Source organism: Garra rufa, chromosome 19 (assembly GCF_049309525.1).
Source record: "Garra rufa chromosome 19, GarRuf1.0, whole genome shotgun sequence".
In the NCBI taxonomy this organism is placed as follows: Eukaryota; Metazoa; Chordata; class Actinopteri; order Cypriniformes; family Cyprinidae; genus Garra; species Garra rufa.
In genome coordinates, this window is record NC_133379.1 from 1,893,716 (window position 1) to 1,956,056 (window position 62,341).

The window sequence follows — 62,341 nt, forward strand, 5'->3', positions numbered from 1 at the left end:
GTCACCGGATCTGGATCCGCCACATCAGAGGAGACATACCCCAGTGGTTTTGCATTGAGTATGGCCTCAACCTCTACAAGAAGTGTTCTGAGGACTTCCTCTGTCAGAGTTTGGGATCCTACGGTGGTATGTAGGGCACTTTTAACTGAGCGGATTTCACGCTCCCACATACCTCCGAAATGTGGGGCGTTTGGGGGGTTGTAGTTAAACTGGATCTTCTGATTTGCTAACTGGGTTTGGAGATGTGGGCTCATGGCAGTGAAAGCTGTCTGTAACTCTTTATCACCGCTTCGGAAATTGGTGCCCTGATCTGCCAGGATTTCAGCGGGGGTCCCACGTCGAGCGACCATGCGCCGCAGAGCCATTAGAAATGAGTCTGTGTCCATGTTACTCAGCAAATCTAAGTGAACACAGTGGGTAGTCATGCATTTGAAAACTATTCCCCACCTCTTTTCATTGCTCCTCCCTCGTTTTATCAGGAATGGGCCGAAGCAATCCACCCCTGTAGAATAGAAGGCTGGTTACATGAGGCGGAGTCTGGCGGGAGGGAGTTCTGCCATCTTTGGAATGTTCGGTTTAGCCCTCCATCTTTGGCATTCAACACAGGTACGCTGATGGCGGCGTATTGCCTCTCTTCCTCGGAGGATCCAGTAATATCTTCTCATTTCTGCAAAGACCCTTTCTGGACCAGGGTGGCAGAGTTTGGTATCGTATTTCTTTATCAGAAGGTGAGTGATAGGGTGCTTTGGGTCTAATACGATTGGATGCACTGTATTGTAGCTCAAGTGGGTGGCTCGGCGCAGACGTCCTCCCACGTGGATGAGTGCAGTTGTTTCATCCAGCTCCGGTGATAATGTGAGTAAACGGCTGGATGAAGGGATAGGCTTACCAGTTTTGAGAGCATGATACTCTGTGGGGAAACTGTCTAACTGGACTTGTCTCAATAAACTTCTCTCAGCCTGTTCGTACTCCAATGCTCTCGGCTCATCACTTTTCCCCGCCGCCCCGTGCATGGACCTGCAAGTAGCCTCTAGGAGTTCCTCAAAGGTTGAGAACTGCTTAGGATCTGGCAGTGATAATCCTGGATCAGCTGAAGTGAGGCCACAAAATTTTGTAGCACGGAGCTCAGTGGGGTCCTCATTTATACCAATGGCAGGACTTTCTGGCCATGATTCAGGTGGTAGGTAGAGAAATTCTGGCCCCTTACTCCATCTAGTGGGTTGGGATAACTCGAGCAGGGTTTTGCCACGTGTAATGTCGTCAGCGACATTGTTTTCTGAATCTACATAGCGCCAGCAGTGACCTTCAGTAAGTTCTTGTATCTCAGATACTCTAGTTCCTACAAAAACTTTAAATCTGCAGGATTCTGATGTCAGCCAGGTGAGTACTGTTGTTGAGTCACTCCACAAGAATGTATTCTTGATCTCCAATGAGAGCTCGTTATGGAGTAGCTTGGCTAACTGTGCTCCAGTGAGAGCGGCGCAAAGCTCAAGTCTAGATACTGATTGTTGCCTTTTCGGAGCTACTCTAGATCTGGCATGGATGAACGCCAACTCAACCTGTCCTTGGTAGTCAGTACGAAGGTATGCTACTGACCCGTAGACTGCCTCAGAGGCATCACAGAATATGTGGAGTTCTCGTTCTGCCTCTGGAACATCTAGTGCAGCTGATACATAACACCGAGGCATGGTGATCAATGGTAGGTGCTCCAGTTCTGTTTCCCATCTTTGCCAGGCCTTAAGATGTTCAGAAGGGAGAAGGGGGTCGTCCCATTCTCGTTCCTTTACCCATAACTGTCGCACTAGCACTTTAGCCCTGGTGGTGAAGGGGATTATGTAGCCCAGAGGGTCATACTGGCTGGCGAGGACTCTGTAGATGTTTCTCATTGTGACTTCATGATAGGAGAGCAAGCGATGACGGTAATGGACTGTGTCTGGTATGCAATGCCAGCTTAATCCCAGGGTCATTTCTTGTGGATCTGATTGACTTTGAGAAATCCACAACTCTGTGTTCTCTGATCTGGCCTCTTTTGGGAGATGGTTAACCACTGAGGCTTTGTTGCTCGCCCATTGACGGATTTCAAACCCACCTGACGCCAGCAGGGACCTTAATCCATCGATCAACTCACGGGCCTCAACTGGAGAAGCAGTGCTCTGTAAACAGTTGTCGACATAAAAGCACCGTTCAACTGACTGTCACATCTTATCACCCTGCTGGCAATGAGTGAAAACGTGTCGCTGAACTGCAAATGTCGCACAACAGGGGCTACAGGTTGTGCCAAATGGAAGGACCTGCCACTCGTACACATCTGGTGGGTTTTCCGGCTGTAGGTTCCGCCATAAGAACCACAGGAGGGGTTTATCTTGGGCAAGCAGTCGGACCTGGTGAAACATCCCTTTGATGTCTCCACTTATGGCAACTTGATGTTCTCTGAAGCGAATTAACACTCCAAGGAGAGAGGGGCCCAATGTAGGTCCAGGTAACAGCTACTTGTTTAGATTTTCCCCCTTGTAGGTGTACGAGCAATTGAACACCACTCTGTGTTTTTCGTTGTGGGTTACAATATGGTGGGGCAAATACCAGGATTCTGTAGACAGAGCCGCTTCTTGAGAAGTTATTTTAGTGGCATAACCAGCATTCTCCAGTTTTTGAATCTCTTCCTGGTACTTGCTAGCTAAAGGCGGGTCTTTGGCTAGTCGGCGTTCGATGTTACGGAGGTGACACATCACTGCTTCCTTCGGAGCTTGTAGCAGAGGCATGGTTTTAACTCTCAGAAGTGGTGTGGCGTATCGGTCAACTCCTTCTACTTTCACCCGCACTGTCTGTGTCTCCAGCATATTCAGCGCTTCTTTGTCTTGTTGTGACCTTACTATCGTCTTTTCACTGCGATAAGGCAGAATATCTAACTGCCATAACCGTTCAACTTGGCGGTACAGCTCTGCAGATGGTGAGCAGTTAGATGTAAACAGACACTGCGAGACTGAGAGTTGATCCTGGAGATGTTTGGAGGGGCCTTGCAAGGTCCAGCCAAGGCGAGTTCTGACTGCGGCGGGACCTCCGGGTGGACCCAGTCGCACTGGTTCAATTGGGGTGATGAGCTCAGTGTGATCTGAACCAATAAGCAGTAGGGGACGAGCTTTGACCAGAGGTGTTATGGGTATACCTCTGAGGTGTCGGTATTTCTCCTGCAGGGTACTCACTGGGTAGGTATACTCTGCCAGTCCCAATTGGTCTGCGGTAAAGGCTCCCTGGATACTGAACCTTTCCCTTGGGTTACTTGGGGTGGATATGCTGAAGGTTACAGAAGTGCCAGGCAATGTCCTGATGTACTGTCCGTAAATTCAGTTGTTCTGGCTTACCCTTCAGACCAAGCTGCTGTGCAGCTGTGGCGAGCAGAATGGTTCGTTCTGAGCCATCATTGAGTACAGCAAAGGTATCCAAAACTTTCTGCTGGTAATGGATGGTAACCTTAACAACTTTCAGGAATACTTTCCCGCCGCAGCGAGGTTGGTCTAGATAGAGAGTCTCTGTGGTGGAGTTGTAAAGGCTACTGTTTCCATTGGTGACCTCACCCTTTCGTTGGTTGATGTCGTGAAGCACGGAGAGGTGCTTAGCTTGACAAAGGTAGCAAGGCATCTTTAGGTCACAGTCTTTGGCCATATGGGATCGTGCACATTTCCAGCAGCGTTTATTGTCTTTAATCCAACAAACCATTTGCTCCTTGGTTAATGCTGTAAATGTGGTACACTGGCTGAGGTAATGTTCTGCGCTGCAATATGGGCAGATAACTTTAGGCTTGGTAGATACTTTGGGGTGAACCGACTTGGACTTGGTTGTTGGTTCTATGCCCTGCCTTTGCTCTACGCCATGCAGTATGGTGGTTTGTTTGCTCTGTCCCCGAATTACTGCTCTTTGATCTCGTTTTGTGGCTCTGGTCTCCTCAATTGGATCAAACTCCATACAGTTGGCTTCCAGCTGCAGCCAATCTGCAAACTCAAGGAGGGAGAACTTAGTCTTATCTGGGTTTCTTTTGAGGTGATGCCTCCTGAATTGGGTTTGTTGTGAACAAGGAAGGCGGTTCAAAAGACGTTTCACATTTGACCCGCTGTGCAGTTCTTCAATACCATCCCCCTTAAGGGCTTTGAGCATGCCAACTATGGCTTGGACTCTGAGGGAGAAGTCATCGAATGCCCGCTCTTCACCAGCACGGATAGGTGGTAGGTTCTCCAAAGCTTCTATTTCCCTCAACACAAACTGATAGGGCCGGCCATATCTTCTGTCGAGGGCTTGCAGAGCATTAGTGTACGGCGTAACTGACTCTGCATGTGCTAAAACCAGTCTGTGTGCATTAGGCACCTTCACATGTTTCAGGAGGATGGAGTACTTATAATGCTCTGGTAACTGGGGGAGAAGCAGATTAATTAATAATTAATAATAATAATTTGTTACATTTATATAGCGCTTTTCTAGACACTCAAAGCGCTTTACAGTGTCAGGGGTATCTTCTCATCCACCACCAGTGTGCAGCATCCACCTGGATGATGCGACGGCAGCCATAGTGCGCCAGAACGCCCACCACACACCAGCTTACTGGTGGAGAGGAGACAGAGTGATGAAGCCAATCAGAATATGATTGTCCAAAGCGATTCTGAGTTCTACATACTGGGCTCTGTCCTCCTTAATGAAGTCTGGGAAAGTGGGACCTTCTACTGTTGGAAGCCAGTATGAAGAGAGTTGAGGGGTGTAGGACACAGCATCAACCCTAGGCTGGAATGTTGTAGTTGGGTGTGAAGTTTGTGGCGTTGGCTCAGTCTCTGAAGCAAACTGACTGTGTGTCGGAAAACCCTCTGGGGGTGGTATTTGGTAGATAGGAGGCTGGGTGGGCTGGCTCTGTTTCTGTTCGGGTGGTGGAGGCAACGGTTTCATCCAGGGCTCTGCTCTGTCACGCAGTTGGATTCTGGCTGGATCTGAGTTGGTGCTACGGCATGGCGAAGCATACTGATATGACGACAGAGTGGTCTGTCTGCTCACAAGAGGTGGTGATTGGAAAAGAGTGTCTCTAATTTGTGTTTTACTCAGAGCCTGGGAAAGCTCCTCAACGAATGGGGCTAAAGGTTTGGCAGGCTGTGGCCAGAGACTTGGATCTGCACTTACATCATGAGGGCTTACATTAGATTTCGGCTGTCCCCTCTCCACTGATTGCAGGATCTGGGTCCGAGGTGTCTGATGCCGTGATGATGCTCGTGAGGAGTGGGTAGATGCTTGAGGAGTGCTGTGTAGCAGGACTTTCTCCAAGAGCTCTGTTTGGCGTCTAGCGGTCTCACTTTGCTGCTTTGTAATTTCCATTATCTGCAGCATAAATTCCTCTGATGAACCAGTCGTTCCAAAGGGTTGGTGAGATGAGATGGGAGTTGAAGTCTTCACTGCCTTCCCTTTAGGTCTTACAACCTGCCCGGATGGGTGTCCAGCATAGTCGACCTCGTAGTCATCTAGGTAGGCACGTCTCTGAACTGCTCTGCGTGGACATTGGGATGAGGTAGGGGCAGATTTAGGGGTTGCCATGGTAACGACCCGATCCGGCTCGAAGGACCAAATTTTGTAGTAAAGGTGGACTGGTTGCTAGGTAAAATTGGCCGTCGCCATGGAGTGTCGGTAAGGACACGGAGACAGGAACACCAATTAAATGGCTTTATTATACAAGTTTGTGTGGTCTAAACAAAGAAAGGAGAAATATACATAAATTAAGTGAGTTTACAATAAACAAGATCACCTTGACACATTTAAACATCTGTACATAACATTGTAATGTAATATACATACATACTGTGCTTCATTAAACTTGACTGAGCTTAATAAACTAAATAAATTTACATAAACATGGGTAGATATCTCAAATCACACTTCCAAATAATGTAATGTTAAATAAAAAGAAATAGATTGCAATCGCATTAACAGCGCTGAGCTAAACCGGCCTGATTTACATCTCTGAGTTTACACGCGTATGTTTAGAAAAACATTCATCCGTGCAAGGCCGCAGCCTGCTGCGTATCTCTTCACTTACACATAAAACAATATTCTCAATACCATTGAATAATCTTACGCAGCAATAACAGCAACATACAATATAATTAAACACTTACTTTTCGTCATTGACGCACACAAATTAGGCAGGAATTAGGAGGAAAGTGAACTACGAACCGTCCCTCCATAACAGAGTGGAAAACGAAACTAACAGTTCCTTAGGCAGCCGCTAGATCAGAGCTGCTTTCCGATTGGCTGTCCGCTTGCATGATCGGTGCATGATCAGTACGTGATCTAATACTCTCTCGCTATACTGCCTCCTGTATGATGTGAATGGATAAATGTGTCCAGCAGGGGGCGCAACTGACCATCCTTTTCTACAGTTGTGTACCATGGTGAAGAAGCATGAAGTATCAAGTAAAGAAGTATGAAGTATGAAGACATTTTAAAAAATCGTTGTGTAAGCTAATGTGTTTTTGTACCAAAACATTTTTTGTTAAAATGTTTAATAGTACATTTGTATAATGCTACGTATGTTTTATAGCCGTGTGTGTGTGTGTTTGTTTTTTTGTTTTTGTTTTTTTGTTCACACTTTAGAGACGCTCCCAAAATTTCCAAGCCGAATGTCAAACGAATGTCCAACATAAAACCAACTTTACCGCACTGCGTTCAGGTGCTATCGATATTATCCTAAAACCTAAGTAAAAAGTATACACGTGTGCCCTTGTTTTAGCAGCACGTGAACGCAGTTTTAATCTACGTGTTGTAAAAACAAGAAACTGTCACTAACGTTATTCCTAAAAAAGTGAGTATTTTTCTTATTTCACTTAAATTGAATCGTCTTTGACAGATGATTAGGGTTGTAATTAATTGTAATGTCATTTGTGGTTGGAGCCAATGTTTGTAAGGTTAAATTAAAGATAAAATTATGCATTTTTGTTGGACCAATGTTTTGGAATTTCATTAGTGGTGTATGTCATGTTGAAATTGAGTAAATGCATGGAAAGGGGTATACATGTTTCTTTATTCTACTTCACCTTGAATAGTTTATTTGAATTAAACTAAACTTTATAAATGTTCATCAATAATCATTGTCAATACACTCCAAATGTTACAAGAGATTAATGGTTGTGGAAAAATTGGTATCACCTTTATAGTGACCAAAATTATCACAATAACCAGTTGTAATTGATGTTCAAAAGTGCCTGGAATGACACCCAAATCATTTCAAGTGTTATGTTTAAAATATGCAAACAAAAAGTTATTTAATTTGTTGTATGTTTAAACATAATCAATAATGTGCACATTTTAAATTACAACATGACTAGCATTTTATCTAGCATATATGAAATGTTAAAAAAATAATATAGATATTTTTTTCTGCTTCATAGCCCCATAAGGCCAAAATTATTTTCACATCTTGTGATTTATATTTTGCCACCATGTCTTTCAAATTGAATTAATAGTAATATTTAAAATCACTGTTTTACTTTTTAAATTTCTTCTTTTTGTTATGCTGCTACTTCAGATGACTACAAGGAAGCAAGACGTAAACTACCTCTAGCTGTTGATCGGACTGATGGAAGGAACTAACCAATTTCAAAGAAAAAGAAAGTAGGGGTTTGGTTTGATTTATTTGTTTATATTAATGTTTTACGCCACATTAACACATAAAAGTATATCTTGAAATTCGTAAATGTGTTAGACCCAAGAACACTCTTTTCCCTGGAGAAGAAGATCATAATGATGATGATTATGATGATAATGAGACAGAAGAACGCCTGCATTAACCAAAATTTAAGAGAAGGGCAGGAAGCTTCTGCTTTTTAAAATAATAATGTATTTTATCACAGCAGATAAATGACCAAAAAATTGTGTACTTTTAAGCAGAATGTGTTCCATACCTGATGCTCCAAATATTCCTAGACAGCACAACAAGTTAGACCCTGGGAAGCCAAATTAGACCCTAAGCTCTGCCACAGTACTCCTGACATCCCTATTGATGAGATGGAAGGCATTTAAGGAACAAAGTCAAAAAACAAGTAAGAAGTGTCAACTTTTTTTTTTTTTTTTAATTACAGTGCATTTTATTACAGCTGTTAAAGGACTAAGGTATTTTGTATCTTGTAGGAGGTATGCCTGGCATCATGTTCTCTCTGAGAGCTGTACATCAAGTAAATCAAGCACTCGAGGCTCTTTTAAGACATGCCAACTTCGAGGTCAGAAGACCACCCCACAAACGTAGGGATATCCAGGGCACTCTGAACCTTCAAGGCTCCATGAGCCACACTACACCTGGGACATCCAGCAAACATCCAGTTACCAAAGCTGTGAGTATATTGTTTAGCCCTTTTCAGAATGCACTGATAGTGTGTCACGGGATTCCCCTCAGGATTATCTGATTATGGTTAATTCACATTGCCAGTGATTTTTGCAATCTGTGCATGCTCACACACACAAAAATTCTGTAAAGACATTTGTAATGTACAAATAAGTGTTGCGTCTTTTCCACTTTTATGTATATTCTACTTTTTTCCACAATTCTTTGTGGAAAATCTACACTATCACTCAAGGGCGAAATTGTCAATCACACATTGGGGGGGACAGCTGTGGGACTTTTTGTGTTTGCGCATGCACACATTTAAAAAAAAAAAAAAAAGCCAGAGTCCAAATGTTTGTAATTGTATAACACAACAAGGAATTTTATTACATCTGATCGTCAAACCAACGTATACTCACCCTGTAATGATTACAGCATCAGCATACAGGCTATTAAGTCACAAAGCTGAATTTAAAGGGATAGTTCACCCAAAAATGAAAATTCTGTCATCATTTACTCACCCTCAAGTTTTTTAAAACCTGTAAGAATTTCTTTCTTCTGCTGAACACAAAATAAGATATTTTGAAAAATGTCTGTAACCAAACAGTTGATGGACCCCATTGACTTCCATAGTAGGTCAATGGGGTCCATCAACTGTTTGGTTACAGACATTTTTCAAAATATCTTATTTTGTTCTATACTTTAAAAAAAAATCACATTTTATAAAAATCTAAACGTCTTTTTCCCTTCATAATTCTCATAAGAATGCCCATGATCCACATATTTTATTTCCTCTAAACTTTGCTTTTTTGTTTCAGTAATTAAACATTGTTCTAAGGGGCAGCTTGTTACCACATCTTACCCTATAACGTTACATTCACTCACAATGAATGTGAGTTAACCCTTGTGTGGTGTTCATATTTTTGTTATTCAGCCAGTGTTCGTGGGTCTGGTGGACCCGCTGCATTTTGGGGTTTTTAATTCAACATAATCAACCAATTTATGTTAAAATACTCAACAGATATTTAGGCTACTTCATCCCAATTACAAGCAATAGAAACAGCATTTATGGTTAATATTTCCTCTCTAGCTTTGTTAGATCACATTTAAGAATTGTAACCTTGTGCGGGAACGGCAGGGGTAGAAACAAAACTCACTTTTGCACTCACACTCTCTCACACTTACACACAACCTCTCTCTCACATGCATGCACACACACACACACACACACACACACACACACACACACACACACACACACACACACACACACACACACACACACACACACACACAGATATGTGGTTCATACAGGGAATCTCCATAGGCGTAATGGTTTTACAAATGTACAAACTGTATAATCAATGCCCCTACACTAACCCTATCCCTAAACCTACCAATCACAGAAAACTTTTGGCCTTTTTTGAAGTTCAAAAAACACCATTTAGTATGTTTTTTAGCCGTTTGGTTTATGAGGACACAGATGTCCTCATAAACCATGTTTACGTTGTAATACCCAAGTCATTATACACATTTGTGTCCTCATAAACCATATACTATACAAGAACACACACACACACACACACACACACACACACACACACACACAACAGCAAGGCCTGACAGGAGGAGGACAGAGTAAAGGTCCTACAGACCCGAACACCATACAAGGGTTAAGAGCTATTAATGTCATGCTGTCCGGTACCTTAGTACCTTACTTCTCACTTCTCTGTTAAAAATGCCTAAAATCTCCAGAAACGTAACGTTACTTTCTTTTTCTTTCCAAAGAAATTACAGATGTCAGCTGCTGCAGTCTTTCTCTTGTTCATTTTTGGCCAATACTGTGAAATATAACAGCAACGCAATTCCAAGGGATGAAAATGGTGAAGTAAGAAAGAACAAATGACAGGACTCTAAAATAACTTGCTAGATAAACCCAATTCAGAGAACAGGACCGTGGCTCAAAACGCTAACGTTAGCTGTAAAAACTGGGTTTGGTACAGTAGATTTGACAAGCCTGTCACTGACCGCTATCCCAGTTTGCTTTAAAGCCAGGCTACATGCTAGCGTACAGTAACGTTAGCTAGCTGTCGGCTAGCTTGTCAATAGACCCATTCATACAAGCTGTATAATATTACAGTCGAAATTTACAAATTCTACAATTCGAAATTCTAGTGAAATTCACCTGGTCGTTATCTAAGGGATTATGTCAGCCAAAAACACCATATAGATATGTGCCAAATGTCTGTCAGATTTCGCGCTCTTCTTCTGTTTGTTTTTTCTAACTCACTGACGGTGGCGGTGCACGAGCTACTAAAGGTATAGGGGAAAACATGACATGGATCAGGTTTTGTTAATGTATAGTGTAAGGCCAGTCGAATGGATTTGGGAAATGGACCGGCCGGGATTTTATATTTTCGGAGCTGGAAAGAAAGACGTATTTGCAATCACATCGATATCGCCCGCATAATCATACAGTATGATCAAATATTGGGGGGGACAAATTGTCCTTCTTTGAATATTGGGGGGGACGTGTCCCCCTGTCCCCCCATAGAATTACGCCTATGCTATCACTGCTGTTTTTAATTTGATAATGCAGTGCTTCATGGGATTGCAGTTCTTTCTAAAGCATTTACGTAAACAGTCTTGTACCTTTTGTCATTTTGTCTAGTTTTCAAAAATGTTTTTGGTGTGGATATTGTCATCACAATTGTTTTCTATCTTTCTTTATTTAAATGCTTAAAGCATGAATGCACTCTATAAGAGATTAAGAAAATGAAGGAGAGAGAGAACATTTTATGTATGTAGTACCTCAACACAAGCTCAAGGTTGCATAACAAAAACATACACTGAATTTAAAAGAAGTAAAATTAAAAAAATCCCAAGTAGAATTAATCTATACATATTTCACACAGTCATTTTAAGCTTAAACTACTACAAGAGAAAGTGGTAGTGTGTTCCTGAGATGTGTAAATTTATCTTTTACCCATAGTAGACAGTCAGAATTTGGGCTATTTCAGACAATCAAAACAATGAGGGGCTGGGGGAAGTAAGAAACGATAATTAAAACTGGAAGATGGGTAGATGGTAAAAGACAATACAGAATGTTTGTCATACGTTCAGTTTGTGTGGTAATATTGTATTTTATCCAATGTTACCTGTTACCTGATGCAAAAGCTAATTATACACCACTTGTGTTTTTCAGCGGCTGTGAGGTGCAACTGTCTGACATCTGAGGCCAAAGAAAAATACAGATTAACAGACTTTAGGAATGGATGTTCCAAGGCTTTGTTCAGAGTGCAACTTGTTCATTAACAGAATGATGAACGTTTCAGAGTCATTTGAAGAGTGCTACTTCCTGACCATAAACCTGGATGCTCAAGTGTTACGTGAAGTAGGGCTGGGCTGAAAACTATATCACGATATCAGTGTTTCATATCGGTCGATATCGATAATTATTGATATTTTTATGACCCATTTAAAATAAGGACCAGGAGAAAAATATATTACACTCAAGCATTTTTATTTTAAACTTAACCTGCCTCTGATCATAATCCCCTCAGTTATTAAGACAGAAATGTCAACAACCATGGAAAACTCAAATAATTAAAATGTAAACATAAGTCTAAAGTCACAATATGCACTTAATTATCTCTTAATCCTCAATTCAAACCCCATTCATTGTCGATGAAGTGAATGGTCAAGCTAATGTATGGCCCAGAAGTACGGCTTGACCACAGGTCAGAGGTTGTTGCAAAGTACTTGGCTGATAATATTTATTTCTGCACAGATTGCTGGTTGCCAGTAGCCAACATTACTTCTTTCCCGGTACTTTAGCCTATACTTTGTGTAATAACAAAAATATTTATTTAAGTGAAAAAAATAAGTCCAAAACTTTCAACATTTTGAACAATAGGGCCTTACAATCTTTTTTTTTTTTTTTTCAGAAATTCTTGTTTTAATTTTTCTGATAATCAAATGAAAGCAAAATCACTGATTTATTTTTAAAAATAAAAATAAACGGAGCTTTACTGTTAAAATTAATACATAGAAGAAAAATTATATTCAGTTAAAAAAAGGTTTAATAATAATAGTATTTTTTCAACAATTAAGTGGTGACTCTTTATTTTAATTTATCATATATATTGTTTTATGTAAATTATTTAAATGTGAACATATAAACACCTACATTATACTGTATAAGTAATACAAGACTAATATTGTTCTGTTACATGTTAAACCGTACTTTTATTTTGACAGGTTGCCGTGAAGTTTCAGTGTGTAATACAGTATGAATGATGCTAGTTTCACTAATGAAACGGTAAAATTGACAAAAAGTGACACTCACAGCAGCTTTGGAGATGTATTTATTGGAGTTTGTCTGTTCATGTGAGATGCAAAGGCCAAAAATTAGCGGGAGCGTCACGTGTGCAGTATGCGTGTAGTGAAAATAAAACGCGTCTCCTCCATTCATACACATAGAGGCAAACGGAACATGCAGGATTCTTATTGAAACGGTCTTTTTGCATTTCAGTTTTCACAGACACTAGTCCATATCGCGATCTGAATTAATTAACAGACCAACTGTTGATTTATTGGTCCAAAAATCGACGAATTCCGCGGCATTCCCCCTATAGTAAAGTCCGTTTTTATGAATGGAGTCCGCGATCCCGTCTGTGAGGAGACATTGTAAACGCGCGATCATGTAGAGACAGAAATGACATGCCGTCGTGTAAATAAGATTAATAACATAAGGCTATTTAGTTTGTTTAATACAACAACAAGGACCCGTTCTGTAGGAAAGATAACCTTAACTTCTATTGTGATCTGGCGCTATGAACTGAACGTTAAAGGGGGGCTGGGCGGGCCGACGAAGAATACAAAATATCGAACGTTTTATCGAACACATTTTTTATTGATATCGATCTCTTGTCTATCGCGATATATATCGTTATCGTTTTATCGCCCAGCCCTAACGTGAAGTGAAACTCTGAGTAGAAACATGGATGTTCAAGTGTATGTGAAGTCAATTTTGTTCCTTACCAGAAACATGGACAGTCAAGCTTTAGACAAAGCATGAAACTTCATGATTATAAACATGGATGATCAAGTGTTACATTTAAAATAAAACTTCATGAACTAAAACATGGCACAGAACTTCTACTTATTTCATTTTTATTGCAGAACTGACAGGGGAGTGGTGTTTCAGAGATGAGTTGTTTAAACTTTAAATGTCAGGTGTCAATGCTTTGATGATAACATGATTAAATATTTGCTAAGAATACTGTCTTTTTTGTGATTATTTATCTAGGAGGTTATGGCTGACATGTGGCCAAGCATATAGGACAAGAATAGGGCCAGCTATGGTCACACAGGTGGCAGAGATATGGATCTCTCATGGCCTTTTTATGGCCCATATTTTGGCTGCCAGGTTTAGTTCACCTGTAGATCAGGCTTGTGTGTGTGTGTGTGTGTGTGTGTGTGTGTGTGTGTGTGTGCGTGCGTGCGTGCGTGCGTGCGTGACCAGGGGAGTGTTCCATAAACCAAGTTTACCAAATAAGTCACACTTATTTCAGTTAGTCTGACTTATTGTCACTTGATTTGGCTCAAAATAAGTCAGACTAACTGAAATAAGCCTGACTTATTTGGTAAACTTGGTTTATGGAACACCCCCCAGGGACCACAAAACCAGTCTAAGTAACATGGGTATATAGTTAGAATTAACACTAGTCTCCAAGGTGGTGACTTAATAAATTAATAAATACATACATAACATTCATACATACAGTATAACTGACACTAAATAGCATTGTAAACAACTATATCCCCTATTATTTACCAAAATCAACATTTTACAGGTAATACTAAGCATGTGCAAATATCTGCTTTTTTTATTATTTTCATTTTTTCTTTGCACACATATTGCATCATTTAAATCATATAATTGATCATATAAATAAGTTAGATCATACACTTATAATGATGAAAAGAACAAATCAACAGTAATTATTTATTTAGTGTACACCAACTGCATAGCATGCCCTCATTAATTATGCTGAATGTTATCACATATTTATGTTGTTATATTTCTGTGTATGTTTATCTATACATGTTACCTGCTTTTTCACATATGCCTAAACACAAAAATGTATGTGTATTTCACATTTTGCACTTTTAAAATTAACATTTCACATTAAACATCTGAAATCACATTATTACAGTGGTTTTCTTGGATAAATAGATATGTAAATAAATTAATATCAGCTATAATTAACTTTTTTTTCTGCAAAGTTTTAACACTTTTTGTCTTATTTCCTTGGCTTGTAAACCATATATAATGGGGTTTAATCCTGGTGGTATAACATGGAACATTACATTCCCAAACTTCCTACTGTCAGCATACTCAGAGAAACGATGAAGAAAAATTGGGACAAAGCCACAGATGAGCAAGATTACATAAACAGTCAAATGAGTGCTGCAAGTTTTTATGGCTTTGCTGTTGGTTGCTTTGTTTTTGCTTTTTAAACATACCATCGCTATTCTGAGATATGTCATTAACACCCACCCCAATGAAGAGGTGAGTAAAACCACAGTAAAAGTTAATCCATATACATTATTAATCACTGTATTTTCACAAGACAGTTTAAATAGTGAAGGATTATCACAAGAGTGGTTTGGAATAAATGATCTGCAGTGGGACAGACGCACACTGAGGCCAATCAAAATCCCCACCGGCACTATTGCAGCAGCCCAGGCTCCTGTCGACAGTTTAACCATCATTTTATTGGTCATTATAGTTGGGTATCGCAGTGGATTGCATATTGCCACATATCTGTCAAAGGCCATGATCATTAGAATAGTGTGGGATGTTGTTCCATATAAATGTACAAAAAAAGCTTGGAAAACACACTCCATATATGTAATGTAGCGCTCAGAGGGATCAGTTAATAAGTCCTTCAGTAAGCGTGGTATGAGAACAGTTGCTCCAATTACATCATTGACTGGTAAGTGACAGAAAAGAATGTACATAGGCTGGTGTAAACTTTTTTCTGCTGATATCTGAATCAGAATCCCAATGTTAGACAAAATTGCAAAGACATAAGCAATCAATAGAAAAATGAAGGTCAGCTGGCTGGACTGATGTGTAATTTGCAGTCCCTCCACTAAAAGTACACTGTATCTGAATGTCAGGTTGTCCATTTGTAACCTAAACTGAACATAAAGATAAACTGGTTATATTAACAGCATATTCAAATAATTTTTATTTTGTTTTGTCTTTAATACTAGCCTGCAGAACCCAAAAAAATACCATAATTGTTCAGAGTTTGATATTGTGAATGTTTAAAATTATAAATAAATAACTGCAATACCTACCAGGGAAGATGGCTGACAGATACAGAGTTGTCCCACCAAATTTATATAGATTATAAATTGAATTATTGCACCCTCTTCTACTCACTGTGGCTTACTTAAACTTCTATTCTCTGAATAGTGTTTAGTTTGTTTGCCCATTTATATGTCTGTCACAACTACTGCGCTCTTGCCATCATACCTCAGGAGGGAAAGTAATTGTATAGCTTATAGTCTTTTCTGTGATTGGTGCACTTCTGACTAGCTTTGTTTGCTGAGAACAGGGTTGGATCATTGCACTTTGAGACCCCTGGGTACACTGAGCTCTCTTTCCACCACCAGTAGGTGCCCTGTATTAAGCAACAAGGTTCTAGTAGAAAAAATTGTATAACACTATTTTAAAAGTGTTTTGTCTCAATATTTGAACATTTGCAGAAATTGTGATCACAATTAAAATGCAATTTATATTGTAGCCCTGTCTAAACAAAACCAACACTGAACTGACTTAGCTAAATAAAAACATTGCTTTTTTGCACTGCTTTATAACAGCATCTGAACTGTCTCCACAGAGTCCATAATTCCATAATTTATTCTGCCGTTTTACTGATTTTATTGCTAATGTACATTACAAGAATGCAAAAACATTATGTATGTATGTATGTATGTATGTATTTATGTGTAACAATGTAGCAAGCAGGGAGAGAGCAGAGGCTTGGACCAACTTGGATCAGTAGTATTTATTTATAAAAACAAAGAACTCATGAATGCGGGATGCGAAGATATCAGATACCAACAGCAATAATAACAAACATTAGATACAAACACAGGGCATTATATACTGTCAGGGATTCTATGAGAGAGGAATGAGTCTTAGAAACGGGTTTAGAGACAGGTTTTGGGGTGTCCTTAAGGGTAACAGGATCAGACTTTGATAGAATTTTCTCAGGGGCTGGAGCCGACACTGGAGCGGACTCAGGGGCTGAAGCCGACACTGGAACTGCTCTCTGTAGAGCAGGCACGGAAGCAACCTCCTCTATAGCAGGTTCTGTGATAGCTCTCTCTGGAGCAGGCTCTTGAACAGTACTCACTACAGTGGGCTCGGGAACAGGTCTTTCTAGAGCGGACTCTGGGACTGCCATCTCTGGAGCGGGCTCTTGAACAGTTCTCTCCGCAGTGAATTCTGGAACTGCTCTGTCAGTAGCGGACTCCGGGACTGCTCTTTCTGGAGCGGACATGGGAACAACTACCTCTATGGCGGGCTCACTTTCTGGAGCTTCATACTTGGTGGACACAGCGAGGGAGGAGAGAATCTCTCTTGTATACATGAGTAGGCTGGCAAGAGTTTCAGAAAAGGCCTCAGCAGCCGTGACAATGGGCTGCTTGGGAATGGCCTCCTTGGCTGTGACGGGTAGAGCGGGTTGCTCGGAGATGGCCTCCGTGGCCAAAACGGGCTGAATGAGAGCCTCTAGAATGGCCTTCATGGCCAAAATGTTAAGAGCAGGCCAGTCAGGAACAGCCTCTGTGGGAACAACAGGAACAGCAGAAAAACTCAGAGATGGCCTCCTGGACCATAATGGGCTGAATGAAGGCCACTGGAATGGCCTCAATGGCCAAAACAGTGAGAGTGGGCTGTTCAGGAATGGCCTCTGTGGACATGACTTGAGTAGCTGGAACATCTGTTGTCTTTGCATGACTTGTAGGAACATTCTTGGACTTGACATGACTGGTGGGAATGGCATCCATGGAAGCTCCTAGGAAAACAGGTGGCCTGGAAATGGCCTTTGTGGCCGGTACAGGCAAAATGAACTCCTCTGCCTCAGCCTCCGTGGCCATGACAGGAGAGACGGCCTGCTTAGGATGTGCCTCAGAGGACATGACATGACAGGCAGGAACACATTCAATAGACAGGACAGGATTCATAAGGCTTCAATAGACAAAACAGGAGGGGTATTTGACTGCACAGTAGGGTCTTCCTCCGCTTCTGACGGATTAAAGCTGCATGCTTGACTGCCTCTGTAGGATCTTGGTAATCTCGGCAGAAATAGGAATTGGCCCGGCCGATTATGACAAGTTGGTAGTCTCTGAGGGCATGACACGATTAGAAAGTGGTCTTGACTAGACTGAGGCCTCTGGCGGTCTTTCCCTGTTTGAGGTAAGAAAACAGGAGGATATTAGTTTATCACAAAGGCTATAGAATCTAGCGAACGTGTGAGTAAGTCACTTAGAATCTCTGCTTCCATCCAGGGACCAGACATGGAGTCTCCAGAGGAAAAAGCCCTCCACTTCATTTGCCTTGTCGTTCCAGACAAACAAAGGACAGACTTAAGTCGAGAAACAGAAAAGCTTTAAGCTATATTGCCCCTTCTGCAAATGCCAACAGCATTACCTCAACTCTTTCCCTGAATTTGGCAAATTAAATTTCGCACAAGGAACAGCATGGATAAAGAACAATCCATGATGTTGAAAGTGTGGTAGAGGATATGAGCCTGCAAACTGTTCGCAAAAAAGCATTATCCAATTATGGTGAACATCACTTATCAGTTCTCCATGAGACTGCAACCAACACTAACAAGAGCATTCTTACTGTCAGCAGAGTACTCTGCACCATCTATCTTGATCAAGTTACTCATTCTGGCAGAGTCATGTTGAAAGTGGTTCACATCAGACTTCATAGCAAAGGGAGAATACTGGACACATATGCTATTTTTACAGATGGGTCTGAAAGGACCATAATTCTCCCTATAGCAGTTTATTATGTTGACCTGGAGATAAGGGATGAATCACTTACCCTTAAAACAATCCTACAAGAAGTTGTAGAAATTCAGGGTGCATCAGTCTTCTTTAAAGTGTCTGCCTCTGTGAATCCGAGGATTCACTACAAAATGCATACTGGCTTTACCACACACGAGATGAACATTGTCAAGCAATCCTGCCCTGTGGATGCTCTGAAGAGCAAGTTTGCAGATTTGAGAGACATTCCCATTATAACTTTAAAAGAAGTACAACCCATGCTTCTTATCGGTTTTGATTACCCACATCTTATCACACCAATAGCGCCAGTACTCATGGGCCCATCGGGCCCAACCCACCTACCAGTCTGTACACTGCACAATGCATTGACAGCAAACTGCTTCTTCTGAGACAAGCCCAGCAGGATAGCTACCCTGATGAAGTTCACACTCAGTCATACATACTAGCAGTAGGTTAAGTACTCTGCCATCTGAATATGATCAAGCCGTGGGAATTATTACGGTCGGAGGTCAAGAAACTTGATACTGATACCTTACATCCTATTGTACTGGCACCTGAACACACTATCAATAAAACCCATTATACAAGACTATGACAACCGACTACTTCATCCCGGTCCTGAACGTGTCTTCATGGAGTTGCGAAGAATCTACTGGATTATCCAAGGCAGACAAGCCATAAAGAAATATCAACGCCAATGCAGGAATGCAGGAAATGGTGCAGTAATCCAGTCAACCCCAAAGTGGCTGATCTCCTGCTGTTCTTCTTCGCTTATACCAGCCTCCTTTCTGTTCAACTGGAGTTGATTTGCAAAATGATTTGCAAAATGATTTTCAAAATGATTTGCCAAAATGAATAATGTAATTGTCACGGATTGGCCAAGTTCTTCCACCTCCCTCACACAGCGATCACTCTCACCTGAGTACTGATGACACGCACCTGCACGCAATCACCTCCAACATTTATAAGCACACCACGCACAGCTCTCAGTGTCCAGGCTCGTTTGTTCGAAGCGGACTCATTGTGAATCTCTGCCAAAGTTCACAAAACCTACCTTGATACTTACCAGTGACTACTTACCTGTTTATCTGCTTTGTTCCAGTCTGTCCATAGATCAGCCGCTCCCAGTCTTCAGCGTGTGTGTGTGCCGTAAGTCTGCATCTCAAACACCACCGGCGTGTGTGTGTCACGATTCGAAATCCTCCTCTCGTCGTTCCTGCAAAAAAGAAATCATCTTCAGTCAAACCAGCTTTCCATTCAAGAATTATGTTGCATCTAAAACAGTTCTACTTACCCGCCTCTGCACGTCATCATCTTCATTGCTCTGCTGTTTATAAATAAAACCTCGATTGTGTTCACTTACCTCTCTCATCCATCTGCTTCCTTAACAGTAATAACATTCGACTATTCGACTATATGGTTAACCCTCTGGCGTCTGAGGGTGTTTTGGGGCCCTGGAGAAGTTTTGACATGCCCTGGCATTTGTGCTTATTTCAGTGTCTTAAAAACATATTAATGGCTAAAGTCTCATTACATAGTAATCAGCACAATTTTGGCTACAATAATATGTAAACAACATGAATGTACACGTTTGTGTTTTTTGAGAAAACAATGTTTATGCGTGGTTAGTGAAAAACTAAAGTTTTGAAGTCACTAAAATAAGGCCATGAAACACAAACAGAACATTTGTTCACAAGACTTTTGAGAGTTGGATGGGGTAAGCTAGAATTTTTACAACCAAATGATGTGAAAATCATCTTGTTCACTCGTTCAAAGAAAACAATATATTGATGTAAATTTTCTAAAACATGTTTTGTGATCGAAAGGGAATATGCGTAAGAGTGGCAATGACCCATGAATATTTAGCAATTCACACCTGAGACAAAGAGCCCTCCCCTAATTGCCCATCAATGAATGTATGTGACTATTAGGTAAGGAACAATGTGAGAAGATTCAAAGATTTTTTTAAAACAAAGAGTTTAAGATTGTTTGTATTTTATTTACAACACTGTATAATCAAAGCATACATAATGAAGGTCAAAGACACATCATTGAGCACCCTGATCTAACCACAGAGATGTGGACAGACTTGTGTCATTTCTGAATTCTGTTCAACAAGTGAAACAAGTAAATAATACCTGATATTTAAGTGCTTGCAAAATTTATAGGTAGTCAAGGAACTTGTTTTACACTAGAATATCAATGTTGTTGAACATCTGAAGTTTGTACAGCGCTCTCAGAGGAAAACAGTTTGAAGAGACTCAAGGAAAAGACACAGGGAAAAGACACAGGGAAGAGACTCAGATCACTAAAAAACAACAAAAAAACAAAACATCTGTGAGCCTATTCATATCAGAAGTATCTATAATAAAAACAAAAAAATAATATATATATATATATATTGTGGCCGGGCAGGGAACAGCACGACAAGACAAGACTATTTGGTGAGCCCCGGAGGGTGAGTTTATTTGACAGACTTAAGTGAAACGGTGAAAAGGCAGGTGAACGTGCGTCGGTGCTCCGTGGGAGGTGAAGTCTTCGTCGTGCAGGTTTCCCAGGAAGGTGCAAGCAAGCAGGTAAGTGCTGAGAGTGAGTTCGCTGTGGTGGCTGTGTCCAGGAAGTGACGGCGCCCAATCGTTCACGGCAAATCTGTGGGGGAAACGAGAGCAGAGAGCAGGTAAGCTTCAACCTCATCGGAGATAGTTTCTCATCTATCTGTGGTGAGCAACCGGCTTTTATGGAGGCGTTGTCCGTGAACGATTGGTCCGTGGTGATGGGATCCAGGTGTTTGGTGTGAGTTGCCAGGGCGACGCTGATTGTGCTTCGGGATCCCCGCCACAATATATACACACACACACACTGTTATAAGTTGACGTGCAGGATGGACGAGACGAGAGACGAGGAATACAATAATCACGATATTTAATATAATTCTCAAAGATGAACAAGGCAGGAACACAGATCACTCCACACATGAACCACATGTAACGAATAAAGACCGACATTGAACTCATGACAAAGACAGACTTTTAAAGGGGAACTAATGATTAAACACAGGTGACACAGATGACTAATGATACAAGGACAGGTGCTAGAAATAATGATGACGAGGGCTAAACCAAATGACACAGATCAACGGGGGGGAAGACAAATGGGATAAACCAAAGACATAAACTGACAGAACTGTGACACACACATACACACAACTAGGCAAAGGTTTGGACACTTCCCTATTAAAGGGAATGACTGGTAAAGTATATAGACTCTAGACTCATAGACTCTAACATTTGTACTAATGTAAAAAAGGACATGTAATATCTGAGAAATGAATAATTATTGTTTAGCACTATATTACTAATAAACGTGATGTAAACATACATTCAGTGTAAACACTCATTTTACTTTTACACCCTACTGTTATACGATAAAATAAATAAATAAATATGATCCTACAGTCAAAAACATCGTCATAAACGCATCGTTTTCTACAACATTAAAAACATCCTGGCATCGTGAGAGATGCAATAAAATCAAATGTACTTTATAATGTTTCATTTGATATAGTCAGGAATTATAGTTTGAAATAAGTCTAACTAGTAAAATGTGTACAAGTTTTGTCACAGTAACACAATAACAGCGAAAGCAAGTAGGCAAATAATAGTAAGACTCCTCCTGCTGGATTTGCGTCGCATCGCGTCCTTCTTCTGATCGAGGTAAATATAAGTCTTATTCCTCAAAGCGCGTCTTCTTTCAGAAACTAAGAGTAACCAAGATGAACTTTGTTTGCAAAAAATAGAGACAAAATAGAGACACCAGCCACCATAGTCCAATGTTTAGCGGGAGCCAGAGCGCCTGACAACTTGGCAAATTTAAAAATGCTGGCTATTGCTAAACGTAAATTCAGTAAGATTGTTATTCACATCGGCACTAATGATGTTCTACTTCGCCGTTCAGAGATCACAAAAAATTATGTTAAAGAGGTGTGTGAACTTGCAAGTACAATGTCAGACATTGTAATATGCTCTGGTTACCCTTTCCTGCTTTCCGTGGTGACATAGTAGACTGTCGTCACTCAATGGCTGGATGTCTAAGTGGTGCCCGCAGAATAACATAGGTTTCATAGACAATTGGACGAGTTTTTGGGCCAGACTTGACTAGAGGTCTGCATTCCCGTGGCTCCCGACCAGATTACTTGCGACACGGGAATACATTTCCAAATACAATGCGGTAGTAGTCAGTAACTGTGGTATAATTTGAACGGGAGCGTAAATAATTAGCTCCAATAATGAGCTTTTTCCCCTTCTCCCAAAACAACTTATACTACTGTTTTAGCATTTTATTAAAATAGTTCAGTTATATATGTAATGGCAAAGTGATTATAATTTAGTTTATTTTTTATTAAGTTAATTTAGAAAACGTTTGGAGCATTTTTTGTTTGTTAAATATAAGCTTTTTTTAAAGTAACGACCAATCGGCCAGTGGCAGACAGTGAGTTGGTTATTTTTATGCATTCACAATGTCAATAAAATATTGTGCTTTTATAAAATAAAGAAAACAAACATGATGTGCTTTCTGCAGTTTCAAAAATTAACCGAAACTCAGCGAATAAATGCATCACAGACATGATAAATACATATGTGGAAAGCTTTAAATTACTTAACGACATAAATCGAAAACAAAAACTTTTTCATTATGTAGCTGTCACACATGCGGAGAGACGAGGAGCCAGGGAAAACACAAGGAGCAGAGGTAGCGAAAACAAAACACTATTTATTAATAATACAAACAAACAAAACGGAGAAGACAAAACACGTCAAAACTTGAAAACAAAACCCGAGGAACAGACAAACACCATGAGACGTTAACAACGGACAAGGGGAGTGAGGAACTGAAGACTATTTAAACACTTAGACAGGGGAGTGGCCACAAATGAGATAACGATGGGAAGTACAAATATGGCCAAGGACCAGACCAACTACAACAAAACCAAAGGGGGGAACAAGGACTAAACCAAATGAACTAGAAACACAGGGGGGAAACACTAGGAAATCAGAGCAGAAACACACACAATCCTGACATTACCCCACCCCCACATCCCCCCCCCCTCTCCGAAGGCGCCTCTCGTGCCTAGAAACACCAATAGGGGAGGGAGGGTGGTTGCCCTGGAGACCGCTAGGCAGGAACACAGGAGACACAAGATACAGGGGCGGTCTCCAGGGCGGATCAGGGAGCTCAGGGGGCCATGGCGGATCAGAGAGCTCAGGAGGCCATGGCCAGATAGACAGTTCAGGAGGCCATGGCGGGTCAGTGAGCTCAGGAGGCCATGGCAGAGCAGACAGTTCAGGGATATGGTAGTCGTCCACCCCCCAAAAAAATCTTCTTGAGGACAATTAGGGGACCACTGGCCAGAATAGTCTCTGGAAGGCACGGGCTCTGGAGGGAGCTCTTGAGGAGCTGGCTCTGGACGGCGCTCTTGAGGAGCGGGCTCTGGACGGTGCTTGGGGCGAGCGGGCTCTGGAGGGCTGGACGACCCCAGCGGAGACTCTGGAGGGCTGGGTGTCTCCAGCGGAGACTCTGGAAGAGCAGGCTGGGCGAGTGGACACTGGAGGGCGCTCTGGCGGGGCAGACACTGGAGGGCTGGGCGGAAACTCTGGGAGGCTGGGCAGAACCAGCAGAGACTCTGGGAGGAACCAGCAGAGACTCTGGGAGGCTGGGCAGAAGCAGCAGAGATTCTGGGAGGCTGGGTGGAACCAGCGGAGACTCAGGTGCGGCTTCCATCTTGTCTGGGGTTTTGGGAGAGAAGGCGATGATACAGCTGATGATACAGCCTTTAGATCCAGCCTTCAATCTGGGTCGGAAGCCCGCACTGAGGTTTCTTCCCCCAGGGAGAAGGCTCGGCGCTTCACCTCTCTTCCTCCAAGGAGGGGGAGGGGGGAAGTTGCCGATGAAACTGTGGAGTCGCCGCCTCAGTCCACCCTGTATGTGAAGAGCTTGTGGAGGTGGTTACTCGTGCTGTGGCCAAATTAAAAATTGAATGGCCCGATGAGAAAATTCATGAGCCAGCTAAAAGCAAGTTGGACGAGTGCTTTTTGAAGCCTAATCCACCATCCTCCACGCCGGGGTCTGCCATTCTTCCCCGATCTCCACACTGAGGTGTCGAGATCGTGGAAGAGACCTTATTCGGCCTGTGTTCTCACCCTCTCCACCTCCATATACAGTAATGTGGTTGGGATGGGGGAACACGGTCATAGGACGTTGCCCCGGTTTGAGCAGACGCTTGCGAGCTATTTGTCCTCCGCCACGGCATCATCCTTAAAAGCCCCGGCACTGCCTTCCAAGCCATTCCGTACCACCTCGTCTTTGGTCAGCAAGGGTTATGCTCCAGCGGGTCAGGCTTGTTCTTGCCTGCACACCATGGTGGTGCTGCAGGCTTACCAAGCCGACCTGCTCAAAGATCTGGACGAGGGAGATCAGGTCAGAGCTGATGATATTGACAAGCTTTGTCGTCTCTTTGACCAAGAACCCCGCAAAATCGGGGCGGCAGAGCACCGAACTGGATGCTGTAGCATAGCCTTTTTCTACAGTGCGCAGGACCCATTTTGTGAGCCCGCTGGAAACCGCTGTGCTCTGAAGCACCAATGGTGGCAGAGGTAACAGTTCGGCTCCCCGAGGGCACTGGGGAGAGACGGGCACCGTGTATGACAACCGCTCTATCCCAGAGGGGTGTGCCTCGGCCTTCCTAGCCTGAAAAACGGCCCTCAGATCCATCTTCGGCTTGGAAGACCCGGACTTCGAGTGGTGGGTCCCGTGTCCCCCTCTATGCAGGGGAGCGCGAGATGCCACGCTCTGCTTTTGTGCATCCCTGTATTAAGAGCTAGGGCACGGCTGGCGCTGCTCCTGCCCAGCAGCCCCATAAGATCAACGAGGGAGATAGCGCTGGAATGTCGCCGCCTGTTTACGAGCCTCCTGAAACCTATCGATGACTGAATTAATGGCGTCGCCGAATAGGCCAGAAGGCTCTAGCGGGGAGTCCAGTAGGAAGACCCTGTCACGCTCATGTATCTCTGACAGGGTCAACCACAAATGCCTCTTTGCGGCCACCATTGCTTTGGCGGTCTCCTTGGTGGTGCGCAGAGCCAGGTCAAAGAGACGACAAAGCTCGTCAATATCATCAGCTCTGACCTGATCTCCCTCGTCCAGATCTTTGAGCAGGTCGGCTTGGTAAGCCTGCAGCACCACCATGGTGTGCAGGCAAGAACAAGCCTGACCCGCTGGCGCATAACCCTTGCCGACCAAAGACGAGGTGGTACGGAATGGCTTGGAAGGCAGTGCCGGGGCTTTTAAGGATGATGCCGCGGCGGAGGACAAATAGCTTGCAAGCGTCTGCTCAAACCGGGGCAACATCCTATAACCGTGTCCCCCCATCCGAACCACATTACTGTAGATGGAGGTGGAGAGGGTGAGAACACGGGCCGAATAAGGTCTCTTCCACGATCTCGACACCTCAGTGTGGAGATCGGGGAAGAATGGCAGACCCCGGCGTGGAGTGGTGGATTAGGCTTCAAAAAGCACTCGTCCAGCTTGCTTTCATCTGGCTCATGAATTTTCTCGTCGGGCCATTCAATTTTTAATTTGGCCACAGCACGAGTAACCACCTCCACAAGCTCTTCATACAAGGTGGACTGAGGCGGCGACTCCACAGTTTCATCGGCAACTTCCCCACTCCCCCTCCTCGGAGGAAGAGAGGTGAAGTGCCGAGCCTTCTCCCTGGAGGGAAGAAACTGCAGTGCGGGCTTCCGACCCAGATTGAAGGCTGGATCTAAAGGCTGAGGAAGGAGAAAGGGATAAGCCCGTCTCCATTCCCTCCTCCAGATCCATCTGCGAACCCCATGATCGCAGCCGGACAGAAACCACGGGGAATGCTAGCGAGGGCTCCCTCCGCAAAGAAAGCCCTCTGGGAGCGAAGCGTGCGAACAGACATTCGCTCACAGTGCGGGCAGCCCCCTCGTGGGCTGACTCCACATGCTTCACCCCCAAGCAAGCAACACACATCTTGTGTGTGTTCCCACCCGTGATGACACAAGGGCAGGGAGGCACACACAATCTGAACTGTTGCTTGTTGCCCTTTTTTTCCGCTGCTTTAGACATGTCTCTCTCAAAGAAAAGTTGTGCAAACTAGCACATAAAAACAAAGAGACACAGAGACACACATAGGGCGCTGCTGAAAGACAGAAGCTGTCGATCGCTTGTGCCAATGTGCTTTTATAGCTTTCTGGTCTGACGTCACCCGCCTGTGACGTTCCGTTTCTCCATTGGTTGGATTACACACGTGTTTCAGAGCGTGGTCACGCTGAAGACGTTCCCATAGTGTTTCCGGACGCAGCTTGAGTTCCCGCTGGGGAACTAGAGGTTTTTCATACCACCTGGTGTGAACGTACCCTAGAAAAGCATTTATAGAAAAGCATTAAACACTGCTAGATCTGATTACTCTTTTAGAAGCAAAACAAACATAACCCTAGATATTTATTCAACACAGTGGCTAAATTAATGAAAAAATAAAGCACCAACAGGTGTTGACATTTCCCAACAGCACAGCAGTAATGACTTTATGAACTATTTTACTTCCAAGATCGATACTATTAGAGATAAAATTGTAACCATGCAGCCATCAGCTACAGTGTCACCTCAGATGCACTATAGATCTCCTGAGTAACAATTCCATTCGTTCTCTACTACAGGAGAGGAAAAATTGTATAAACTTGTTAAATCATCTAAACCAGCAAAATGTACTGTATGTTAGACCCTATTCCATCTAAGCTACTAAAAGAGGTCCTTCCAGAAGTCATAGATCCTCTTCTAAATATTATTAATTTGTCATTGTCATTAGGATATGTCCCCAAAACCTTCAAACTAACTGTAATTAAGCCTCTCATTAAAAAAAAAAAACTTGACAACTTGACCCCATAAACATAAAAACATAAACAAACTAATTAATTACAGACCAATTTCGAATCTCCCTTTTCTGTCAAAGATACTAGAAAAGGTAGTATACTCACAATTATGTTCATTCTTACAGAAAAATTGTATCTGTGAAGATTTCCAGTCAGGATTTAGACTGAATCATAGTACTGAGACTGCTCTTATTAGAGTTACAAATGACCTGCTCTTATCATCCGATCGGAGTTGTATCTCTCTATTAGTGCTGCTGAATCTTAGCGCTGCGTTTGACACTATTGACCACAACATTATTTTGAATAGACTTGAAAATGATGTTGCCATTATTGTAAGTGCATTGGCATGGTTTAAAACCATATTTATTTGACCGCCATCAGTTTGTGGCAGTGAATAACAAGGTATCATATAAATCACAAGTGCAGTATGGAGTACCTTAAGGCTCAGTACTTTTTACACTTTACATGTTACCCTTGGGAGATATCATCAGGAAACATGGTGTTAGCTTTCACTGTTATGCTGATGATACTCAGCTCAGCTATATTTATTCGCGGCCTATATCTAAATTACGATCTATGCTCTTGATGTCAAATGCAGAAACGTTAATTCATGCATTTATGACCTCAAGGATAGATTATTGTAATGCTTTATTGGGTGGTTGTTCTGAACGCTAAATAAACAAACTCCAGCTGGTCCAAAATGCAGCTCCTCAGTTCTTGAGCGAACTCTTATCACATTATAGTCCCTCACGTCCACTGCGTCCTCAAAACAGATCATTTTCTTATTTATCGCCTAAACTCTGGAACAATCTACATAACACTGTTCGGGAGGCAGACACACTCTATCAGTTTAAATCTAGATTAATGACGCATCTGTTTAACCTGGCCTACACTTAACACATTTCTACAATCCAAATCCGTTAAAGGATTGTTAGGCTGCATTAATTAGGTCTCACTTTGTCGCGAATGGTGTGGGATTCAGAATCCCTTCCTTCATCACTGAGGAGGTGACTTGGGAACAATCACATTTTCCCAGAGTGCCTTTGCGATGATCTTAGCTTTCTGCTCTTTCGTCGGTATCGCCACAGCAAATTTAGTAAAGTGGTAGGTAATGACTAATATATTCCTAATGTCACGGTTATTTGGCTCGAGAGACAAATAATCCATAAATCCTAATTCAAGGGAAACATTGTATGGATTCCATGGGAGCTGCTTTTTGAGGGTTCGTTTTCCTGGTTAAACATCTTTCCCAGGTATGACATCTGTCCTCAATATCTCTTGCGATCTTCAGCCAAAAGAATCAAGCACAAGCTAGGTCAAGCGCATGCTCATAGCCAAGGTGGCCTATCTCATCATGGACACCACTCAGGGCTCTTTACCTGCAGTGTTGAGGCAGAACTAACTGGTGAAGCACAGCCCCATGAGATGGGGCCCCTCCCACCAGCACTGATGTCATGCATGAAAATTTATTGTGCACCTGAGTCCGTCTCTCCCATTTACAATTGATTTATCAGTAATGAATGTGGTGAATTATCGTTGCATAATTGCATTGATGCATTTGACATTATTAATAATAGCATATATCATATACTGTGCATATTTAATTGCTTTTCAATCAGACTAAAATCCATGCAAGAATAAATATTTAGTCTATATTTATATTGCGAGCGTTTCGGTGTGCAAAGACTTTGACTACAGATTTTATGTTGATGTTGCGAGCGCGGGCATTCTCAATACTTAGAAGAACTAAACTGGACAGTCTTTCTTGTAACATTGTGCTCCGGAGAAATGTCTTGATCATTTCAATTTCGAGAACGAACGATACATTGTATGGAAAAAGTCTGGTGACAAGTCGTCAGTGAACCGCTGAGAGATTATTGTCAGAGAAGCGCAGCAGCGGACCAGAGCACAAAAACATATAAATATATTTCACTTAAATCATTAACATTAACATCGATTCATTGTGACACAATCCAAAGTTCATGTAAAGGAAAACGAGGGGAAAGCCGTTTTCTTTATTTCTTTTCTTTCCTTTTTTGCCGAAGCTTTACAATGATGAATGATATATTGGCTTCTATCAGCAAAAAAAAAATTAGTATGAAAAACAATGCAGTGATCGCACTGGCGCCTCACGCGCACACACATTTTTGCTATAACATTGCAACATTGTTCATTACCAAAATAAAATACATTTAAAGAAAAATATAAAGGTTACAATTCTTAATTTAAATAGTCCGTTTAGCGTGACCAGCGCCCCACTGTGCTGTTATAGGCTTTGTGAAGGATAATTTTGTGGATAATTTGTTGTAGAGTGTGTATGTTTTCTCCTCTCAAAACGCAATTTTACACAAGTTGCGTGTTTTAACTATATAGCAAGCATTTTAAAAATATTGAAAAACATATTTTAATATCTTTAAAGCGTTAAAAGTTTTTTTCTTTCCTTTAAAACATTTGGCTAAAATCTAGAAAAGAGTATGCTGTATTGGCTATCAGTGATGTGCGGATCAATGTATAAACAACCCGAACCCGACCAACGTTTTCAACTAACCCGCGTGCAACTCGGACTGCAAAAAAAGGTAAATATTGTACCCGACCCGCTTCCTGACCGGCATGTTTAATATTTGCGACAGACAGCAGCAATTATATGCGGCTATGCGGTGTTCATTGTCAAACATCATTCGGCATTAATTAGGTAATTTTGTCAAAAGAAATGTTCTTGATTACAAGAAAAATACAGATTGTTCTTGTTGTGATTTATTTTGTCTTTCCTTTATATAGATTTAAATAGTTTCGGTTTCGAAGTACTCTAAATTATGTCAGTGATTCTCCGATGTTAAATATGATCAAGAATTATTTTATTTCGATCTACAGTGTAATAAGAGTTAAGAAAAAGATTAGCCTATAGCCCTTAATATATATAGACTACAAGCTAATTCCTTTTATCTTAACTTTTAACTTTAAAAAATTATAATTATAATTTTAAAAATTATCAAGAATATTAAATCAACTTAATAGGCTAGGTCAACTTCAGCTCTTCAGCAGCAGCAGCAGCCTCTAGTCCAGTTTGCTGCTAACAGTGAAGAGCCAGGCCCCGTAACGTTACCAAGCATCAGTCATGAGCCCAACCAGGGCCGTGCAGAGACCTTTAAAGGGGCTGGTGCTCAAAGTAAAAAAGGGCACCTGGAACAAGGCATTTAAGAGCCCCTCGGGTCTATCACCTCATTGTAGGCATCCAGTTACTTACGTAATAAGTAACAATGTCATTAATAAGACAAATAATGCATTATTCAAAGTTTTAATTGCATTTATGTTTAGTTCAGGACTCAAACAATAGAATTAGTAATATTTGTATCACTATAAAATTGGCTCTCTAAATAGGGCTGTGCTCAAAACATCAGTACAATACTGTACTGTATATTGTGACACATTCCTTGCTGATATACATATTATTACAGAGGCTTCTAGCAGCCAATGCTGTGAAGCAGTTCTGAGAAAGAAATGGAAAATAAAAGACCATTTTAATGTTTAAAAGATTAAAAATATTTTCTTTGGACCTGTTAATTTTGATTAGAAATTGTTGTGTATTAAATGGTCAAACCTAAAGATTTTCTTCTCTCTGTTAAACACAATGATAAAGAACAGCTGTTATATTAAACTCTGTGTGGTCACTATTGAAAATATATGTGGCCCCTGATGTATTGTATTGTAAGATTGTAGACGGTAGAATATTAAGGCATAAAATAGCATGATTTATAATTAAGATACAGGTTCACACAAAAACAACAAAATATCTAATACAATGGAATTTCAGCCTTTATACCATTAAAAGGGATAAATCGAGTTTATAATTTAATAATATAATAATAATACACTTTATTTTATAAAGCGCCTTTAAAAGAGGCATCTCAAAGCGCTGTACAAGACAATAATAATAATAATAAATAAAAGATAGCACACACAGAATACAAGCAGTAAAAACAAACAATAATACAAAAATAAGATAATAGAAAAACAGAATGGTCACCTAAATCACATCAAAATCTACCCTAAAGAAGTGAGTTTTAAGGGATACTTTAAAAATCTCAAGGGATTCTGCATTCCTAATCTCAGGGGGCAGGGAATTCCACAATTTAGGAGCCAATGAGGAAAAAGCCCGATCATCCATAGTTTTTAGCCGAGTTGTTTGAGAATTTAAAAGTCCAGCTGCAGAAGAACGTAAAACACGAGAAGGGATATATGGGGTTAAAAGCTCTGACAAATATTGGGGAGCCAGATCATTCAAGGCCTTATAGGTCAGCATAAGAATTTTAAAATCAATACGATAACTGACCGGAAGCCAGTGCAATTTTTCCAAAATAGGTTCAATGTGCTCACTTACACTGGTCCTTGTCAGAATTCTTGCAGCTGAGTTTTGAACCAACTGAAGCTTACTAAGGGTAGCTTTTGAGACTCCACCCAGCAAAGCATTACAGTAATCAATACGTGAAAATACAAATGTGTTGATTAACTTTTCAGCAACAGAAAAATTTAACATGGGACGTAATTTAGCAATGTTTCTGAGATTAAAAAAGATGTCTTGACTGTATTACGAACACGAAGATCAAGTGTTAAACTGGAATCGAATATCACCCCCAGATTTATTAGTTTATTTTGAAATAGTAGAGCAGAGCCATCCACACTTAAGGTTACGGACTCCGCTTTACGCAACTGGTGAGGAGAACCGACAAGCATCACTTCAGTTTTGTCACTATTTAAACAGAGAAAATTTTCAGACATCCAATTTTTAATCTCAGTAAGACATTGAGAAAGAGAAGACACAGCCACTTTGATATTGTCAGGCTTTGAATGAATATAGATCTGAGTATCATCTGCATAAAAGTGAAAGTTAAGGCCAAGAGTTCTTAAAAGTTGACCAAGTGGAAACATGTAAATACTAAAAAGTAAAGGGCCCAAAACTGATCCCTGAGGAACACCGGATTGGACCACACCAACCTCAGATCTGAACCCACCCATCACAACAAACTGCTTACGATCAGAAAGATAATACTTAAACCACTTCAATGCAGAATCACAAACTCCAAAAACAGTCTCTAAACGGGTAATTAAAATAGAATGATCTATAGTGTCAAAAGCGGCACTAAGATCCAAAAGAATCAATATCGATAGACAACCAGAATCAGAAGCCATTAACAAGTTATTAGTGACCTTAACTAATGCTGTTTCAGTGCTGTGGAGTTTACGGAATCCAGATTGAAGTGGCTCAAATAAATCATTTAAAGACAGATGAGAAACCATTTGTAAAGCCACTGTTTCTTCTAAAATTTTAGCAAGAAATGGAAGATTAGAAATGGGACGAAAATTATTCAGGTTATCAAAGATGAATATCATTAGATGAACAATATTTACACAGCATACAGTTTGAGTAATGCATTATGTGAGTGTTTTGTTTGTTTTGCTTTGTTTTTCATTGATAAGAAGCAAATACTGAGGAAAGGGTTCTCAGGACAAGGTCAAGTTCCTCAAATAAGATATGAACAGTGTGGTTCAAGCACATTAATTAATGGTGATTGTGATTATGTGGAACAGAACAATGCATGTTCATATATCACAGCATTTTAGTAAACTTTGCTGTAGTTCAAATAGCAGAGCATGGGGCTAGCAACACCAAAGTCATAGGTTCAGTTCTTATGGAAAGCAACAACTGATAAATGTGTACCTTGAATGCAACACAATGTAAGTCATTATAGATAAAAGTATTTGCCAAATGCATAAATGTTATGGAATTTAAAAACAGCTTTCACAGCCCTACGTTTCTTTTTAAGTGCAGCACCTGTATCAGGATGTGTCTTATCTCAGAGCACTGCAGCCCATAAATAACTGGATTCAAAATGCTTGGAATAATATGAAACAGCAGGGAAGCCATTTTCCTGTAGTCTGAATAGGCAGGAAAGCGGTGTAGCACTATAACAATAAACCCACTGATGAGCATAATCAAATAGAGAGCCAAGTGTGTGCTGCAGGTTTTCAATGCACGGCTATTCAAAGTTTTACTCTTAGTTACTATACAAACAGCAGTTATTTTAATGTATGTAATCGCAATACTTCCCATAGAAGAACTAAACAGCAGTACTGTGTATATCAGCCCATACAAGTTATTGACAGTCACATCCTCACAAGATAACTTGAACAAAGATGCATTATCACAAAAAGGATTTGAAATGAAAGTGCTACAACGGGTAAGCATTAAAGTAAGACCTATCAAGATGCTAATGAAAACTAAAGCTACACCCCAGGCTAAAGCTGACAATGTGATGACCATTTTGTGTGTCATTATGGTTTGGTAGCAGAGTGGATTGCATATGGCCACATATCTGTCGAAAGCCATGATTATTAGTATAGTATGGGAGGTTGTGCCACGTGTGTGTGTGTGTGTGTGTGTGTGTGTGTGTGTGTGTGTGTGTGTGTGTGTGTGTGTGTGTGTGTGTGTGTGTGTGTGTGTGTGTGTGTGTGTGTGTGTAAAAAATGCTTGAACAACACACTCAACATAACTAATATAGCGCTCAGATGGTGGCTTTAGAATGTCCATGAGCAGCCGAGGAACCATGATGGAATTGCCAAGGATGTCATTCAATGGCAAGTTACAGAAGAGCATGTACATTGGTTCAGGCTTCTGTGTGCTGTTATGAGAATAAATATTCCAATGTTGGACACTATAATTATCACATAAAAAAGCAGGAAGAATACAAAAACAGTATACATGGCCTGTTCCGGTGCCTTCAGTCCTTCTAACTGCAAAACAATGTTGTTGTATGTTAGATTCTCCATTAAAACATTTTTGAAAATGTTTAAGTCTTGTTCTTTGCTCTGAAAAAATCTTTGCACTAGTGAGCAAATTCTAAAATCCACAAGGATTTCTCCACAGCACGTTTGTTAAATGCAGAACATTGTGCAAATGCGACTTAGAGGAATTTTTATTAAATAGATGGTAAACGACTCTTTAATGCAATTAATAGGAAAAAGGTTAGAATTAATAGAAAAAAAGCATCCATCTGAAGAACATTTGGATAAAAGTCGCATCTAAGATGTTTACTCAGATTAAGATGATGTGTGAGTCTGACTGTAAAAGGCCGTGTACTAATTTTATAGACTGTCATCTTATAGACTAAGCAGATATCACCTGATACATCTGCAACAAATGTTGATGTCAGTCGACCAAAAAAAAAAGGGGAGGAGGTTCCTTGCGACTCACATTTAAGATATTCTCATGTTATTTTCTGGAGTCACACCTGTCAGAGTTCTACCACAACCAGAGCCACCAACCACGCCCACTGAAGTCACGTACACACGATCACAATCACCTGACTTTTAGCGCACCTGATTTCAATTACCTCACCCCTTTAAATACCCGGACTGGTTCACTCCTCGTTGTCTGATCTACAGATCACATCCATGCGATCGCACTCTCTGTTCCTACAGAGCTGGACTCTGTGCCTGCTGTTTATCCTGTTGGATCGATTCAACTGAACATTGCCACTATTCAGATAAGCATACTTACAACGATATCTGCAACTGTCTTCTTACCAAACCTGTTAATAAACTTTCAACTTACATTTTATACTTACCTCCGTCTCTGTCTCCGTGTATGCTGTGACAGAAGATCAGACCAACAAAATAATGGACAACGAGGAATCACCCGCACCTGATCAGCTCACCGAACTCATCAAAGCCTTCAAAGCGGCGTTCACAACATCTCTCCCACCGCCATCTGCCTCAGGAAGTCCCATGGCTTTACCCAACACGTTTTCAGGTGAAGCGGCTGAGTGTAGAGGTTTTCTTCTTCAAATCCAACTGTACATCAAGATGCAACCACAACAATTCCCCACGGAGGAGTCTAAGGTAGCATTTATCATCTCATTACTTACCGGAAAGGCATTGCAATGGGCCAAATCCATATGGAAGGCCGACACACCCTTAATTCAATCCTTTGAACAATTTACATGTCATTTTTCTGAGGTTTTCAGTACCACTACCGATACTCTCACCGTCTCTGATCAGCTGTTCCGACTACAACAAGGTTCTTCGATCCACGAATACACTCTGCATTTCCGCACGCTGGCGGCGGCTAGTGGCTGGAACGAGACATCACTGCTGGGTGCCTATCGTCATGGTCTCAATCCTGACATCCGCGCCGCCATGGCCATCTATGATGATAACATCGGATTGGAGACTTTCTTACAACGAGCCACACGGGTATCCCAGCGCCTAGCCGCCTGCCAGCACTCCGAAACCGCTCCTCAACCCGCTGTGGTGGCAGCTTGCTCTCCAGTACCAGAACCCATGCAACTCGACACCACACGCCTCTCCTGGTCTGAACGCCAACGTCGCCTAAGGATAAGCTTTGCCTATACTGTGGGAAAGCTGGCCATCTCTTACTCACCTGTCCCGTCAGACCCCCACGTCCAGTGGTGAATACCATACAATCGGATATTAAAACTGCTCATCTGACACTCTTACCTGTTCAACTGCATACCGCTGATCAAGTTCTCTGTGTATCTGCTCTGGTTGACTCAGGCTCTTCGGGAAACTTCATCTCACAAGAATGCATAGATGTCCTTCATCTACAACGTTGCCGCCATAACCCTGAACTATCAGTTAAAACCATCCAGGGAAAACCACTTGGACGTGGACGGATCCGGTTTTCATCACCATTCATCACTCTTCAAGTAGGATTATTTCATCAAGAACGGATCAAATTTCTGGTACTGGAGAACTCCACTGTGGACATCATTCTCGGTCGCCCTTGGCTACATCGTCACCATCCTGAACTCCGCTGGGATCCATGTGACATCATCAGGTGGAGTAACCACTGCCAGAAGAATTGTTTTACCTGAATACCTAACCCCGTTAGTGCTCCTCTCACCATCACAGCTACCAGGATTGAAAGTCCAGAATCAGTAAGCAGTGTGAAAATACCAGCGGAGTATCAAGATTACGAGGACGTCTTCAGTAAGCAAGCTGCCACCCAACTTCCTCCTCACCGGCCATGGGACTGTGCTATCGACCTGCTACCTGGTGCTCAACTACCTAAAGGACGTATCTATCCCTTGTCCAACCTGGAGCGCCAGGCGATGGAGGAGTACATCCAGGAAGCATTGAAGCAAGGATTCATCCGTCAATCCACCTCACCAGCTGCTTCTAGCTTCTTCTTCGTGGGTAAGAAGGATGGAGGTCTCCGTCCCTGTATTGATTATCGTCTGCTTAATTCACAGATCATCCAACAACCATACCCTCTTCCACTCGTACCTGCCACCCTCGAGGAACTCCGTGGGGCTCACATCTTCTCTAAGCTGGACCTGCGGAGTGCTTACAACCTCGTTCGTATTCGTGCGCGAGACGAGTGGAAAACAGCGTTTATAACACCTGCTAGCCACTACGAATATCTGGTTATGCCGTATGGTTTGTCCATCAGTCCCTCTGTCTTCCAAATGTTTATGAACGAGGTGTTCCGGGAATTTCTCCATAAGTTTGTTGTAGTCTATATTGACAACATTTGGATCTATTCCCGGAACCAGGCCGAACATCGCCAGCACGTCCGTCAGGTCCTCCAGGTGCTCAGGCAACATCAACTCTACCTTAAGCTAGAGAAGTGTGAGTTCCACCAGAACAACATCCAGTTCCTAGGCTACAACATCAGTCCCGAGGGTGTGCAGATGAATCACGATAAGGTGCAGTCCATTCTGACATGGCCCAAACCCAGTACAGTCAAGGAACTCCAACGATTCCTGGGATTCTCAAACTTCTACCGCCGGTTTATCAAGGATTACAGCATCATTTCTGCACCCTTGACCTCCCTCCTTCGTGGTCGACCGAAACACCCGGTCAGGAACAACTCTGCCCACGAAGCCTTCCATCAGCTACAGAAGATCTTCAGCACTGCTCCACTACTCCATCATCCCAACCCGGATCTGCCATTTGTAGTAGAGGTAGACGTATCCACCATCGGCGTCGGAGCAGTGCTGTCACAAGCAGCTGGTGAGTCCACTCTCCTCCATCCCTGTGCTTATTATTCCAGAAAACTGTCTCCGGCGGAGCAAAACTATGATGTAGGAAATCGAGAGTTGCTTGCCATCAAACTCGCCTTGGAGGAGTGGCGCCACTGGCTGGAAGGGGCTAACCATCCGTTTACCATCATCACGGACCATAAAAACCTCCAGTACCTGCAAGAAGCTAAACGCCTCAACCCTCGCCAGGCCAGATGGGCGCTATTCTTCACCCGTTTCCAGTTCAAAATCACCTACCGCCCCGGATCCAAGAACATACCGGCAGATGCGTTATCCCGACAATTCTCTCAGGATACAACCATGGAACCCGATAACATCATCCCCACGGATCTCATTGTTAGCCCCATCCAGTGGGACATTGACACCTGGATCCAAGAAGCCACCCTCCAAGAGCCTGCTCCGCCGGAGTGTCCAGAAGGTAAGATCTACGTGCCCAGCTCCCAGCGTCAACACCTTCTGGACACAGTTCATCAATCTCCGGGCTCTGGACACCCAGGTAGCAGGCGGACTCTCTCGCTCATTCAATCTCGGTACTGGTGGTCCAGTATGACTCGGGATGTCATCAGGTACGTCCAAGGTTGCTCAGTCTGTGCCACTTCTAACACTCCACGTCATCTGCCCACAGGAAAGCTGGTACCACTACCCATCCCGCAGAGACCCTGGTCCCACCTCGGGGTTGACTTCGTGACGGACCTACCCAACTCAGAAGGAAACACCTGCGTGCTGGTTGTAGTGGATTGTTTCTCTAAATCCTGCAAATTCATCCCCTTGGCAGGCCTCCCCACGGCTATGAACACCGCTGAGTTACTCTTCCAGCACATGTTCCGTCACTTTGGTCTCCCCGAGGAGATTGTGTCGGACCGGGGTCCACAATTTATCTCTCATGTCTGGAAGGCCTTTTTCAAATCACTTGGTGTGTCTGTTCATCTCTCCTCAGGATACCACCCTCAGACCAACGGCCAGACTGAGAGAAAGATCCAGGAACTTGGACGTTACCTCCGGTCATACTGTTCTGCTGACCAACACAGCTGGAGCAGGTTCCTCCCGTGGGCCGAGTATGCACAAAACTCCTTACATCAGGATACTACTGGATTGACCCCCTTTCAGTGCATACTCGGTTTTCAGCCACCGCTGTTTCCCTGGACAGAGGAACCCACGGATGTTCCAGCTGTCGACTACTGGTTCCGAGAGAGCGAGAGAGTGTGGGACTCAGCTCATCAACACCTCCAACGAGCCATCAGACGACACAAGGAATTCGCCGATACTCGTAGAAGAGCCACTCCATCTTACCAACCTGGAGACAAGGTATGGCTCTCTACTAGAGACATTCGGTTGAGGTTACCTTGTAAGAAGCTGAGTCCCCGCTACATTGGTCCATTCGAAATCCTGAGGCAGATCAACGAAGTGACATATCAGCTTCAGCTCCCACCCAGGTACCGAATTCATCCCACCTTCCATGTATCACTCCTTAAACCTCACTTTCCCTCTGCCACAGATGAGCCGGAAGCTGAAAGACCCGGAAGACCCCTCCTCCTGATATCCTGGATCAACCCTCAGTTTACACCGCAAAGGAGATCCTGAATTCCCGGTGTCGGGGAGGTCGCCTGGAATATCTCATCGACTGGGAGGGGTACGGACCTGAGGAAAGATCATGGGTGGCCAGAGACGACATCCTCGATCCTCTACTTCTTACAGAATTCCACCAGAGCCACCCAGAATGTCCTGCCCCTCGCGGTCGAGGTCGCCCTCGACGTCGGAGAAGGGCGTCGGGAGCCGCCCCTGGAGGAGGGGGGTAATGTCAGAGTTCTACCACAACCAGAGCCACCAACCACGCCCACTGAAGTCACGTACACACGATCACAATCACCTGACTTCTAGCGCACCTGATTTCAATTACCTCACCCCTTTAAATACCCGGACTGGTTCACTCCTCGTTGTCTGATCTACAGATCACATCCATGCGATCGCACTCTCTGTTCCTACAGAGCTGGACTCTATGCCTGCTGTTTATCCTGTTGGATCGATTCAACTGAACATTGCCACTATTCAGATAAGCATACTTACAATGATATCTGCAACTGTCTTCTTACCAAACCTGTTAATAAACTTTCAACTTGCTGTGACAACACCTGTTTCTTAAATTAGCTGTTATTTACTAGCTGTTACTGGAGATTTGAACTTGCCATTGGAATAGATAGAGGAAAGACAGTGGGAAGAGCTTATTGTTATCAAACCAGACCTAGACAAGCTATTGTCCCTCAAATAAAATCAGTCATCACAAATTTGAACAGACTGTAAAATAAGGGTTTTTTATTATTATTTCAGTACCTTTTATTTATCTTTAGGGGCCAGTAGCAGTTACAGTAACAAAGAAGTAATCAGTCTTACTTTTCAGGTTAAAATAGACCTTTTTTATGTGACCAACTAAAGTTATGACCATTCTTAAAGGAAAAATAGATGCCACAGAGTTTTGTTGTTGTTGTCTGTGTTAAACTGTGATAACAGAGAGAAAGATCTGTTTAACTTTTAAGTCAGTGGTTCTTAACCAGGGGCCACACGATTATTTAAATGTATCAAAATGAATTCATTATTAATATATTCAAATAATCAAAATGTAATTTAAATAAATGCTAAAGCACATAACTGGAACTGGAGCAATTAAAGTAACCAATGCAACATAAGAGTCAAAGACTTCTGTGAATACTTGTGAATACACATTGAAATAAAGTGCCACATTTCATTAGGATGAAATGCAGTGTTAATCAGGCACCAAATCTAGAGGAGCAAAGACATCAGCCTCAGAAACAAATGCAGGCTAGTCCAGGCAGATGTGTTCCCTGTATTAACCTATATGGACGTGAAAGCTGGACTATGAACTGATTGAAGGAGCATTGATGCCTCTGAGTTGTGGTGGTGGAAAAGGCTCTTAAGGGTACCATGGACAGCAAGGGTTAGCAACATAGAGGTCTTGGAGCACATCAAACCAGAAATGTCACTTGGGGAAAAAATTACCAAACTGTGGCTCATCTGTTTTGGCCATGTGATGTGAATATCTTTACTAGAAAATGCAATGATGATCAGCACAGTTAGGAGAACAAGACAATAAGATCCAACCAACCACCAACAAAACATCAAAAGACACCATTAAAAGTGACACTGGCCTAGGCATAGAACAGCTGAAAAAGAAAGCAAAATACTGGAAAGAATGGTGAGAAATGGCCCATAGGATCACCAAGAGCCGGACATGACTTCATACTTTATGTCTATATTTACAGCATAAATACAGACAAATGTTTTGGATATAGTGCCCATGACTCAAAACAGTTGAGAACCATTGTTCTAAGTAATGGACTTACTTACAGGTTTTCATTCACTTGAAAAGATTGTTATCAGCTTATTATCAGCAATATGCTGTAGAGATGACTTATATCTGAAAAACATCTAATGCTTTAGATCACACAATCACTCTGTCACGATTTGAGCCTCCGTCGTCCTGTCATCACAAACTCTTGCACTACACATCATGGACTTCATCCCCCACAAGCCACTGCACCAATCACTGCTCACACCTTCTCCTCGTGACCCACTGCACTGATTGCTGCACACATCTGTTCCTCATCACACTGACTGCTGATAAGCTTCTCACACACACAGCCACTTTGCGAAGTCGTGTATTGCCCCAGCTACATTCTGAGCGTTTCTTTCCCGTGTTTTTGATTCCTGGACTCCCTCGTGTTTGATTCTCGCTGCCTGCCCCGACCATTCTGCCTGTGTTTGACTACAATTTCTGCCTGCCCCTTTGTGTTTGTTTATTCTTAATAAATGTCTGTCACAAGGACGGTCGGAGACGAGCGGATCCATTCGCAGCATTTATTAAGAATAAACAAACACAAAGGGGCAGGCAGAAATCGTAGTCAAACACAGGCAGAATGGTCGGGGCAGGCAGCGAGAATCAAACACAAGAGGGAGTCCAGGAATCAAAAACACGGGAAAGAAACACTCAGAATGTAGCTGGGGCAATACATGACTTCGCAAAGTGGCTGTGTGTGTGAGAAGCTTATAAGCAGTCAGTGTGACGAGGAACAGATGTGTGCAGCAATCAGTCCAGTGGGTCACGAGGAGCAGGTGTGAGCAGTGATTGGTGCAGTGGCTTGTGGGGGATGAAGTCCATGATGTGTAGTGCAAGAGTTTGTGATGACAGGACGACGGAGGCTCAAATCGTGACACACACATTTGTACACATTAATGCTTAATGTGAATACACAAATTCACATTTTTTTTTAAACAAATGAACAAATAACATGGATAAAATTAATTTAAGGGAATTAAATCCATGCAATGATGTGTCCCTGGTCACCTTCCACTTTAGCAGATTTTTTTGATGGATGAAACATCCCTTTAACATCATGACCTATAGGACATAGGATATAAACCAAAATACATATCTGATCACATTGCATGTGTGCCCCTTAGCAAATGCTGTTGTTATGGTCATATCTACAGTAAATGAGCAGTTAATTTGAGATGCTCTGGGACATTTGTAATAACCCTTTGTGAATCACTCACGCCACCAATGACCAAACCGTAATTTAATTACTGCAATGAAGGGGCCAGTGCAATTTGTCTACTGTTATTCTCTTGGAATCAGTCATAATTCTGGGTCTGTGATTTACTTTTTTTTATCTTCTCTTCACCTCACTTTTCTTTAAGACAAGCCACTGCCTTTTCAGTTTTCTAAGGTTTATCTGTTTTTATGTATTGACAATTATGTAATATTGTTGTTGATATGGAGATGTTAAAAGTAATGTTTCATACTGAAAAATCAAACAAGGCCTATATTCAAGTGTTGCATAGGTTGTTTGGAACCTGATTGAGCTGTTTTGGACAAGAAAGAATAATAAACTGCCCGTTATGAATTAGAGCCATGAGGGTTCTGGAACATCCTGGGACTTAATTATCAGCTCGCTTCATTAGCAGATGTGATAAACATTTATTAGCTTGTCAGTTAGCTCCCAGAGGGTTAATTATTATTTGACATTTGAATCGGTCCCCTAAAAGCAAACTATTTTAGACATCATTAATGAAAATGCAACAGTTTTCTTCTGTGTCTCTGTGTGGATATAATACCACAAGTGTCTAATTAAGATGTAATTATCATCTGCTTCAACAAAATACTAATGTGGACAATAACAATTGGTTCTGGGTGATGTAACAGTGGTCCTGAAGGTGCACCAATTACTCTACATCAACAAACACTGTTTGCAACATGACCATTAGAAAGGAAAACATCTTTATGTCTATGAGGAAATCAGCTGTCAGACAACCTTAACTACATCTTAGATTTATTTAAATATATTAAACTTTTCAGAATATGGAGGTTTACAAATTGTGTCAAACTTATGGCCATTGATTCTCAAATGATCTGAATCACCAAAGTTTGTCTAGGTGTTTACCTTTACAATGAGCATAGAGACAGTAGGCTTAATACATTATACATAACATGCACTCGAGATGACTAGTGTTCTGCATTTGATTTAGTAAAAAAGTCTATGGTGGATATCAAAAACAAAAATCGAGTGTGAATTCTGAAATGATGAAAAAAAAAAGTTTATATCTGTTACAGGGCATTCTAAAAAAAAAAAAAAAAAAAAAAAAAAAAAGCATGCTGGGGTTTCTCCAATAAAACATTACATGTTGAAATATTTTTGACATGTTAAGTGACATAAAAAGCTAAAACTATTTCAATTACAATATTGATTACAATTAACAAATTATTTAGGAAAAACTAAAAAAGATTGTGAATTCACTGACATTTTTCATCAGCTTTTCCAAGACAGTATATTTAAAACAAAATTCAAATGAATCTGAATTCAAATAAATAAGCTTAACTTTCAACAACAGCTTTTATTTATTTATATAGCACATTAAAAAACAACTTTGTTGCCCAAAATTAATTTTAAAAGGAGGGTAAATGAAGTATATAATAAAAAGAAATAGGAGTAACAATGATATTAAAAAAAAAAAAACATCCTAGTTAAGGGATCTCAATAATTCAGACAATATCATTGTAATAACTGATTTAAAAGTAAAAGTAAGCTGAATGTCTTAAAGGTAGTAATTTTCAGATTTGTTTCTATATATTCGGATTTATGATATATTCAAATGTGTTTGCATATATTCAAAATTTTCATTTATATATTCTGATTTTATATAAATATTTCCTGTTTGGCCCTTTATATTATTTATGTATGTAAAGATAATCTTGCATGTAAAATCCAAATAAGCTTTACAGATCATTATTAGAATGTGTTTAAACAATGGTTCCCCTTCAGTCGTTTCACTACGACGTTACATGGGAATCGCTTGAAAGTCCAATAATCTCTGAGCCTTATTCAAAAGGCCAATGAAAATTGGCGAGTGGCATTTGCATGCCAAGCCATGCCCCGTACATATGGGTATATAAGATGGTGGCATGCAGCCAGTCATTCAGATTTTTGCTTCAGAGCCATTCTGCTCGAGCTAAACTACGTTCCTGCTAGAGAAAAAGAGCTCTTCTCCGCTGACGCGCTGCCATCTGAAAGAGTTAAAAACTAAAAGAGTGTTTGGCAGCCGTCAGCAGGATCCTGTGGTCGGCCGTTTTCACGGCCATCAAAAAGCCTCCTGCTCTCCAGCGAGCAAGCAGACTGAAAGAGCAATTTCTCACGGCTGTGTAAAACGTTCTTTTCAGAATGGTTTTCCGGCCGTGCGCTGCTGGATGCGGCAGTTTCCTCACCTCTGAGGATGGGCATGAACACTGCCTCACATGCCTGGGCTTAGAGCATGCTGAGGCAGTGTTTACGGATGGTTCGTGCGTTCACTGTGAACGCATGACCATGATCACGCTGAAGAACCGCCGTTCTTTTGCAAGACAGCTCCCCTCAAAGCCGTCAATGTTTTTCGGCAGCCGTGGCGAGGCACCAGGGGGACTTACGAGTTACCATGCAGAACGTGCTGCCGGCCCCCAAAGCCCTGCGGCCGTCTGCACCTCAGCGTGGTCCCATCGAGTGGCCAGAGCAGTATGCTTCCCCGGAATCCGGGCCAAGCATCTCCTTTGGCACTCCACCGGAGGAAGAGATGTCTGTGGCAGCATCAGAGGGAGAGTCTGGCGGTGAAGCAGACATCTCGGCGGGCCAGCACCCCTCTGTGGTTGCTGCCCCATCTGACATGGACGCTGAACTGTCGGCTATGCTCCTCCAAGCCGCCAGGGGGATCGGGCTGGAGGTGTCTCATATGCCCCCGGCCGATCCCTCTAGGCTTGGTGATTGGTTCCTGAGGGGGGCGCCTGCGGTTCCGCCGCGCCCTCCCCCCGTTCCATTCTTTCCGGAGGTGCATAAGGAGCTGATTAAAACATGGCGGGCGCCTTTTTCATCTCGCCTTCGCCCCAGCTCCTCCTCCCTCGCCACCCTCGATGGCGGGGCAGCCCGGGGATACGAGTCGGTTCCCCAGGTTGAGCACGCTATCGCGGTGCATTTATGCCTGCGTGGCGCTGCCACCTGGCGGGACCGGCCGCATCTACCCTCCAGAGCGTGTGAGCGCTCGTCCGCTCTCACGGGCCGCGTGTATCGCGCTGCTGGACAGGCTGCTTCCGCCCTGCATGCCATGGCCACCTTACAGGTCTACCAGGCGCAGGCACTAAAACAGCTGCACGAGGGTGGTCCCGATCAAGAGATGATGCAGGAACTCCGTGCCGCCACCGACTTTGCCCTCCGGGTGATGGAGGTCACAGCACGGTCTCTTGGTCAGGTGATGTCCACGGCTGTGGTTCAGGAGCGACACTTATGGCTGGCTCAGATGGCAGACGCCGACAAAGCTCGCTTTCTCGATGCTCCCGTCTCCCAGAGCGGCCTATTCCTAGTCCAGAAGCAGTCGGAGGCCATCAAACAGATCTTGCCCCGCCGCAAAGCTACCAGCCCGCCGCCGGTGGCCCCGCCTCCGCCTGCCCGTCGCCGAGGGCGCCCCCCTGCGGCTCCAAAAACAACCCCAGCTCCTACCCCTGCCGAGTTCCATGAAGCCAGGCTGGCAGCCCGGTGCAGAGCTGGCCGCAGGAGAGCGGCGCCGCCCGCCTCTCAGGGACTAGCCAAAAGTTCTCGCAAGAAAGCTGCAAAACGTCCCTGACGCGGGCAACCCAGAGGTGGTGGAGATTGCTCTTCGGGGGACAGTGACATCTACGTCCCCACTCCCGGTGGAGGGCCAGGAGCTTCTGTGTACTCTAATATCGCCCACCTTTTCACAGAAAGAGCTAATTTCCTCACCTCTGGGGCCTCTGCCCCGAGTTCCCCTTTTGAGCAGCACTTACACTCCTCGGAACCGGACTCGGAGCCTGAAATCGCCAACACGGGAACCAGGGAAGAAGGTAAGCACTGCTTCTCGCAGTTAGACTCTTCCCCAGAACCCTGGGGACAATCCCCTTCCCCCTCCAGGCTGCCCCACCGCGGTCACGTCGGTCAACGTTCCCTTGATACCGCTAGCAAGCCGGCTAGCTTCCCAGCCCCTCGCGGTGGTTCATACGGACGGTACGTCTCGGCTATGCGATTCAATTCGCCAGGCGTCCGCCCAGGTACAGAGGCGTCCTTTTCACTACTGTCCGTTCGGACAACCATGCCACTGTCCTGCGTTCGGAGGTTGCAGTCCTACTGGCAAAGGATGCAATCTTGAGGAGCGGGCTCTGGACGGCGCTCTTGAGGAGCGGGCTATGGAGGACTGGACGACCCCAGCGGAGACTCTGGAGGGCTGGGCGTCTCCAGCGGAGACTCAGGAAGAGCAGGCTCTGGGCGAGCGGTCACTGGAGGGCGCTCTGGCGGCGCAGTCACTGGAGGGCGCTCTGGCGGCGCAGTCACTGGAGGGCTGGGCGGAACCAGCGAAGACTCTGGGAGACTGGGCGGAACCAGCGGAGATTCTGACTTGACGGTAGCCATCTTGGGTGCAGATTCAGGCTTGGCGGCCATCTTGGCTGGGGACTCAGGCTTGGCGGCCATCTTGGCCAGGGACTCAGGAACAACGGCCATCTTGGTCAGGGATTCAGGCTTGGCGGCCATCTTGGCCAGGGACTCAGGAACAACGGCCATCTTGGCCAGGGATTCAGACTTGGCGGCCATCTTGGCCGGGAACTCAGGAATGGCGGCCATCTTGGCCAGGGATTCAGGCTTGGCGGCCATCTTGGCCAGGGACTCAGGAACAACGGCCATCTTGGCCAGGGATTCAGGCTTGACGGCCTTCTTGGCCGGGAACTCGGAAATGTCGGCCATCTTGGCCGGGAACTCAGGCACGGCGACCATCTTGGCCAGGGATTCAGGCTTGGTGGCCATCTTGGCCGAGGATTCAGGAACGGAGGCCGTCTTGCGTGCAGACTCTGGTGTGGTAGCCATCTTGAGAGCAGATAATAACATGGCGGCCAACTTGCTTGCAGACTCTGGCGTTGCAGCCATCTTGCTGGCAGACTCAGGCGTTGCAGCCATCTTGCTGGCTGGCGTGGCGGCCATTTTGGGAGCTGACGCGGCGGCCATCTTGTGAGCTGACGCTGGCTTAGCAGCTGACGGGCTTGAGCGCGGAGAGGAAGCCTGAGGTATTGGGCTGAGGACCATCGTGAGGCTTAGGAGGACTTGGGGACACGTGGGGACAAGGAAGTGAGGTCGCTAGAGTGATATGCGGAGGGTTTTGGCTTTTGGTGAGATGGGGTGACAGCATGTTTCCAGATAGGAGGAGGATTACTATCCTCCACCATGACTTGGAATGGGGAATCACATAAATCAAGAACAAAATTTACAAAATCTGCTACGGGACGGTAGCAATCACTAGGAGTAATCAAATTAAACAAACTATCATCTTTGAGTCCCATCTGGAAACATGCGTTAACCATCTTGTCACTCCATCCCACCAGATGGTAAATGCTCAAAAACTCCTCCACATATTCCTCCAGCGAACGCTCACCTTGATGCAAGTTCCAAAGGAGGTCCTCAGCCCGGTTCATCTTCTTGTATTTGGTCCGTCAATCTGTCACACTCAGGCTGGGTTGAAGAGTGGAGATGGAGGAGGTGAACCGGATTGAATGAAAGAATAAAGTTTGAAACAAAACACTAAATAATGATAACAAATAAACAAAACCGGGAGCAGGAAACAAGCACATGTAACCAAACAAACGGAAGTAACATATACATTGACGGACAAACGGGGAGTGCAAACACAGACTCTAAATACTCTGAAAACAAGGCGTGGTCATAAACAAGATAACAAGATAACGAGGGGGAAATACAAATATGGGCAAGACTGAACTAACACAGACAAAACTAGAAGGGGGAAGAGAAGGACTAAACCATTAGAACTAGAAACAGAGGGGAAAAAACACTTGGGAAACAGAACAGAACAGGACAAAACACAGACATAATCCTGACAACTAGATCCTTCTAAAAGAATGATTAATTATTTGCATCCGTATTCTAAAGTGAAGATCATGGTAACCCACTAGTAACGACTTAAGTGTTACTAAAGCCATTAGAAGTATTACTATCCAGAACCTTACAAAACCTCAATAGTTTTTAATGATTTTAGTCATTACTAGGGAGTTATCATGACATTCACTTTAGAATACGGATCCAAATAATAAGTAACTCCTTCTGATGGATTTGGTAATACCTGAATCATTACTAGTGTTCGTGTGCTTCGTCTGAATAGTACAGTTTTTCCGCGTCTCCCCCGTTTTTGTTTCTCGTTCCTTTTCCAGTTTTTTTATTTCCGTAGTGTTCTTCTTCATGGATCCCTTACTCCACCCCGAGTTCCTCCTCCTACAGCTGAAGCAGGGGGAATTACCGCTCGAGGGCTACACATTAATGTTCCAACCAGTAGCTCTCACCACCAGCTACCCGGACGACGCGCTCTGTGCGTTCTATGACGCGAGTCTAAACGCGTCATGCAGAGCGCCGTTGTCCGAGGACAGCCCTCGAGCTGTTTTTGCCTCGTTTGTGGAGTGGACACTGGCGAGAAACCGATCCTCGTTCCCCGCCTGTTCCAAGGAAAATCTCGCCAGTGTCACTCCGGACCCAGAGCCCAGCCAGTCACCACCCCGACCCGCGGAATACCAGCCAGAGCCCACCGATCACGGAGAGCTACAGCCCGCCGCGACCAACGAGCCATTGCTGAGAAGAGCGACAGCTGATCGCCACGGAACCTGAGCTGCACGAGCCGTCAGACCTGGTGCGTGAGCCGGCTGCAATGACGTGACAGTGGAGGCGTCAGTGGAACGTGAAAATGCTGAGGACAGCATTACTCACTGCACCACCGCTGAGGGTGAGCTTGTTTGGGTTTTGGAGATTCTATTAAGGACAATGAACCTGAAATAAGTTTTTCTGAGAATCTAAATACTGAACTTCCTGTAAATTTTGGACTGTCCATCTGCTCAGATTTCCCACATCCCCTCCCTCAGTTACCTCTGTTTTATAGCCATAATGTTTCAATCATGCCACCACTGCTGCCTGTCACTCCCTCTGCTCACCCTCAGCCCACCATCTGTGCAGTGGGTTCACCGCAGGTCTGCCAGTCATCATCGGCGTCATGGCTGGAGGATCCCTCATCTCCGCCTTCAGCCTCTGAGTCCTGGACTCCGCCTTGGCCCTCTGACCCTGCGGCTCCAGCCCGTCTCTCAGCTCCCTCGTCTCCACCGTCACCCGTCGGTCCACCAGCTTCACCGGGCTCCATCGTCCTCTCGGCTCCGCCCCAGTCTGTCGTCATCCCACCTTCGCCTCAGGACTCCACTCCTCCGGTTGCGCCTCGTCGCTCCATCCCACCGGCTCCGTGGAACTCCTCCATCCCTCTGGCACAGCCTCAGTCCTCTGTCGGTCCGGCTCCGCCACGGACCTCTGGATCTCTGCCTCCGACTTGGTCGCCAGAGCCTTGGGCTCCGCCTGGGCCCTCCGGATCCTCGGTGTCGCCCAGCTCTCCGTCTCCGCCTCGGGCTCTACCACCACCTGCTCCGACTCCGTCGGTCGGCCCCTGGGAGACGTCAGCCTGCCCTCCACCATGGCTTCTCCCTCCATCGTCTCCACCGTGGATTTCCATCATGACTGCGGTCTGGGTCTCACCTGGCTGCTCCTGCTCCAGCCCCCTCCTGTCACCTCCTTGGCTCCTCCCTCCGTCATCACCTCCATGGACTATTCGGTCACCACCCTGGACTCCATCTTTTGCCCTCCTCCCGGGAGTCCGTCCTCCACCAAAGCCCCCTCCTAAGACTTTGTACAGTTTGTTCCTGTTTGTCAGCGCGAGGACGCCCATCAATTCCCCCCGCAGATCTGTGTGTTTTGGTTTCTCCCTCATTGTTCTCACCTGGATTTGTTAATCAGTCTGTGTATTTAATGTGTGTGTTTTCCCCTCAATCCTTGTCGGTCTTTGATGTTACTATCCTGTTTTCCTGTGGTTCCTGTGTTTCCCGTGCTTCCTGTGCTTCCATTTGGATTTATTAAATACATTTCATTGTTTCTACATCGTTGTTCGTGTGCTTCGTCTGAATCGTGATATCCAGGTATATGTTCACTACTCCTAATGTGTATATGCACTAATGTAGATGGTTTAAAAGCAAAAGGTAAAATCTGACAATTAAAATATTTGTATTCTCCCGAAAAGACAAAGTGGTATTGCACTGAAAAATATATCTATGGTATGGAATTTAGTAAAATCTACTAAGTTAAGTAAACTTAGCAAATTAAATAAGTAAATGTAGTGTGTACAGTTAGAGTTTGATGAGTAATTTCTACTTAATTATTTTAAGTTTGCCCTGCAGTTAAGTACATTTCACTCAGCCACAGTTTGTAAACTTCACTCAGACATCATAGCACTGAAAAAAAAATGCCATTAACGCATGTGGTTCACTTACAAACATGTAGGTAAGCAAGCAGACTGCTCCTTGTTGTTTTTAAGGTTATATGTTGACTCAATGTAGTTAGTAACCAAATGAACACAGAGACCTCAATACTTGATACACGTGATACACAATGACTTTAACAATCAGTGAATAGTTTTTAAATATGAATGGGTCATTTTGAGTAGAAACTAGATGTTACAAAACAGCAAGTTACTTAACCTAACAACAAAAGAAACTATGAAACAGTGTAAATACATCTCGAAAACAGCAAAAAAATATTTACTTAAACATCTTTGTAAAAATAACAAACAATTCAAGTAAAATGTATGAAAAATAACCTAAAAATAATGAATTTATGCTGCATTCTGTTATAGATGTCCATCTAAATAATTCATAGCTCTTGCATGCAAATTTAATGTCCAGTTAAAAACTAATCTTGTGAGTGCTTATCTTTAAAAATAAAAAAATAATCCATGTGACTCTGAGAAATGTACTAATTCAAGGGAAAATATTGCTATCTTGCTTCTTATATTTCTAGGAACAAATAAAGGAGAGTCAGATCTGATCTAATCTACAACCAATTTTCTTATTTGTTTTCAGAATTTTAACCAAAATCATAAGAGAATCTAAATACCATTTATTTATTTTATTTGGATCCCCTTTAGCCACTACCAAGGTCTTCCTGGAGTCCACCATTTAAAACAACTAACAAGGCTCTTTTCCAGCGTGTCTTTTCTTGTAAATGAGGTGTTATATACAGAGAGTGTGGTTTTAAAGCTGTACTTTGTCTCCATCTGCTGGTCATTTTATAACTCCTCCCAGCTTTGTCCTGATGGGACGCTGTGAGCCGTCTATTGTTTGCATCGTACCGTATTTAGCGTTAACAACTGGCGGCAATGAGAAATGGATCGTTTTGCAAACAGTGTTAATCATGTCGCCAATGAGAAATGCATAATTTTCGCAAACATTGTCAGATCTGTGCCTCAATCAGTGATTCGTTTGAAAGGTTCTTTCTTCCTTTCTTTCTTTACAACATGAAATCACGTCCAAATACTTGCTGAGATTGCACAATCCTGAAAACCCGCCCAGATTAAGCAACTACTTAAATTGTAACTTACTTTCTAAAAGTGAAAGTAGACTTTCTCCAACTCCAGTCTCAGCAAGCTGTAAGTACACTTCTGTTCATTCATGAACTCAAGCTGCTCAAACAGCTCGGGCATGCTAATTAATGTGGCATGTGTGAAATAAATCTAGTTTTATTAATTCATTGTTGCTAGACTAATCAAGATGTGAACATATAAATGTTGAGGATGTATACAAAATGTATATTCTAATATGTGTTTGTATACTTAAAAGATAAATATTAATGTATTCTTAAAAAAAAAAAAACTTTAATCTCAGTTTAAATAATCTTATCCTGAGTAGCCTCTATAATTTGTAATATGTAATAGAAAATGTATGGATAATACTGGGCCACTCTCCTCAATACTTCTATTTTGGTGTTGAATTCAAACTCAAAAGTACTGAGTCAAAATCACCACAATTCACTAACTCCAAAGACAAAGACCCCCTTAGAGTACTGTCTTGCGCAATAGTGACATAAGATTAACTTCTTTCCCAGTTCCTAAGAAACAGCTGGAATTTAGCAATGCTGCTTTTGTGTGAGCAGCCAAGTCATCATAAAATCATTCCTTAACAAAATGAAACTATGTTAATAGATAAAAGTAGAATGCTATTTTAGCTGAAGAACACAAGCAGTTCCTGTAAATGAGTATCCAGTAAACAGCATGTAGCAGATTGCAGATTTCTAGATTAAAATTAAAAAGAGAGATAAAAAGGGAAGTTCCTATTTGTTTTGCTGAGAATAGGCAAGATACCGTTAATAGCTATGATTTTATTTTTTTCCAAGAATGTGTTGCATCTTGTGATAACACGAATTGACAGCTGTTGAAGTCCAGGGAAATCCACAGACATCGAGAACTCACAGATCAATGGGTCTTTTTAACAATATCAAGGTAAGATTCCAAATACTACCAATAATTATGTCCATAGTAATAATGTGGCTTCTCAAATAAAGGTGTTTAGTGACAGAGAGAGAGGCGATAACTGCATGTATTTTATTTATTTATTTATTTTTTGTAATTAAGCATTTATAATGGTTTAAATGCAATTGAAAAACACACTACAGTTAAAATTACAATAAAAAAGTGTTTTATGCATGCTTTTGTATAGTCAACGCATCAAAATTGTTTACTTTGTTAAAGCATGACAAAGGATTATTAAAACATGATTTAAAATGTTCTTGAACTTTTCATTCAACATTCTTACAAAATGTACTTTTTAAAGGTGTACTTGTCATGAATTAATGAGTCATGAAAATGTATTTTCTAACACTTTAATTTGGGTATTATTATTTGCAAGTACATTTTATTTTATTTTTTATTTTTGTTTTTTGTTTTTTGTTTTTTGTTTTGTTTTGTTTTGTTTTGTTTACTCTTCACAAATTCAAAACAAGCGAATTAAGCACACTTCTTTTCCAAAAGGGTATTGTGATTATTTGCCAGTCAACAGGTTCAGTATATGAAGCATTTAGAAATGAACGTAAATGCTGTACAAATTTCTTTAAAATTCTTAAAACGTGTATCTAGTATTTAAATTTAGCAATTGAAACTTCTTTTAAAAATCTATCATTGTTGAAATACACCTCTGTTTCTGAGAGGTGTAACTAAGTTTCCCAACTTTATTAGTCTCCACAGATTTGGCCTGATGATTTCCTGCATAATTGTAATTTCCTTGTATTCACTGCACATCCTTATATTGTTCTGAAATGGCTGTACAACCAAAGGACACAACTTGGCTTGGCCTGAATATTTAAAACCAATTAACACAGTGGTTCTCAACTCCAGTCCTCCCACACTTTGCACATTTTGGATGTCTCCCTTATTTAACACACCTGATTGAGATCATCACATTGAAGAATGTGTTTAAATTTGTTGCGCTTTTGTGCTTTTTGTGTGTTTCAGTTTTTTGTACTGTGTCACGGGATGCTACAACTTGCTCAGCTCCTGGTGTCTGGCTATCTGAAAGGTTCTATAACCTCCATTGAGAAAAGATATGGATTTTCAAGTCAAAAATCAGGACTACTGGCAGCCTTTAATGAGGCAAGGATAATATGCTAACTTTATATAAATGGTGATGACAGGAAGTCTTGAATAGCCTGAAGGAAAAACACAGTTGTTTTGGCAATTGTTAGCATCTGGTTAGCAATTATTTCATTATTAAAGTACAAGTTCAGGCACAAAGCATAAATATGAAATTGCTACTGCATCAGCAAGGACAACTATTTCACTATTATATCTGATCATGCATGTAAGTCTTTTGTTGTTAAACAAAGGTGGGGAACACAGTTCTCATCGTGTTTGTGAGTTTCTTTGGGAGCCGTGTGCATCGACCGAGATGTATTGGAATAGGAGCGATGATCGCAAGTGTGGGGGTTTTCCTTATAGCCCTACCTCACTTCATTAGTGAGAAGTACACATATACGGACTTCAGTAGCAGTGAGTGGGGATTGTTGTTTTGTTTTTTGTACCTAATAAGTACCTAATAAGTGAAATAACCTATATGCATTTGTTGGACAGACACCAAAGACAACAGTTCAGGTCTTTGCCAATCACTGAACAGTTTCCCTGAGGAAAAATCTAATCAGACATGCGATCAAGAAAAGACTGATTCTCACCTTGGAGTGTATCCAATACTTCTACTAGGCCAGTTACTGCTGGGCATTGGCGGTGTCCCCATACAACCTTTTGGGATTTCCTACATAGATGACTATGCAGAAAAGAGGAATTCTCCCTTCTACCTAGGTTTGAATGAGTATTGAGGTTTTTTTTATCATTGATTTCCGTATACAGTGGTTTCATTCTCATAATATTAATTTACGAAATAATGAATCTTTATATATATATATTTTTTTTTTACAGGCATACTTTTCGCAATTACTGTAATTGGGCCGGCATTTGGCTACATGATGTCATCTGCCCTGCTTCGTTTCTATGTTGACATTGACAAGATCTCTTCAGGTAAGTCTGATATGCCATCTCTACTCCTTCATAAATGTAAAGTAAATGTATACACTTTACTGAGCTTAAACAACATTAGAGAGTCCAATGTAAATAAATACTTTAGCTACTGTAATAATCATGTTTAGACAAGTGTGTTTTGACAAGCTAAACTGATTTTATAAAGAAGTGTTGACCTCAAGATTGAACATGTTTAGCAACATTGCTTTATGTATTAAACACAGACAGGAACTTTTAGTAAAAAAAATTGTATTATTATTATTTTTTTTATTTTTTGCCTTTCATATGTGGGAGATGTATGATGAATAAGCTGTTATACTTTTCAGCTGATATAGATTTGAAAAATGATGACCCCAGATGGGTTGGCGCTTGGTGGTTGGGATTCCTAATGGCTGCCACCCTCCTTCTCCTGACATCTTTGCCATACCTGTTTTTTCCAAGGAAAATGTCTGGAGAGGTATATTACAAATCTCATCTGTGGCCTTTTTCATTCTGAAAATTAATTTGTAAATTTTGACTAATCAGCGATGAAGAGTTTGATGTAAAGTAGTTGAATGTGAGTGGTTCTGCTCAAATTTAAGATTTTGGCATTGTTCCTGAAGTACACTTGCGTCTCACAGAACATGTTTTAAAAAACTAAAAACACGGAAAGAAACATGAAGCCCAGAGGAGCATGTCTCATCCTGCCCTTTCCCCTCTTGCTCAACTTGATTAAATGACAGGTTAACCTTGCATGAAGTTTGCATCCATACATGTTCTTGCACTAAATGTTTGTTCTGTAAATGCGCATGAAATATTGGAATTTCATATTTAAATATGTGGCTATAAAAACATGATTCATTTAATCTTACCTTGTAAAGATTTAGCACATGCAGGTAAGATGGTTTGCTGATGTATGCTGATATTATTGGTGCTACTGTTTTAGTTTGAAGAGTTAAAATTGACTTTACGTGTTGTAACATTATTTCTATTCTAACTGAAGCTTCAACAATACTCTTTGGTTAATGAATTAATAGTCAGTAGGCTGTCCTAGATGAATGACCAATGGTCGATGACAGTGAATAACAACCAGTTTGCCAAATGTACCGCTCTACCTCAAACTCACAGATTTTAGTACTCTGATTTTGAGCATAATTTGGTTTTTAACAATAAATTTTGATTTCAGTCTCTTCAGGAAATCGAAGAGGCACCTATGGAACCATCCACAGAAAAAATTATGGAGGACAAGAAGCCCAAAACTGACACAATGGAAGAGTTGTCTCTCACTGAGTTCCTAAAAAGTATGTTTGCCATTTTACCCATCAGTGATTTTATTCATCACAAATTAAAGAAATAGTTGACACGAAAAAGGATAATTTGCTGAAAATATACTCATTCTCAGTCCATCCAAGATGTAGATGATTGTTTCTTCATCTGAATTAGGAGAAATTTAACATCAATTGCTCGTCAATAGGTCCTCTGCGTTGAATGGGTGCTCAAACAGAATGAGAGTTCAAACTATTGATTAAAACATTACAAAAATCAACAATTAACCCAGTCCATCAAGAAAACAGATCTAAGTAAACAGTGCTTGTTCTGTGCATATTTCTCTGATTCAGACGGGATGACTTTTACACTGGAAATGCTGTTTTACACTGGCAATGTTATGGATTTCATTTGGGTGAAACTGTTCCCTTAAGTACAATGACTGTTTTGATCTTTTAAATACAAGAAAGGTTTCCTGTTGTCAAACATTGACTTGGTGTAGGCTCATTAACTAAGAAATAAATTGCACCCACTAATACTTGAATTATTGCATGTGCTGAAACAACACAAACAAAATCTCATTGCATTCAGCGTCTGGTCAAACTGGTATATGGGTATAAAGAAACAGGGATTATGACCTACTTTAGAACTCAGATGCCTGATTAGAAGCCAAATAATGATTCAACTCTTTTTTGTTTTTCTTAACTACAAATTCAAAATGTTCTGTTCCTGTAACAGTTAAATTTTATTAACTTAGCACATTTTGTCTTAATGGGTGAGCTGCACACAGCAGGAAAACATATTCCTTACATTTTTTTTAAGTTGTTTATCAATCAAATTCGACAGTATTTTGAAACCTATGTAATATGTCTAATATCAACATTTATTTTAATATTAATATTTTTTTTTATTTACTTTTGTTTTTCAGATAAATTATACATATTTGGTTCTTGATGTCTAATGTAAAAATACTTGAATCCAAATATCCTAAAGATCCTTTAATGTGTTCATTAATCTTCCAAAATATAATGTTCAAAATATAACATCCTTCTTAAATGTTCTTTTTTGTGCTATAATGTGCAGATTTCATTCAGATTATTGTTTGATGTCTTTTATCTTTTTTCAGGTTTCCCCAAGATAGTAATGAGGACTCTGAGGATCCCAATTTATTTGTTGGTAGTGTTGGCTCAGGTGAATCTTGCTGCCATGGTTGCAGGTCTGGCCACTTTTATGGGCAAATTCATTGAGAGGCAGTTTGCACAGACTGCCTCCTTTTCTAATTTGATGATGGGTGAGTTGATGGGTGACCTTTTGCTCGACCAAAACCATAACAATACAAATCATATCTTATTGTTCAAAGGTACAAATTGCTCATGTTGTAACTTTTACCACTGCTAATCCGCACACAATAGAATATGTCACTGTAACAAGTTCTGATTCAAAGGCAAAGCCCTGAGAAATAATCAAGGGAAGATTGAAGCTTTTTGTTAAGTGTTACATCTTTTATTATTTATTTTTCAGTGGAATTAATAAAGGAATGTAGTGCAGTATGACCCAGACTAAACTCTGAGCCAAGCCTGAAGCATTATTAAACAAATAAATAAAAATTTCAATATAATTACAGTTTTTTACAGACGCTAGGACACATTTCTCAATACTTAGGTCACTTTTGCAAAACTCTTCACACAGTGAGCACAACAGAAGTCTATGTGGGCTAAACTGAGGATCAATTATCATTGTTTTGGCACAAAATGCATTCAGTGACTACATCTCTCAAATTTCATGAATTCTTTTCTCACTCAGACACAACAACTGCCAAAAATCTTTGTACGTACAGGACATTTTGCACATGCTTACATACTGTTTACAAAACTGTTAAACTTATGTTCAAAACAATAACATATTGCAAAACTGAATAAGACAGCAAAATTCAACAGTAATATTTTATTGAAACATATTTCAAATCTAAAAATGCAGTAGATTAGCATTACTATTGTATCTGTATCAGTGGATGGTGTGTATACAAATTATTGTATTTTGGAATTACTTAGTGCAAAAAATAAAAATAAATAAACAACATAAAATATTGACGAATTCTGCATCATGTCTGATTCATTCCAGTAACATATATTGCAGTTATAAACAATATATATTGCAATTATAAACAGAGATATGTCCTTGTTTTACACAAGAAAACACTGTGTAATGCTACATGTTCTTAGTGTTTTTTAGGTCATTGTTTTGTGGGTGGCAAAGTGTGTTTGTCGGCTGTCAACCTTTGCTAGTGTTCTGGAAGAATGAGTTTATTTGAGACCTGAATAAAGTGTTTTGATAGTTGTAGTGCATTTTGAATGTGAAATGAACTGCTTTGCCAAGCAGAAAGTCGGTTAGGAGAATTGTGTGAAGAGTTTTGCAAAAGTGACCTAAGTATTGAGAAATGTGTCCTAGCGTCTGTAACAAACTGTAATGTACAATACTAAGACATTTATTTATGGAAACATTATATATATATAAACAAGAAACAAGAAATTATATACCTTTTTAATATATCTTTGTTTTATTCTGTCTGTCTCTATGTTCACAGGTGGCTTAAATATTCCTTCAGCCATGTTAGGTATAATGGCTGGAGGGGTTATATTGCGCAAGTTGGGTCTGTCTGTCAGGTCCTCAGCGGCCATGTGTACGGTGGCGGTTTTCATTAGCATTATGTTTGCAATTCCACTTCTCTTCATTGGCTGCCCGACACAAAGTGTTTCTGGCATCAACTATAATAAGTGAGTTGTGTTTGATGCTTAAATGCTTTGAATACTGTGCATTTTCAATGCTGAATTATACCCCATAAAAAATATTTGTCTGAGACACTGATAGACCAGTGTAGTAGAACTAAGAGTTAACATGAATTCTCCAGAACTATTGAGCAATAACATTTTTATCTGAAAGGGTATTACAAAAAAGAGTTATTGTGTGTGTGTGTGTGTGTGTGTGTGTGTGTGTGTGTGTGTGTGTGTGTGTGTGTGTGTGTGTGTGTGTGTGTGTGTGTGTGTGTGTGTGTGTGTGTGTGTGTGTGCGCGTGCACCTGGTATTCATCACGTTGTGGGGACCAAATGTCCCCACAAGGATAGGAATACCAGTAGATTTTGACCTTGTGGGGACATTTCTCAGGTCCCCATGAGGAAACAGGCTTATAAATCATGCACAATGAGTTTTTTTGGTGAAGTAAAAGTGTGCACAATCTCCTGTGAGGGCTAGGTTTAGGTGTAGGGTAGGTGTAGGGCGATAAAAAGTACGGTTTGTACAGTATAAAAACCATTACGCCTATGGAATGTCCCCATAAAACATGTAAACCCAACATGTGTGTGTGTGCGCGCGTGTGTGTGTGTGTGTGTGTGTGTGTGTGTGTGTGTGTGTGTGTGTGTGTGTGTGTGTGTGTGTGTGTGCACCTGGTATTCATCACGTTGTGGGGACCAAATGTCCCCACAAGGATAGGAATACCAGTAGATTTTGACCTTGTGGGGACATTTCTCAGGTCCCCATGAGGAAACAGGCTTATAAATCTGGAACAATGAGTTTTTTTGACTAAGTAAAAGTGTGCACAATCTCCTGTGAGGGCTAGGTTTAGGTGTAGGGTAGGTGTAGGGCGATAGAAAGTACGGTTTGTACAGTATAAAAACCATTACGCCTATGGAATGTCCCCATAAAACATGTAAACCCAACATGTGTGTGTGTGTGTGTGTGTGTGTGTGTGTGTGTGTGTGTGTGTGTGTGTGTGTGTGTGTGTGTGTGTGTGTGTGTGTGTGTGTGTGTGTGTGTGTGTGTGTGTGTGAGTGTTTACATACAGGTATGAATAAATAGATTAGAGTGTTGATTAGAGGTTGCCAAAATCTAAGTAATTCAGCCCATAATTCCAGTTACAATTTACAACAGAGCATTAACAGCAACTTGTTCTATGACAGCTGTTTTTGATTACAAAATTTTGCACATGGACCACATTTTCAATGCAGGCTGAAATTTGCACTTTCGTTTTCTCTTACAATCCTCAAGGTTTTTACACCAGTAGTTTTTCTCATTAATTCCCTTAATTCCCTTAACTCATGCTCCTAAAATCCAGCTGCAAGGCATCCTGGTATTTCCACTAGCCTTTGCTTTTATTTTTCTTCCTTTTGTCCCCAGATTCTCTCAGCAGTGTAGCAATGCATGTTCCTGTTCTGATGAAGCCTTCAACCCAGTATGTGGCTCGGATGGAGTGGAGTTCCGCTCTCCCTGTCATGCGGGATGTAAGACAGTAATATTTAAAGAGAAAGTTTTGGTAAGCTATTTTTAACTTCCGTTACTAGAACTGCATGGTGCTTTGGTAATAATGGCTGATACTGGGAGTTCTGTAAAAGCAGTGCTTTGTTGTAACTAATTCAGAAGATTTTATGTGAATGGTTAAGAAAGTAATTCATTACTGAACCCAGTGAAGGTTGGATACTGCATTAAAAGTCAGTTGGATCCAGTGTTGTTTTGGACCCCACTGACTTTCATTGCATGTTCCACAAAAAGAAAGTAATCTTGTGGGTTTAGTATGACATGAGGGTGAGTAAATGATGACCAAATGACCAAATTGTCCTTAGAGAATGCTTAGGGTGTAATCAGAACATCATTACTTGTAATCACAGATGCAGTGAATCAAAGAGGCATGTGGAAGAGAAAATAATACATGTCACTGACAGAACGACCACATGTGTCATTATGAGAGTGAATGACAACCAGAATAAGAGAGTTAAGGATAAAGAGGAACTATTTAAAGGTTTGAAATGTTTGAAAAGAGTTGTGTAATAAATTTAGAAGTAAATGTATATGGAGTACACCACCTTCTATTCATAGAATAGTACACCAAAATTCTATTCATTTTTTTCAGAAATGTATGGCAAATTTCCTAAACAAACCCACTTATAATTGTGAGTAAAACACAATTAACCATAATGACTCGATTAAAATAAAACAGTAGCATCAGTTTCTAGTCAAGCTGTAGTCAATTTATCAAGTGTGTCTTAAAACCACAAAGAATACCCATTCTTGTCTTAGGACAACTTTGATGAGCTTTTTTGATCCACTTCAAATGTTGACTTCTATATACCATGGCTTAAAATATACTCTAGAAAATGCTGGTTAAAACAACTCAACTAGGGTTATTTGACAGAAAATAACTTAAATATTTGACAAAACACATGCTGGGTTATTTTGACCCAGCTGGTTGGGTTAAATGTTTTTACCTAACATGCTGGGTTGTTTTGTTTAAGTCAACTATTTTTGTGTTCCCGAAATCTGAGCCGGCAAGGGACTGCTGTTTAGCAGAGAACTATGAATTTCAGACCACTGCCTCACATTTTACTCATACCTAAAAGATGCTGTGACTAACTCCATAACCTGCCCATAAATAAACAGTAATTTAAACGAACACATTCCCAGACCTGCAAACACTGACCCATTTTGACAAGTTAAAACAACCGATACCTCAAAGTACCATTACTTGTTTTAAATGTATACCAACCGCTGGAATAAAAGTACAGCATGCTAGCAGACTGTTTTTACTGCAGTGATTAGGACGCAGATACATTACTATATAAACATAACACAGATCAGCAATCTTTAAAGCACTGTAACAGGCTTTTCCCCTTTGGGAAAACAAACACACAATAAAAAGAACATGGTAGCAACCAGGAAATAGGACAGTATTTATGTTTAAATATGTGTCTAAGGTCACCTAGCTCTGTTTTCATTTCATAATGGCATGTTCCTTTGATAATTTAAATGTTTATCTTTTAGAAAGTACATGAAGAATCTATTTTTACAGAGCATTTTCCATCCATTTGTGTGTGGCTGTATGATGTGTTTTGGATAGACATTTTTAGGGTTTTTTTTTATTTATTTATTTATTTTTTCACCCAGTTTGTCTTTTAAAACCAGATATGACGTTTTGGATAGACATTTTTGCTTTCATTCAAGAAGTTTCTTGACCTACTTTCGCCACAAAAAAGAAAAAGCGCTATGAAGTGCAACACTTCATAGTTGCTACCTATAGCATACTAAAATAATTTATTTTATAATGCTAATATATATATATATATATATATATATATATATATATTTTTTTTTTTTTTTTTTTTTTTTTTTTTAACAAACAACCATAAGTTTACATAAGTTCTTTTCTGAAACACATTTAAGTGTCAGTTTCCAAAATATAGAATCTTTAAAATTAAAATGACATTGCGAGCACTAAACAATACTCTGACCTTTTAATCACTGCACTGATTAATATATTTTTTTTTTTACCCGGTTTGTCTTTTAAAACCAGATATGACGTTCTGGATAGACATTTTTGCTTGCATTGAAGAAGTTTTTTGACCTACTTTGGCCACAAAAAAAGAAAAAGCCCAAACATTTCCTGCATGCCTTATCCTTTTAATTGCTTTCAAAACAAACTAAATTCTCTACCTGGGCAGTATGGTCATATCTTCCAGGCATGGATGTTAGCTTTAGAGAAATGTCATGATGCAAAACTCCTTTGACAGTGTTGGTGGATTTATAGGTTTCTTAGAAGCTGTTTAAAATCTCTGTTATTCATTAATAAGGTATGTAGCAGAAACAAGCAGATAACGAATAATAAAAAATAAAAAAAGTAGTGGTTGCATGTT

At 41.6% G+C, this 62,341-nt stretch overlaps 2 protein-coding genes and 1 pseudogene across 2 annotated transcripts; 1 reads left to right on the forward strand and 2 right to left on the reverse strand.

Annotated features, from left to right (window-relative positions):
• Positions 1-14,611: 14,611 nt before the first annotated feature.
• LOC141292678 (olfactory receptor 52N2-like) lies at positions 14,612-15,541 on the reverse strand. Its single transcript, XM_073824710.1, has one exon. It carries the CDS (start codon positions 15,539-15,541, stop codon positions 14,612-14,614), a length of 930 nt encoding a protein of 309 aa, XP_073680811.1.
• A 10,241-nt stretch (positions 15,542-25,782) lies between these two features.
• LOC141292870 (olfactory receptor 51I1-like) lies at positions 25,783-34,218 on the reverse strand (annotated as a pseudogene).
• A 16,997-nt stretch (positions 34,219-51,215) lies between these two features.
• On the forward strand, positions 51,216-60,000 carry slco2b1 (solute carrier organic anion transporter family, member 2B1). Its single transcript, XM_073824392.1, has 11 exons — positions 51,216-51,506; positions 52,250-52,355; positions 53,364-53,501; positions 53,735-53,897; positions 53,979-54,203; positions 54,321-54,419; positions 54,746-54,876; positions 55,585-55,699; positions 56,791-56,955; positions 58,249-58,438; positions 59,835-60,000. Exons 2-11 carry the CDS (start codon positions 52,332-52,334, stop codon positions 59,983-59,985), a joined length of 1,401 nt encoding a protein of 466 aa, XP_073680493.1. The 5' UTR covers positions 51,216-51,506; positions 52,250-52,331; the 3' UTR covers positions 59,986-60,000.
• Positions 60,001-62,341: the final 2,341 nt, after the last annotated feature.

What these genes read in the sequence shown, in the direction of transcription:
- LOC141292678 (XM_073824710.1), bottom strand. Translation starts at nt 15,541, where the DNA reads ATGGACAACCTGACATTCAGATACAGTGTACTTTTAGTGGAGGGACTG.
- slco2b1 (XM_073824392.1), top strand. Translation starts at nt 52,332, where the DNA reads ATGGGTCTTTTTAACAATATCAAG. An exon ending in GTCTTTTTAACAATATCAAG is followed by an intron (nt 52,356 to 53,363) that starts GTAAGATTCCAA and finishes TGTGTGTTTCAG; the next exon opens with TTTTTTGTACTGTGTCACGG. An exon ending in TACTGGCAGCCTTTAATGAG is followed by an intron (nt 53,502 to 53,734) that starts GCAAGGATAATA and finishes TGTTAAACAAAG; the next exon opens with GTGGGGAACACAGTTCTCAT.